Raw genomic sequence first — 72,089 nt, forward strand, 5'->3', positions numbered from 1 at the left:
GTGATGTTACTAGGTGTGAAAACGTTAATCTCCTTGTATATCTCCATCAAAGCTCTTGGGTAACTAGGCTCATGGTTATTGAACAGAAATATTTTGAAAGAAATATTTGTGTGTATGTGTGAGTAATGTGCCTCAACTATAGGCTTAAAGTGTTCAGTTAACTCTATTGTAAGGAAATGTGCTGTCACCTAGACGTTCTCGCTCCATTTCCACAGCACAGGCAGAGTAGTTTCAGCATAGGCCAGTGATTGACAGGGATGGGTTTTCTAACAATGATATGTACACAAACTGAGAAATCGGGTCATGAATATAATAGGACCCTTCTATTAATAGCTATGCAGGTAACATTTAGTGAGGACTTGCCTTGTAATGTGAGGTCAAACTTTTTACATAGACTGTTTAGCATAATGTTTTGAGGTCAGACAGCACCTAGATTTCAATCCTGGCTCTGTCAATTATTAGTTTCCCATTAACTAGTACATTTCTTAATTTCTCTTCATCTTTTCTTCCCCTGTTTTAGAATGAAGATAAAAATAGTGCCTATCTCCCATGATTGTTCTGAGAAATAAATAGCATAGTAATAGTTAGCATACATGGAGTATTTACTAGGAGCCAATGCGTTAACATGAATTTATTTAACCCTGCGAGGATTAAAGCTCATTAGTCCAACATCAGAGCACATGTTCTTTTTAATAAGTACGTTTTAAAGCATTTTCTGAATTTTTTTGGTGTTCATTAGTAAAGTGGTGTAGGGAAAAACCTCACAATGTGGTCCTTCCCTGAAGATCAGTGATGGTAAATATTGCATGGCGGTTCTTGCATTGGTGACAATCTTAAAATATTGAATTTTGAGAGTTAGAACCATGGTATATACATTTTCAATGGTCCGTACAATAATCTAATACATGGGAGGCTCATAGTCAATGTTTGCTGAGTGAATAAGCAAACTTTAGGATTTCTGCGGGTGGCATCTTTATTTTTAACTGGCTGCTTTCTCTTCCTCTTGGCGAAGCTGTCGATAGAAAGGCATTTCCTTTGCACTTTCATTCTTGCTGTTTCTGCTCCACTACACCTGTGATTATTTCTTCCAACTACATGTTCCAGTGAACACTTCTACAGCTGGGAGTCATCTACTTTTCTCTTCAAAGCTTTTGGGTTTACTCCTTCCCTCAGTGCTTTGTTTCTACCATTTAAAACATACCCCGCCACCAAGACATCTTGAAAAGAGAGCTAAGCAGCTTTTCTTTGGAACATGGCTTTTATTTTGATTTCATTTTGTGCGCTCTCCCCCTCTCTCTCTCTGTCTCTGTCTCTGTGTCTGTCTGTCTGTCTGTCTGTCTCTCTCTATATATATACATATATATAGTCTATGTGTATATATAAATTTCATAACTTTTGAGACATTAACTTTTGATACTCATATTGTAACATGACCCAGAAAGGGGTATTATAGCAAACTCTAACATTTCTTGCTCAGGAGTGTGTTAATTCTGTTGGACTACTTCCATGATTGTATGATTGTGCATGTGGCTGTGTGTGGTGTATTCCCCACTATTGGCATTTATTTCTCAATAAGCATCCTTCAGATCTTACAGACTGAATTTGGTCTCAGGGGTCATTTTCTGTTCACTGCAATCCTGTCTCTGTTTCTAAGACACAGTAGAAATTCTGCCCTAAAGGACACATCCTTCGGCATGCTGGAATGCTAAATGAAGATTAAATCGTTTGTCCCCTGCATGTTTCTTTAAGGAACAGTGTTACACATTGGCAAATCTGATCTTTTGTAATTTACTTACTTGGTCAAATATCTTCACACTTGGATCTTGAACATGTTCAAACATAGCCTTTGGTGTCTTAAAGTCCCCCTCCATATTGCTTTTCTTTTTACATATGAGCGAAAGAATCCCAGTGCCTCCCTTGATGTGAAATCAATTTCCTTCTTTATATGGAGGCTTGTTTCTCTTGTACTGAGATTACATCTAGCCTTCTTCCTTTAGCTGTCTATGTTCCTAATGCATTACACGCTCCTGCTTGAAGGTCTGCTTTCCCTATATCTGGGTGCTTTTAATTAGTCTTTTGAAGTTTCTTTTGAAATCCTTCTTCCCTTTCCTTTTTGATTATATGCAGTGTACAATTACCCTTATCTCAGATTCTATGTTAAATTATTTTCTCTATTATTATTTCTTGTGGAATTTGAATTCCAGCTGTCAGGGTGTTAGTCTGCTTATTTTCTGGGTGTGTGTTGCGTGTATGTGTGTAGGACTATATATCTATCACAAATAATCTTCCCCTGGAATATTCATTGGAACAGAAATAAGTTCCAATTTTTGCATTAGGACTCAAGACATCTAGATGAGTATACAGTGTACCCCCCAAATAATGAGATAAATTCTAAGACACAGAAGCCTGAAAGAAAAGTATACTTTAGAAAATTCTTTCAAATTTTTTTTTTTTTTTTTTTTTTTTTTTAGGGAGGGTTCCTTTAATTTTCTCTTAAAAGTTAAATAAGAGTTTGCCAAAAAACATGAATAGAAATGAAATGTTTTGGAAATGATGACTTCAAAAGCAGATGCATCTTCTGAAAGAAAACACTTCAGCTCCTCAGAAATATAAGCCAAAATAGCTGTCATACTCACCATTTAAAACTACACAGTAGAATTTCCAACAGAGGAAGAACTTTGGTCTACATTACAGAAAGCCATGGTAAGGCACTCTGTTACTCCATGATAAACTTGTGGTTGCCTCATACTTCTGGAAGTTACATTATATAGATATAGATATATACATATCAGAGCACTTTTCCTACTTATTTCACATTATTAATTTCATCTGATGAGAATACACATCATTACTTCTATCATCTCAGTATCACAGTTTGAACTTAAATTGTGAGCTACAAAATCTCATGTAGAAATGAATAGTTATTGACTTTATGAATTTTTATAGTGAATTCATAAGAAATTAGAATCAATATGATGACCCTCCATTTATCTACATCAAATTGGGGGAAAGACTTTTAGAATTCTAGTGACAATACATTTAGACTGATTTATTTTAATTATTGCAATTTTAAAATATTAGACTTGCATGTCATGGATGTGAAATAGTTGTATAGGCTGTTATTCAGAGGTATTGTTGAAGGATACATCTGAATTCTGTGTAAATGGTTACATATTATGGTTACATATTATTTTTTTTCAGTATATGAATGATGGAATCCTTTATAACAACCTAAACTTGCAGTTCATACTCGTTATTGAAAAGGCAGTTCAGGATCTTGTGGTAAATTACTTTTTAGTTTTAGTACTTGTAGGTCCTACTGTGTTCATGTCTGAAAATTAACCTGTATAAATATCCTTTTTTAAATGCCTGTCTTCCACTTTAGGAAAATTTTCAGCACTTTTCATTCATTGACAGGCTAGGGTGTGAAGGACCACCTAAAGACACACATGCTCACTGATAGAAAACACCTACCAGTGGCCTTTATTAGCCGCCTACTTCAAAACTTATTAACTAATTAAAAATTGACAATTCCCTCATTAGAGTGTAAGATTCAAATATTGTTTAACTTCTAGTACTAATTTATTAGAAAAGCAGAGTAAGTTCTCTGTGCATTTATATCTTATTAAATATCATTACAAGGCAAATTGCTAATAACAGATCATACACTGTCACCCCCTTCATAAAGAAGAACCCTTGATATTTTTAAAATCCATGACATGGCTGAAAATAATATGGTGAAAGACCACCAATTATATGTATTCTGAGGAGGGCTTTCCTGCATTAAAGGAATCTAATGTATGAAAATTGTCTAACTAATGGGCAAAGAAATTGTGCTGAGGTTCTGATCACCAAACAGTTTATTACAAAATTATTCACTCACAAAAACTCAGGAAAATTAATGTCTAAAAAATTTAATTATTATTTTGCAGGTCAAAAATTACTTGACAAAAATATGTAGGTGGCTAAACTACCAGATTCAAAATGTTAAAAGCTGTTTGTTGTCCATTGAAATTCAATACAATAGGAAGAGAAAATATATTTGAAAGTATAATCAGAGTCATTAAAAATAAACTTTTTTGAGGGAAATTTTGCAAAATATGCTGAATATATAATAGTACTTACATTTGCTATATAAAAGTACAATGTCCAACTATTTCCTTCTCTTAAGCTGAAAGGTCTATGTTCTGTGAGTAAAGCTGCATTGTCTTTAACTTGGAGATTCAAGACTCTATCTAATTAAAAATATGATGTGTACCACATAAATTAGACAATAACCTAGTTTATGAGATTTAATATGGTCTTTAATGTTTAATACTAAAGAAGTGATACTATTAATGAGCATTATGTTTGTTCAGCAAATAATTTTTTGAGTACCTTCTCTATACCAAGTAGTATTCTAGGTGTTAAGGACACACTAGTGAATTCAACAGGAATATCCTTATCTCTATGGTACATATAAGTAGAAGACAGATAATAAGAAAAGTCAATATAAAAAAGGTAAAATATATAGTTTACTAGGCCAGTTTTCACTTACTTTATGGTAGAAAAAGATTACTGTACCCAAAGTCAGAGCATTATCAGGAATGATATAATGTGGAGGATCATTCTAGTAAGAGTAATTCAGAATGTCTAAATGGCATAATGAAAGGTGGTGTGAATGTGGATATTAGAAGCATATAGAGAAAACATTAAATGAGTACGATGAAAGGCACTTCTATTGGAAAGGAGTGCGTGGATGAGCTAGTCAGTTGAAGCTAAAATAATCAAGATGTTCATTATATTTTAGTGGTTGGGAAATGAACAAGTTTGTGAAAGAGTGTAGTAGGAAGACTAGCATGGAGGTGTGTTGGAAAAAGAGCACAAATCCCAGAAGGGATCCTGGCTCTCCCAAGTATTATCTCCTGAGACTAGACATTCTCTCTACCTGTTCAAATACAATTCATTCATTGAAAATAAAATATTTTTTCAACAAATTGGCAAAAGAATGGAATCCTTTTTTAGTTTCCTAAAGTCCTTGGATTAAAAGAACTGCCACTTAGAATCTTACGTGTTACAGGTCAGTAATTCCAGCAAGGTTTAGTTGCCTAGTTTCACTAGCCTGCAATTTCATTCAAGGCTTTATGGGGCAAAAATCTGCTTCAAGTTTCCTTAGGTTGTTGGCAGAATTCATGTTATTGTGGTTGTAGGACTGACATCTCTATTCTTGTGGTGGCTATTGATGGGGCGTTGCTCTTAGTTCTTAGAGGTTGCCCACTTTCTCCTGCCAGGTGGTGGTCTCCATATCCCTCTCCATTGTGGCAGCAGGAACAAAAAGACTCTTCGGTCTACCTAAATAGGGTATTTTATAACCTAACTTCATCAAAGATATGATTATATGTATTCCCTTAATTAGATCAAGTTATTTGTTCTACCTGATTTGAAAAGAAAGAGAAAGTACCAAGTTGTAACTCCAGGAGCAAGGAAACATTGGAATTACCATAGAGTCAGAACAGCACTAACGGGCTTCTTAGAAAACTCAGTGTAATTCATTGGTCACTCTTAGCAAAACATGTGTGCCTTCTAACCTTTCCAATAATCTCATTCCTTCTGCTTTGTAAAGATTTCAGAGGAGGTATTCTTTTCAAATCATCTCATGTCATTTTTAGAATAAAGGAAGAGAGAGAGGGAAAAATTAATAAAAAGAAGGAAATAATTCAATTAAGAAGTGGTAAAGAAAGGAATAGGAGCATAGAAAATAGATACTGGAAACAGGAACTTTTTTATATTCTATCCCAGAGGAAGTAAGAAAAAAACCCAAAAATACCGAAGAAGCAATGGAAATAGGAAGGAGGGGGTGTACTTGTGAGGTATCATCATGCAAAAATCATAATAAGGTCTGAGTTGCTAGTGCATTCTGACTGGCAGGATTTAGACTTCAAAATAGAAGGACGTTTTTAAGATGACTCTAGGAGCCTAGGTGATTATAAAATGGGGATATAAATAATAGAACTTAGAAAGACATGTAGGGAAAGGTGACTACCTTAAATCAGTAATGACAGCACTTTAGTGAGCACAGAACTATACAAAATTATTTTCCAATATCTACGTTGTTGAAAAGGACATGGATATTCTTATGGTATTTAATTACCCTGACAAAGGTCATATGATCAGTCACACCCAAGGACCCCAACCCAACCTTTTTGATTATTTTTAGCTTAGCATGTCTTGTTATTGGACCATAGTTACTTACTACTATTATTGAATTTTTGGTAATAGAAAAATATGTTACATAAATAAATGAGAAAGATCTATGAGATTTCGGATGGTGCCTACACTATAGAAAAGATTTAGGTGTCATTTGGATAAAGATAAAACATTTATCACATTAGATTTCCAAGAAAAGAGTAGAAGGAGAAAGCTGTAAGATAAACTTTAGCAGCAGTCATCTTTGAGAAGTAGAAATAGGAAGAAGGAAAAGCTACCACAGACACAAGTTCAAAGGATTTAAGAGTATCGAATCGTATCATTTTGCCAAGTGTTGGCCATGCACTTTTTAGGTGTAATATTTTAAGCACCCTTACCCAAGAATAGTGAAAAGTTCACCTGAGGACACACATCTATATAATTTCTGAAATTACATTTGTAAACCTCATGAGAGACCATCATTCTGAAATTAAGAAAAGTACTAAGAAATAAAGCACTACCATTTGGGGAAGACAGAGAAATTTCTTTGAAGACTAAACTACTTCATGACAGTATGTGCGATGAAGATAATTTGGTTGTTTATTAATAAGATGCAAGTTACTTCCCTAATGAACCATTTTAATCAGTGATCTATCAGTTAATCAGTGTTAATCAGCGTTTCATTACTAAATAAGGACTTCGTGATGAGGTGGACAGACTAGAAGTGTTGCATGACTAATAAGCAGGCACGCATTTTTTTCCAAAAGAATTTTCATTTCTGAGGTCTATAATACTCAAATCTGGGGGAAACAGTGTCAGATGAGCAGAACCCAGTGGTTTAGTGAGAGGAGTGCAGTATTTGTGGCAGCCATGTTTCCTAGCACTGGGTAAGAGTTAAGCTTCTCCAAGTACAGGACCTGGAAAAATGCTGGTATTATTTATTTTAAGTAAAAAAGACAGTGTAGTCCTAGAGAAAGTTTTCTTTCATTTTTCAAGTATCTTTCATGGTCATGCTCCATTTTCTTAACAATCATATTACTTGTGTCAGATCTTAAAAAGGATGAGATTCTAGAATGCTAAAATGAAAATCAACCAGGTCTTGGAAAGTAATTGTTCAACCATCCTCTTTGCTTCACAGTCTAGAATATTAGGTTCACTTTGTGAACCTAATGTGAATGCTGGGTGTGTTTCATCTCCTGGAGATTCCTGGTGACCAACTTGCCTGTGTCTACTGGTTTGGGTAAATCATCACACTGCAGATATTTTCAGTTCTGGGCCTTGGGTCCTCAGACATAGAAAACTCAATCTCCGTCCTTGTCACATTAGGAAAGTATTAAGAGGTAGGTTACGCAGTAATCTCAGAACTTGATGGTTTCACCTCTTCCCCAGGCTGTCTGGATTTTTGCGTAATTACCTGGATTTTAATTTTTGGTCAGGGAGCCTAATGCAATTCCAGGTAGGGTTTAAAGCCTTTTTCCTAAGCCATCATATTTATTTTATGTTAACTAATTTACAGCATTATTTCTTATACTGAAACAAATAGGTGTATTACAGACTACATATGTTTAAAGTATATAAATTAAAAAAAAAATCTCTCAAAGAAATAACATGTTTACAATAGGCCATGTTATGCCCCAAATTCTAACCATTTCAGCATTTCAGCTCTTAGTTATTAGAAACACGGTTAGGTGTGAAAGGCATCTTGGGGGGATTCGGGAGAAGCAAAGGATTTGTCTTAAAATTCAAAATGGAAAACTTGGGCTTAAAAAAAGAATAGCAGAAAAGACCTGCACGTCCATGCTCTTTTTCTAACTTTTTGTAAGAGAAAATCAATTATTTATCTGAAATCTTTTTTTCACTCCCTCAGAAAATATTCAGCTGTACGTAGAAACAAAATACTAATTCTCAAATGAAGATGCTTAAAATAATGAAGTAGAGGTTCCTAAAATGTACTCATAAAATATTAATAGATACCCCATCAACACTTTTTAAGCATAACTGTGAAACATGTGGAACAAAATTAGTAAAGGAAGAAAATTTCTCTCAAATGTTATTAATGGCATGATCACAAATCCAATTAAATATCATCTATTCCCTACAATAAAAGTGTCCTAGCATAGAAGTATTTTTTTTTTTTTAGAAAAGCCCATATATCACAAAAATCAAAAAGACCCTTGCACAGAAGATTCCTCAAAGAGCCTAATAAATGAATAAATCTCATTGTTTGTACTGGCAGTCTTACGGGACAAACTTTATAACTTGGAAAAATATTAAAATAAATTCCTCTCGGGAAGTTTGAATTAGCATAGCACACAGACTCTTTTAAGCATAGTCATAGCTCATTAAGAAAATTGTGCCTGGAGCTCCTTTCTCCAAGTACATATACAGACACAAGACTAAAATAATTATATTTTAAGACATTTTCCATGTTTAAATAACATTACTTTTTTAAAAAATGTTACTTTCATTGATCCTTAGCCAAAGAACCCAAAATTGAAGTACCACAAATATTTACTAATCTGTATGTTTTATAAACTTGAGACTTACAACATTTTTATGTAAGTTTGGATTAGTTCTTCTAAATTTAATCATGAGATAATTTTGTCTGAGTTGTTCTATCACTTTTATCAAAACATTTATAGAACTTCATTTTAAAATAATTACAATTTAAAATATGTTGATTTTTTTGCTTTAAGAAAACTAAAAGTGAAGGAGAGTAACAAATTATGCTGTAGTTTGTAATAAGTTTGTACTTTTTGAATGATGTAAAGTGACCATTTCCAAACTGGTAAAATAAACATGATAAGCAAAAGCATGAAAATATTCTAAATAATCACTTACTCTGTGTTGTAATAAAATAACCTAATACCTACCTTGTGGATAAATCATTGTTTTCTGTATGGTATCTCTCCAGAGAAATTTACCATTATGTGTATGAATGTGTTTCTCTGACCATCAATTTTCGACATTCTCTATATTGAAGATAATTAAAAATTAAAAAGAAAGAATGCTACACATTTTTGATGAAAAATCCATTGTACAAAGCCATGAAATACAACATAAAAACATTTAAAAGAAAAGTGTGAAATTGAGAATATTAATATAAAATCTTTAGCATAATTAATCTATAAATATTTTCAATAAATCATTTTAAAATGCTTGTATAGCATTTGTTGTTAAGTAGGGAATAGCAACGTTGTTAAAGTAGGGAAGATCCATTCCAAAAGAAAACACAAATCCCTGGGAAACCAAAAATAATATCCAATCTCATTATAATTAGAAAAAATAAACATAAAATGACATATTTTTCAAAACCAGGTGGCCAAGTTAAAACTAAGTGTTCATGTGGTTAGTACATGAGATAATGCACATTCTCATGCAATGCTGATGAGATTATGAATATATTGAAATAAAAAAGATACTGATTTGTGCAAATCTAAATACTGCAAAGGCTACATGGCTGTGGTGATAAGAGTACTAATTCTAATTTTGTGAAAAGGGATCGCGCAGATGAAGTGTGATAAAACTAAGTGGAAGAGAAGACATGACTAAAACTAGGAGTTTGAACTATCCCTTTCCTACTCTCCACCTCTTTTTTGTCTCTGCCTCCCCCAAAGAACAAAAAACTCAGTATCTGTCACGGTGAAGAGTAAACAGAGACCATGTCAATCTATTCCATGCATGGAAATATCCATTTCTGGGAAGAGTTAAAACGAGCCCCTTTGGTTAATAGGAAACCTTTAAACTAGGTTTATGCAAAATGAACACATTCTTTCAGTTAAATTACTGGGAGCAATACAATACATAAAATAACAGTTTTCTCTCAGTTATCAATTAAATATTTATTGTGCAAAGCATACTCTCAGCATGCCTTTTTATAGATTGAGTCCCTACTGAGACATGCATCTGAAAACCATGTCATTCAAAAACTAAAGAAGAAACTTTAGACATCTTACCTGGCAACTGTCTTTACAGTAAACTTATTGTACATTGTGCCTCAAAGGATGAAGGATAGAAGTAACATGAAAGAAAATTTTCTGAAAAAAAATCTATACTTACTTTTCAATAAAAGAGTTCCCTGTTTTCTGAGCCAGGCCACCTTTTAAAAAAATCATTGGCCAAAATCTGCTAGAGCTGAGGATTCAGACAGGAAAAAGCAATACACGAAACTCAAGGACTTTATAATCATACTTTCTCTTCAGTGATAATTTTTAAACATGAATTTTTAGTCAGGTGGCTTTGAAATTCAAAATTATAAGCAGAAAAAAAAATGGGCTACTTCTCAAATTCTACCCATTTGATAGCTAACCAAGCTAGTGAGCCTATTGCCTGACAATAAATGGGAAGAATATTTGTGCTAAGGAAATTCAGTATCGAACTTTATAGAAAGAATCTAGCAGAAATGTTTAATGTCAAATATGTTAATAGTCAACAAAGAATAAGATGGAAAATGTCACCTTTCCCTGGTAGAAATGTAGGGAATTGAAAATCAACACGTCTCTGGGAAATTTATGTAAGTGACGGTACAGATTCTTTGAGCTCATTAAATTGAAATATTTTAAACTTAAATGTGCACAAATATTTAAATGTTTGATAGCCATCCCTCAGTTGATAGCAATCAGTACTGTCTAGTAAAATGGAAAAAGGTTAATAAATTGCAAGAAATTTACAACTGCTATTAAAAATACTGGATCTGATTTCTAAAAGCCCCAAATAAAATGTATTGTGTTTTCAACTATTTCCTGTAAGTTCCTACAATTAAAGTCACACAATACTTTGCTTGCCTGCCTGCCTGCCTGCCTGCCTTCCTTCCTTCCTTCCTTCCTTCCTTCCTTTCTTTCTATTTTACCTATTTGAAACAGAATTGTTCTTGAAGGGCTAGAGAAAATGGCCTATCTTCTTGGGTAGTTAAATTACATGTCAAACATTTCAGAGCTTAGGAAGCAGCTAATGAGAGTGTAATATTAAAATGTCAAACATGTACATACCATTTTCTTCCTCTTGCTGCCTCTGAAACCCTCTGGTAACAACTATAATGATCTGTTTAGGCTTCGGTCCATTGTTCCCTTCCCTCACACGTGTTTAGTAATTACTTTCTCCTCAAGGCTGCACTTTTCTGGAAGAAAGTAAATTTCCAAAGCGATGTTCAGTTTTCATTCTGCTTCTATGACAGCTAGCGCACATTAGAGGAGCGAATTCGACAGCTTGGCGCTTTTCTCATTTATTTCCATCCCTGACAAGTGCCTTTACAAAATAGTCAAGAATATTTTTCTCAGTCGAGGAGTGGTTTTCCTTAGAAAACTTTCTGACTGCTTATGGATTACACCAAGGATTTTAAACTGCCTGATACGCCTGTGTTATTTCTCTGGTACTTTAGCAGGGAATTAGAAGGGACAAGGAAAAGATTCGGATGAGCAAGTCCTCAGTAATTGAAAACAAAGTTCCTAATGTAGTGACAAGACATCGATGTTTGAAGTTCGCATGTCGGTTAGGAATTTTATCATCGGTAGCACTTGAACCGAGAGTGTAATATGATGTAACGTGTTTATGAACACACATTCTTTCCAGTTCCAGTTAACGTCCAAAGTGAATTGCATGACAATTTCTAATGTCCAATCATATTCAATAGGATGAGAACAAAATCATCCTCAGGAAATGCTCCATGAATGAGTGTAATCATTGAGGGAGCCAAATGGTGAAGTTCAGAATTTAACAATGGCCATCATTGCTTTGCTATTGTTTTTCAGTACAAGGTCAGTCGAATATATGAGATGGTCATGATATGAATGACACTTTGGATGTGATGTTTGTCATGCTCAAGTATGTGTGGCTTGCACTCATGTCAACCATTAGCCTATAAAAAGTAACTCAGAGTTACCATCCGCATTTGGAGTCTTTGTGCACATAGACAAAGAATGTGATGCCATATGGGAGTAAGCTGGTAAGCATTATTTGTGGTATTGTCGAGTTTTTGCTATGAAGTTAGGTATTTTGTGTTTCTCACGGCATCACTGGAGTCATTGTATTCCTCACGCTGAGACGAACTGAGAGCTCTGCAATAGACAAAGATGATCCAATATTGGCACTTCAGCCCCCAAATTGTCCATCTTAGATTTCCTCCCTCACGGCCCAGAATAAAGTGTAATGGCTTTCGATGATCTTAGTGACTAGTGCATTCTTTCAACAAATATTTTTAAATGCTTCTTATGAGCAATGCCCTGGAGATTTAGGGTGAAATTAGATAATTACAGCCTCATAGCTAGACAATAACAGCGAAGTACACAAAGAAGAATTGGGAGTGCGACGTACGCGTGTATAACAAGGCACTTAACCTAATCCAGAGTCAGGGAGGACACATCTCTGTCCACGTGATATTTAACTTAGGATCTTAAGAATGAGGAAGAGCCAAGGGAAATGGGGAGAAGGACTCAGGGAAATGAGGCCATGAACAAATCTGTTGTCTCCTTGGATATCTTCTTCCACACAAATATCTGTCTGGCCTCTCCTTAACCTGAACCATGCATTAGGCTACTGGGCTTCTGAACATTGCACCCCTTGATTCCATTGCTGTCATTTAAGGGGAAGCCTCTGGACATCCTCTTTCTCATGTCAAGTCCCAGAAATATTCCTACAGAAGTGTAACCCAAGGAAGGAAAATAGCTGCAAAGCATAGTGCTTGCTGATCTCTGAGCAGCATGGCTGCCTTCTGTCACTGTAGAGACCCTTTGGTGCTGGGGTTGTTGTGATTCTTCTAAATCACTGAGGGGTCAGGGTAACAATTTCTGTGGTAAGAAAATGTTAATGAATGCTAACTAAGTGACCATTACTTTTTATAAAAGCACTGAGTTTATAAAAACAGTTAACAAATAGTGCAATATGCTTTTGGTGTAGGGAAAGGGATATTTCCTCCCAGTCAGAACAATAGTAAACACTCTGCTTTTGTACTGCAGCTTTAATGGGACCTGAGTCCTGTGAGTTTTTGTTATGACAATCAGGATAAACACGGGTTTGGATTCAATTGGAGTTTTCAAACAAGTCAATCTCTCTTCTGTTTGGCTGATGACTCTATTTTTATGTGTTTGCTAATCAAAGGCATAATTCACTTTCACTCAAACCAAATGCTCCACCAGGTAAATCATGAGTGACAGCCTGACTCGAGTTCAATCCTGGTTCAATATTGCCCTGCTAACATGTCAGTTATTGGAAAAGACTGTTGATCGATTTGTTTCATGTTCACATTATTTTGATTCACAGTGATTTGAAGCATCAGAATTTCAAGTATAATTATATTCCATCTAAATCATCACCTCCAGCATTCTCAGTCACCGGGACCTTTCATTGTCACACACATGACATGCTCCTTGTCATACGAGAGGACATTACTTATAAAACTTTCCCTTAATTTGACTTTAGTTTCAATAGAAAATATTTGCCCCACCTGAATTAATATGCATAATAATTTTTTGATATATACAGAAAAGTCCATTACATACACAGTAGTCATAACTAGTCTTTTTTTCTTATGATTTGCATTGAAGTATAACACATAATCTTATTTTCTTAAGATTATATTTAATGTATTGCCATAATAGTGTTGCTATATTTCAGTTTTTCTTTAAACATCAATTAATGGAAAATTTCAGGAATAAATAAATGAATTACACAAAATAGTAGTGTTAGCTAGGCTATTAGTTTATATCAAGGAAATTCCATTGGGTAATAGATGAAATTCCCTTTACTAATGTACTTTGAAAGTAGAGCTTTGGAAGTGGATTAAAGGATGAAAGCCTGGAAATATGTAGTTTTAGTGTATAATACTATATTATATGGTATAGTATAAATGATTATATATCTGTTACATTATGAATTGTTACCACCAACTGGTATTACTGGAAATTATGCTATTAACTTTCATACAGTTTAATAATGTTTTTTATTTACACAGAAGAATATTTCCTGAATTTAAAAAATTGTAATGGAATACATTGATAGGAATAAATCAAGAGTTAAATGATGTTTGACATCTAAGAATAGACACTTGAAAACTGGTGAAAAGTTTAAGTTAAACTCATAAAAATCAAACTGAAATCATTCAATTTTTCACTTGAAAGTGTGATTATATTAACATATTATATCATAATTTTAAAATTCAGGAAATAATACTCTGTGTATAATCAAAGTGACCCAAATAATAAACACTACTATATAGTTAAATTCAATATGTTTTTATGTATTAATATTTTATTTTATTTTTACATATGGGGCAAAATATCTATACTTAGAATAAAAGTGACTGCTTCATTTTAGTGATTTAGTTAAGCACATGCCTTTTATCATTTCATCAAGCCTATGGATTTTATATTTCCTTTACATACCCCAAGAATGCAAATATTGGGTTTGCAGATAAGAATTCAATTAGCATTTCAAAGAGGTCAAATTAATTCCCTCTCTGACAGTGGCTGCTATTTCAGTCTACAAAGTGAAACTCAATTCTGTAGTGCAAAACAACTTTAAAAATCTTATCTTCAGAGAGAAAGAGCACTAGCTCCTTTTAACTGAATGTCTTTAAGCTGAAATTCGAAATTACAATTTTTAAAATATTTCTATATTCTTTGAAAGTTCGGTAAGACGGATTTTAGACTTAATATTCGTGAAGTGCTTGGAACCATGCTTGGCATATAATAAATGCTCTATAAACATAATAATAATAAAATGCCAGAAATAAAATAAAGCATTATTTCCTATAATATTATTGCTTACCTGAATATACAATCAATACCAAAAATCAGCAGTATAGCAAAGGAGAAGGACAGTAGATACGTTAAGTCTTGAGTGATTTCAATAATAGTAGTAAGTTGACTAACAGTTGGTCTGCTTTTCAACTGTCACTGTGCATTGGAAATTCAAACCAATGTCGGAGATAAAACATTTCCCTTCCCTTGAGCCAACCTCCCTGATAGCCCTATTCTGTCTGGTATGTCACTACAGAAAATAATAATAAAGACGCCAATATTTTTAAATTCTTAAATGATAAAACTCTAGCTACATGTTCCCAAATTAGATATCAAATTTCATTCATAAATTGATATATGGTGACATTTATTAGATAAATCCTTTCCTAGACATATTTCCAGACATATGACTAGCATCATAATGCTATTTATCAATAAAATTAAATTAATAATGGGTGTTCTTTTCAAAAATAGTCCTAATTACTTAATATCTGTCTTTCTCATTAGACTGAGATCCACCAAGTTAAGGAAATGTCTACCTTCTTCAGTGACAAATCCTGGTTCCTGGCTCATGGTGCACACTCAGTAATTTTTTTCTGGAATGTCACAGTTAATGACTATTAACTAGGATTAACCAAATTAACTATTACCATTAACTAAGATTAACCAAATTCCTCTGTTCATGTAGTCCTACAGGAGTCATAAGCTTTGGTTTTCTTAACATAACACTGAGAGATCTTCTGCTTTCCATTTTTTTTCACTTTACATGTCTGAATTTCTTTCACCTTCATACTTATTATATACAATTTACAGAACATAATTCTCTCAGTGAATGACCATTTTAATTGATGAGACGTTACAAATAATATAATGGGGGCACATCATCATGTGTTCTACAAGATGAGAAGTGTAGTAGAGTATGCATTAAAGAAGAAAGAGCTACGTAGGGGCTAAAAGCCCCGAAGGAGGATACAGGTTTCAGGTTGATTTTACTTCTGTTTTTCTTCACTGCTTTTATTTCTATATCTCATTGCCTTTTCGGCATTTCCTTCCAAGTTGCAGTGGTATTGTTTCTGAGAACAGATCAAAGCACAGGAGGACATTTCTTCTTATGACTCTACACGAATCCTATAAAATTATGGCGAGTGATGTTTAAAAGAGAAAGTACAAAGTACAAGACTTTGAGCAAGTGACGTATCTAGCCTATGCCTCTCTCAACTTTCCTTACTTATAAACATAGTGAAAAAAATAAATTTACTGCGTGTGTATCCATTACAAGTGACCATGCTTATTGACATTTACATTGTTCTCTACTTGGTTAGTGAGAGCCTCTGCAGTTTGGTTTCTTTTGACATGTTACCACTAATACTGGATGACTTCTTGGCTTTCTGGGTTGATAACAAAAACCACTGTCATCTTTTTCATTTATTTATACACACACAGTGCATCGGCCATTTCTCCACAAAAAGTAGTTTCTTTTCACGGATTAAAAAACATGTAAAGAAGCAAAGTTTTTAAAGCGTTTCTTTTGTTTAGAGCTCTGAGTTAGCCTTTTTGAAAGTTATACAGTTACCTTATTTTCAACAAAATCATGATCTGTTTGATGAGATGAAAATTAAGTACAAAAAAATAGAACTATAAAAAATGCATATTTAACGTTTAAGAAAATAGTGATTTCGTTTGGAAATTAACTTTTGGTCTTGTGACTTCTTCTGAACATAATTATCCTCATGGTTAGACAAGGTAGATGTTGGTTCAAATCAGGCTGGCTGAGGAGAGAGTTGTGAATGGGATAAACAAGCTCTCAAAAGATGGGAGTTATTAAAAATTGAAGCAATGGAAAGAGTAATATTATTCCAGGCATACAGAATAGTAGAGAAGACCAAAACTAGGTTTTGATAATGGACAGTGGCTCAGACCTTTAGTCCCAGCTACCGGGGAGGCTAAAGTAGGAAGATTACTTAAGCCCAGGAGTGCAAGCAAGGTTGCAATAAGATATGATTGGGCTCGGCACCTATGGCTCAAGTGGCTAAGGTGCCAGCCACATATACCTAAGGTGGCGGGTTCAAATTCAGCCCAGGCCCACCAAATGACAATGACGGCTGCAACCAAAAAATAGTCGGGCATTGTAGCAGGCGCCTGTGATCCCAGCTACTTGGGAGGTAGAGGCAGGAGACTTGCTTGAGCCCAGGAGTTGGAGGTTGCTGTGAGCTGTGATGCTGCAGCACTCTATCCAGGGGGACAGCTTGAGGCTCTGTCTCAAAAAAAAAAAAAAAAAAAATATATATATATATATATATATATGATCAGTCACTGCAGTCTAATCTGGATTATATGACAAGATCATATTTCCAATTCCTTTTAATTAAACACACATTTAGATAGGGAAATAGCAGAATAATAATTTAACATGTACAAACAACTATAACGAAGTAATAGCATCCCAGTTGGATTGTATAATAAAACAAAAGAGTGCCAGTGACTTTCCCTGATGAGCAGTTGTATTATTTAGGTTTTAGGGTAAAACTGAGCTGCTATAACAAAGAGATTCCAATATAGTGGCTTAAAAACTATCAGTTTTGCCTATAAGCAAGTCCGATGTAATCATTTTAGGTTTGTAAGGCAGCTCCTCTCCTCACAGTCATTCAGAGACCAGGTTCCTTCCAAGTTACTGTTCCATTATCATTTTTTTAGGACAATGTTGTCATCCACATGGTTAAAATGGGGGCACTCTGCATCTGAGTTCCAGACAGAAATGAGAAAACAAATATAGTAGAGACACACATGATCTCTCAGGTCCCAAAGAAGGTGTGTCAGGGGTCACTTCCACTCCTGCCCCACTGGCGAGAATTTGCTCCTATAGCCAGGAATAACTACGAGGGAGACAGGTGAATACCGTGCAGCTGGGCAGCCATGTCCCTGGCAAGTTTCTGTTTCTAATTCTGTTAGTATTCAAGAGAAGGGCAGATTTTAGTGATGAGTTAATTGTTGCTGTTACACCGGTTCACACCAGTCTTTTCTCTTTCACACCTTCCTGTTTTGTGTGTTTCCATATTTTTCCGAACTTTATTACTTTCAGCTGTCCCATCTGTTTCCTTAATTAAAATGTCTTCTTATGTCTCCCACCCTGAATATTTTCACTGAGCACATCAGTCCAGAGTCCAGTCAGGAGAAAGAAGCTATGCTGGCAGTTTGAACATGCAAAGTTTAATCTAATTATTAACTATTAACTGAATATTAAACACTAGAGGTAAAGAGAATTCTGAAGAATTCCAAAATAGCAGATACAGATTGCAGTTACTACTTCCAGGGTTGAGACGTGGTACTCAATGGAGCAGTGGCTTTGGAAGAGCTGCCCTCTACTCTGTCTCCCAGTGCTGAGATTCAGGCTTTGTTGAAGGCACAGCTGGATGGCAGACTGTGCTGAGGTGATGTAGCCCAGAGCTACCTAGCATGAAGCCATCTGCTACAGAGTCTATTGGGAAGTTGCCTGCTATGGGGGTGGGGGTGGGGAGGTGGACAGTGAAAACTCACTAGGAAACAGGGCACAGACATCTGGGGAGACTTGCTGGAGAGTACTGCCAGGTGTCCACCACTGCAGCGGTACTCAAGTCCTCCAAGCAGGAATTATAAATCACACCAGAACCAGGAAGAGAACCTCTTCCTCTACCAACAAAGCTTAAGATTCTGCCAGTTGCCAAAGGAGATTGTTCACTAGTCCAGTCCAGTGCCTTGAAATAGGGCAAACTCGGCGGATTTGAGGCTGAAAGGCAGCAGATTAATGACAGACACCCCGGACATGCTGTGAAATCTTTGTTTAATGAGTTGTTAAATCACAATAAGATTTCTCATTTTACAATTGAATGAGTTGAAATGGTCATAGTTTTTACTCTCAATGTAAACAAACAAAAACTCCAACACGTACGGTCTGAATTCATAGCTAATATTCAATCTGCAAATTTCCCCTCCTATTTCCCTGTGTCAGAATGGCCTTCAACAGGTTCCTCAGCCCTACACATAGTTATCATGAAGAGAAATTTGGTTAAATAATTACAGAAGCCTACCCTTCCATAGTCTTTGCTAAATCTATCTATCTATCTATCCTAGGGTTTGCTTCTTTCCTGTGTTCACCCAGGCAGTATCTGTTTGGTAGGGTTTCTGGCGGCCAGCTCCTCCCTGACCCTGTCACTATCAGTGTGAGGAGTGAGAAAGGGGCACCCAAGCTGCAGATGTTCTCCTAGAGCCATCTGGCTCCTCTGGAAGGCAATTTACTCACCTAAAAATACTCCCAGGCATGTAGAGTTCCCCCTCCTCTAGCACAACACATTCCTAAAACTGTTAACCTTCATTTTGTTGAATTTACAAAGAAGAAAGAAAGAAAGATTTCTAAAAGCATTTCTCCCCTGCACACTGTTCTTTTAATATTCATATGCTGTATCTGAGGAAAAGATGCAACTTTCACACATCCTGGGAAGCAGAAAAAATATGTTTATGAGTTTTGTTTTTTTTTTTAATCCAACGCGTTCTTTTAGGCATATTCAATCAGCGAGTTTGTGTTTTTTCTTTTAAGTGGCTATAATAGTGTCACATTTTGAAGTAGCAATTTAGAGTTTGATTCTAAACTAATTTTTCACATGCAGAGTTCTGAAAGGTAGATTTCCAATAGGCTGTGATCATCTTTGAGCAGTTTTAGCTTGGCATATGCCTGCCAGCATTGGAAATTTGAATTCTTCCAGTGGGGGCATTCCAAGTGCTGTTATGCAGCATCATCTAAGGAACACACTAGGGCTTCATCTATCATTCTTTTTTTTATTTAGTTAAATAGCAATAAACACAGTTGAAGTTTGGAGGTGCATGTCATTGCTGCTGAGACAGGGTTGGAGTAGACATATCATCCTAGAATTACGCTGAGTCATCAGTGGATGAGTTAAATTACTATTGCATCATAACATTTTTATACTATGACATGCTAATGGCCAGTGCTCTGGTAATGCACATATGTACCAGCTGAAAGGTCTCAGCTAATGGTGGGCTTGGCTAGCACGGCCCCATTCTAACATGAGCATGCTCCCTAAGGCCACGGGTCTTTAGGACCACACGTGCTGTCTGTTCTAGGATAAGCTGATTCCTGAATCTTAAAACTAAAGATATATGACACATTACATACCTAACACATGCCCATGTTCCAAATTATACTTTAGTTCTACGATAGCAAAAATGGTTTAAAAAAGAAAACCATTAATTTTATGCTAATCTCCATAATTTTACCTGACTTACGTATACCCCAAATTATAAGGATGCTTCTCTTTTACATTTTTGGGTTCTCAAAGTGTTTTGAAATACCTTAGAAGAGCAAAGTAGAGAAACGGCTGTCCCTTGTTCCTTTTTTTTTTTTTCCTGAATACAAATATACTTAAATTGCTGTAAATGGAAAGGCTGGAATGAATTCAAACATTGTTTAAATACACTCAGCCTGATGTTTGCGTGTTGGAATCTTTGGAGAGGGCAGCACTAGAAAGTACCACACATTAACTTGTCGCCCATGACGATATACGGTTATAAGTCTTTTTTACTTGTTAGGTAGAGTTGCGTTGGTATCATTTAGAGCATTTTGTGACAATAAATCAGAAAATATTTGAAGTAAGATCTCTAAATAGCTGCCTTCAATCCCGGGGCCCATAGTGTAATTATTTATTCTGATTCCTCTTAGGAAAACAAAAGCTCTTTTAGACTTACATAGTTAACTGAGTTCAGGCAGGTATTTTAGACTTTTATAGTATGTCAGTAAAGAAATGAATGAATACATCTAGTCTTCTCTCTTTCCTTTGGACTTCTGATTACTTACTGTTTGAGAAGTTAGTCTACATGTAAAGGCCAAAAGTAGGCGATTCCTTTGTTTTCCCTCCACAACCCATTAAGTTCAAGGTAATCCCTACTCTAAAGATGCTCTCAGACAGTGCTGTATCCAACAGCTTTATTAGATATGTGGGATTTTTGAAAATTACCTAACAAATCACTTTTATATTGAGGAAACAGTACAGAGAGTTTAAGAAACATGACTAAGATCACAGGGCTCAAGGTGGGTAACACAGTCATAAATAAGTCCCCAGAGTTCAGCCTCACAGTCTAGCTGGTGTGTTTTACCGTAAAACTAGTTTCACAGTTTCCTTGAACTATTTTCAGTTCAAGGATTTTTCTCTAGCTAGTGTAGTACTCCCAGACAGAGTAAATCATTCAGCAACTTCCTCCAAATTTCATTATTACGCTATTGCATAATATAGCAGATTATTCCCCCGTTTGATTCAGCCTTGAAGTGAAAAATGCATAATTTTACTATCTTAACAGATTATTTCAAGTTAATAAATTGACATTACCAACCAAGCAGGAAGGATGTAAAAGACTTGGGCCTATAACAAATCAGACTTATTTATTATAGAAAATAATAGTAAACTATGAGATAGGTCTTAAAGAGTTATAAACAAGAGATGCAAATCAATTATTCTTCACCCCCTCCACAGACCTAGATCAGGGAATAAAGTGAAATTATGTCATCAGACTTGGTCATGGGCTACCTTTAGAGCAATCCACTGCAGAGAGACCTGAGTCCCTGTCTTGGCCTTTCTTTGTGCCTTTGGACAAACTGATGAACCTCTGTGAGGCTCAGATTCCACTCCACTGAATGGATATGAGTATTAAATAATATATGAAGTCCCTATCTAGTCAGAGAGTGCCATATGGTTGGTAGTCAGTGAGAAATTCCTATTTTATTTTATTTATCTGCATTATAATTATGGATTATTTTAATTGGTTAATTAATTTCATAATATCTAGTTCACCTTACTCTCCCAAATATATAAATATATAACATGTATAATTATTTTTATTCACTCTCAGCACAAAATTAATGCTCATGTATAAGCATAGAAAGAAAATGAGTGCTCACTAAAAGATTTCCGTGAGTGAAAATTTTTAATCCATTAAAATGATTAGAGCATGGTCATTTATATTGGAAAATCATTCCCAAATTAAGTTATTTAAGGCATTATCCCATTATTATGTAATAATTTTCTGAGCTCCTCTAAACATCGTAAAATAATCATTTTTACAATAAAAATCCATGCTATGGGGACATGTTTTTCTATATAACAGACATAAAATGTATCTGAGAATATCGGATCACTTTGCTATTTTGATCATTGCTTATGCCTGTGTTAGATCTGATCCTTGCGTGGTGGATAGCTTTCTAATCAACCTCACCTTGTGATTTGTGTCAAAAAGGCATTTTCTGTACTTCTTTTCACGGAGGAAAAATGATCTTTCCCTTTTGAACGCTCACTGTTCTCAAACCCATCCCTCTGGCCTTCTTTCTGTCCACATCCATCGTCTAGTTCTATCCTTAAACTGCCTTTCACAGACCAGACTCCTCTTTTTCTCTTTCTTCTCAGCCCACAAAGTGTCTCGGTCCTTTCCATACCAATTACACACCCTTCCTTAATCCTGTCTCCCTTACGTCACCTGCTTTTTTTTCTTCCCCTAACACACAAAATCACATTTTTCTGTGTTTGTAGTTTCTGTCTCCTCACCTTTAACGGGAAACCTCATCAAATCTGCTCTCCCTCCATAAAGTACTGAAAATGTCCTGTCAAAAACGCTGCTAACGGCTAAACCCAGTCTATCTTTTCAGGCTTTATCTCTGTAGATCCCCCTGCAGCATCTGATAATATCTTCATTTTTTCTTCTAGAAAACCTCCTCCCACATGACATTCTCAATATGTTTTCCGCTTCTCCATTTACCATTTTTTACTTTCTTCTCAGACTCTTTTCCCTCCATCATCTCTAAATTGCTACGTTTTCAAAGACATCATCTTCCGCTCTCTTCTTCCTGTTCTCTTTTGGAACCATCCCAGGCATTCTCCTTCTCACGGATGTGGAGGAACTCTACCAGGTATTGTTTCTCCTGCCCCGGACTGTGGTCCTGCAGTCCTAGCCCAGATTTTGCAGTGGTTTCCAGACCATCTAAAACTCAGCCTGTCCCCTCACACATCCTCTTTCCTTGCGAGTTCTTTCTTGACTACTCCGTGTAGTCATGAACCTCAGTTACTGTGGATTCTTTTCCCCTTCATCCCACCCTGGCTGATGTCCAAGTCCCATGCTACTACCTCAGAAATATCTGCTGCACGTGTTTCCTGGATTCCATTTTTGCTGATGTTGTTCTAATTCTTTTGCAGAAAGTTCTAATTCTCCATTCCCTTTTCTAATCTAGCTTTTGTAATTCTAGTAGAATACCTTCTCCAAAGGAAAAACCTGATGGCATCCCTTATGAAAAAAAAATGTTAATATTTCCTACTGCTGACATAATAAAATATAATATTTTCAGCAGTTTCTACCATCTGGACTTTGTCCCACCTTATATTCTGGAGGCAGCCCAAATACTTTGAAGAATCCTCTGTCCTCCATCATTTTGCTCCTATCGTTTCATTCCTCTACATGTGTATTCCATTCACACTTCAGAATTACATATCAAAAGTCACACCTTGGCACTCTGTGATTACAATTACTTCCATTATTTTATGTTTATTTTTTTAGCACTCGTAACAATATGCCTGATACTTATGCAACAGATTTTGAATCCAGTTACTAGATACTATATATAAAATAACATTCAGGGATAAGGTATAGATGTAGAATCATCCTTGGTCAAAAATGTCCTGTCAGGGTGGGATTTTGGATTTGTATTTTATATTTTAACCATAAGCTTTCTCTCATGCTTTTAGATATATAACAAAATGAATATTTTCAAATAAAAATACTCAATTTCATAATATGGTTAAGTCCAATTATCTATGTAAAGCACTTTGTAAACATATTTGCTGATTTTAACAATTCTTCAAGGCAGGCTTAGCACGTAAACAATATGAATTATTGTGAAAATGCTGCTAGAATATCTAAAGGTGTGAATTGATATAGGATTATATTTTTAGGCATAACATTACATAAAGTTTTTTTAAGAGTTAAAAAATGAGGCCTAGTTTTTAAGTTCCATTAAAACTGCCTATAATATTAAATGTATCAACTTTTAATCAAAACTCAACCTGTTATAGAAACCCATTGCAGCCATTTATGCTGATCTCACATTAATAAATTGGTGTTATCTATTTTCAAACTTTTTTTGGTTTACTTTAGTGAATATATTTCTATGCAAGGAAAAATTAATATCTCAAATTATTTTCTTAAAATATCAAAAATGAAAAACTATCATTAGGATGCTTTCAGTTACAGTTAATAGAAATTTCAACATAAATTATTTTAAGGTTATAGAATAGTTATTGGATTATGAATCTAAAATGGAAGAGATTTCTCTTGGCAAAGTAGCTGAAATTTGTGCTGAATGGGTCAATTCAGAAACAACTTTATGACCAAGGGATTACCATGTTCTGAATGGCTTATACTAGGATTACCAGAATTTACCAGAATAGAAAAGAATACTTACTGGTTTAAACCAGTCAAAGAAATACTGTTGAGTGCAAAGGGAAAACTCATTCCTCCAAATTCCATGACTACTCTACATGGGAGCAGGGTAAATGGATAAAATAAATGTTGGGAAGACAAGGACAATGACTACCAATAGGAATAATTAATAACTCCAACTTCATTTAATGATTTCCCTCTGTAATGTTCTATTATACATAAGACTGTGAAAAAAATTAACATTAATCAATGAATTAATTAAACTACATTCATTTTATATCCAACGAATAAAGACTTATTGAACTAATTTTCAATTTAATGTGTCTAAATAAGCATACAGTTTGAAGACTTTTATGTCAGACTATTTCCTGCTCTCTGTTAAAATCAATATGAAGTTATAACACACTTATTAATGGCAAGAAGTAGAGAATGTATATAAGTTTTGGTCTTTGTCTTCAAGAAATTAACAACTTTGGTCATGCAGACAACACCTAAACACATAAAGCAATTAAGGAATGACAGCGTTCAATGCATCATAAACTGCAGTAGAGGAGAGAATCATGATACAAGGAAAATGCTCCCTCAAGAAAGGGCACTTTGTTGACCAAGGTTAATGGAATGAGACTTCTAGACAAAGGCAGGAATTGAGATGACCTTTGAAAGGAGGTAAAATGTAGCTCAGAAAAAAAGGCAGAAAATCCATTCAAGGTTAAGAAAACAAGACAAGCAGGTACAAATCATTTTTAGAGGTAGACATTGGGTGTATGTGTACGAGTGTGGAAACTGGACAAGTAGGTTACGAAGAACAGGAAATGCGGCCTCTCTGGAGGTGCTTGTTCAAGAGTAACATGGAGAGCTTTATAGGTCAGGTCCGGAGAGGTTATACCCTAAAATTCTAGCATGGGCACAGGTTTCAGAAGTAGAAAAATACAGCATTCTTCATGTGAGTGAAAATAAGATTAAAGCAGTAATCTTTTAAAAATTTATCTGTCTTATACTCATGTCATTGTTCTCCTTTGTGAGACTAAATGGATAAGTTAAGATTCAGAAATAGGTTTCACATCCCTGTTAGGCCTGTGGACAGTGAGATTGTCAAAATAGTTTCCTTTATCATTTTTGCTCAATGTGGACAAGTGGCAAAGTTTGGTGTGATCATACATATAACAAAAGAAGTGATTAATTTGTAGTAAATATATGACTACCACCACGTGTAGGATATTTCAGATATTTCAACAAAAGTATAGGATTATGAAAGACATTAAAGTTTGTGGCATAGAATGCTTTGAGGATTCTTAAGAAAGAAATTATTTAAAAAACAGTGATGTGAGGGAACACAAGAAGTCAGGAGTTGTCATTTAGATCTTGATTGGTGTTGCATGGATACTTATAATAGAGATACTCAATTATACTTTGACATGTAGTGGGAGTATGCCAAGAGGGAACTAACCTAGAAAATTATTTGTATGTCACACTATACATAAATACTTTTCCTAAAACCCTCCTTTACTGTCTCCCCCTGCCATCCTGTTCCCATCTTCCCTAGTTTTCCCCTTCCTCTCTCCTTACTCTTTTCTCCTTCTTGAACTGACAAAGGTACAGTGGACATTTACAAGCACACATGAAAGTTTTAAATCGAGTTTTTTTCATTCAGTGAAATTTAATAGAAGTGTCTACTCTGTCCTCACACTATTAGATTTGGTTGGCCAAAGATAATGACATTGTGCAGACTGTCTCTTGATATCCAAATATTCAAAGGTTATTTTGCTGAGGAATTTATCTAGACTCTGAATTTAGTCTACGCTTCTTCTTATATGTCCCTCCTAAATGAGAAAGTGTTTATGTTTAGGCATGTATTCTCACTAGCCGAATATTCCATTCTTCAAATTCTTGAGCAATCTCAATTGTTAAATATATACATGTATAACATTTTGTTTAGAAGATTTACAGTACTGTTTGCAGAGCTTTTGTGAACCAAGAAGTATAAAATAACTATGCACTTCTGTTAGAAAAATTCAACTCAGTCTATGCTTTCACAGAGATGGCATTTTAAAAGACAAGAATTGTTTTAAAGGCGAGAAGGAATCATTTATAAACTAATTGCCAATGCAGTGTGCAAACTTCTTGGGATAAATGAATATGCAGAAAAGAATATTATTCAGTTGGACCACAAAAATTTGCACTTTCATTTTAATGAAGAAAAATCTAAAACTTGGGAAGGGTTTTTTTATGTATTATTAAAGTTGAAAGGATTTTTAACTTTTATATTGTTGTATTTAAAATGACAAAAAAAGGTAAATTTTAAAATAATGAGAAATTTCTATGAATATATATACATTCATATATATATAAACACATGATATAAATCACAGAAAAACAATAATAGATGTATGTATACAAGTTCACATATGGTTTTTATTAGTTAAAAGGGGTCACTGATATGTATGTTCAGTTGGATAAACACATTGAGTCTGAATTTTAATGGTTCCCAGGACCACATAATTTGCATTTAACACATTAGTTTCATTTATCTTGACCTATGTTCAATTCAGAGTTTTTCGTATTATTCGTACATTGTCAAGAATGTTAATATATTTTTGGAGCATAGCTTTTCTGTCTTTGTAGCAAATCTTCTCCTACCCCCTATCATTAGTCCTCAGCATTCTTAATTTTAGCCCTTTCCATAAATAAACTCTTATGCTCTTAACTGATTTTTTTCATTACTTTTAAATTATGTGTTGATTTTTCTGTCTGTTTAGGGTCTTGAATCTAAAAAAAACTCAAAGAAGATATTGAATTTGTTTTTAATAGCTTCATTTTGTTAGGCCAATTGCTTCTATGTGCTATTTTCATTTTCATGCAATTCATATGCTTTCCACTCTTTCCACTCTCTTTCCTTGAGAGAGTACAAATAGTTTCTAATTTCCCCTCTGGTTTTTATTTGATCCATGGCTTATTGAGAAGTATATTAGTTAATTGCCAAATATTTGGAAATGTTCCAGATATGTTTCTTATTTTGATTTCTAACTTAATTCCTTTGTGATAAGGGAAAAATGTTTTGTAAGTCTTGAATCATTTTAAATTTATTTAGATTTGCTTTGTAAGTCAAAATATGGTCCATCTCAAAGAATATTTATTGTTTACTTAAATTGTGTGTATTTTTATGTTATGGGAGTGTTTTATAAATATCAGATAGGTTATTTTGGTTGATAATGTCATTTAAATCTTATATTTTTTATTATTTTCTCTTTATGCTCTATCAATTATTTTTAAAAGGGGTGTTGAAATCTCTTATCAGAGGATTGTATATTACATTAGATGGCTAATTGCCTTATTTCCATGTCATGACATTTACCAAGTTAACAGTATCATCTACATATATTTTATTTTGATAATGCATTTTATAACAATGTTTTCATACAGATTATCACACTGTAGTTTATTTGTAATTAAAGCAACTTTACAGAACCAGAGAACAGTGAGTAGAATTAGATAGATCATATTTTACACTAAATATTTCTAGCACACTTTAGCTTTATGCAATTTTTATTAATGTATATGTATATGCTATAAAACATTATTATGCAATTATTATGCATTATTATGCAATTATTATGCAATTTTTATTAATGTATATGTATATGCTATAAAACATTCAGTAATGTGGCAAATTAATCGTTAAGAAGGTTATAAGAAAATACCTCAGTAAGAATCAATTACCTGTGTAGATATTTAATTCATATAAATCGAAGTATTTTTATGGAAAAAGTTGAGAGTCTTAAAATACTTTCTATGCCCCAAAGAATTAAGCTATTTTATATAGTGCTGTTACCACTTTGTAGTTATTTATTAAATATTATATTTCCAAAAAATTCCAAATTCACAGAAAATTTGCAATAGTGTAATTAGCTCACACATAATTTTTATTTAGAATCACAATTTACTATTTTACTATGCTTTTTTAGCATCTTATATATGCTATTAAGATCGTTGTTGCTCATTTGCAAATTGTAGACAGCACATTCCCATAGTCTAGAGAATTCTATGTTCATCTCCAAAGAACAAGGATAATCTTATTCATATTCATAGGGAAAGTATCCAATTCAGGGTATTTAATATTTATGGCATATTCTATCTAATATATAGCCCATATCTAAATTTTGCCAATTGTCATAACAATGTCTGTTATGGAATTTTTTTCGATTTAGGATCCACTCAGGGATCAGATTAAATTCAGTTGTCATGTCTCCCTAATGTTCCCTAATATGGAGCCTTCTCTCATCCTTTACACACTCTCCTTATAGCCAACGAGGCAATACTTTATCATCATATACAATGACCCATTATGCTGCACAGTATTTAGGAAATATTTTAGCTGAAATCTACTTTCTGAGGGTTGGCATAAAAATGCCACATATTTCTCCAATCAAAACAAGTCTAGCATTTAAGTCGTTAGGACATGTTCTGAAAAAGGAATTATTCTAGCAGGGGTCTTTTAGAGCGTTTGACCTTGGACCTGCCCTGGTGTTGTTTTATGATCATTCAGCCTTTTTAGCTCCTCTGGACATTACATTGTAGAGGGGACCACATAAAGTAAGTTATTCCGCAGTCAGTGAGGTAGTAGCAGCATTAAATCACTGTATTTTTAAATATTTTCTTCGCTGATCTTTATCAATAAATTGCAACAATGCCATTATGGCACCATCGTTCAGAGTTAGAGCTCTGAAGGTAAAATTCTTGTTTTCTGCTCCTCATTTACCCCTTGTCATCTGGCTTATATTGAGTAGACTTGTCAAACTCATTAATTTCAGTTTCTTCGGGGAAATGTTGTGAGAATTTAATGAGTACATCACATCTAACACGTGGGGAGCTTTTCTGACCGGCACTTTACATGCACTCAATAACTATTAGCTATTACCAGTTTATAAAACCACTAAACTGAAGTCCTTTCTTAAATATTCAAGCTCTCTGCTTTACTAGGATTGAAAACCACCATTTACATAACCTATGCTTTCTTTAAAGTTAAACCCTCTACATCAGTGAAAGCAAATAACAACATGAGACCAAATAAATGGCAAGAAATGGCAGACCCACAGAAAGGAATCACTCAACTTCTTACTTTCCAAAAAAGAAAAACGAAAACATCACAGCAAAACAAACCCAAAGCAGGGAGAACATTTAATCAAACGTGACATGAAACACGAATTAATGGATAAGATGATTTCATAAGACAATATGCCAAGCACCCTAGGAATCCAGTGAGATGTAAGTTTGGAAATAGTTATTTAAAGTCTATTGTTAGACTTTAAAATCTAGTTTGTGGAATAAGGCACATAGGAAAAGATAAATAACAATTTAGCGAGTGAATAATCCTCAGGAACTTTATTAAATATTAGCACTACACAGCAATGATTATTACAGCAGCGGAGTAAAGTGTGTGCTATCATGGAATTAGTAGTGAAGAAAGGCTCTACAAAATAGTTGGAGAAGTTACCTAGGATTTGAAAAAAGATAAAACTCGAATTAAAAAAGACAGGAGTAGTTAAAGAGGTATGGGAACTGGGTGTGCCACTCGGGAGGATAGATACATAAGCATACATGTAAACACAAGCACACATAAATAAATCAGTCCACTTCAAATAAAGCATTTGTTTGGCTAAAAGTAACTGGCAATATTAGAAAATGGAATTTTCTGGATCCTAAGGAGCCGGTATGCTATTCTGGTAGACAGGCAGGCTAATCAAAAATTTTGAAATAAGAAAGTTATTGTGTAGAGTTCTTCAGTTGCAAGTATTCCAGTTCTTTGAGCTCAAATATTCAAAGGGATGTCAGGAGACAAAAGGGGCAGGATTTGGGGAGGGATTTAGCCCCAGGTAAAAGAGTAGAGTTTGCAGGAGAGTACTCTTAGCAAAAAGGCTCTAGTTGGGCCCCTCTTTTCGTTTGAAGCCTCTCTAATTAAGAAAAATAATGCCAACGATTTCTCTTACATTTATGACATTTCAAGATGCTAAGACTTTGAAGGGATCATCTGACAGGCCATGCAAAAGACATATATCCCTTCTCTGACTCTGAGTGGGGAGCAGAAGGCTCTGGTCTTTTCTGCTGCTGTTGTAAAAGGCAGACAGATCTCCAGGATACTAAGACTACACGAAATGATGCAGATATAATTATCCACACAAATGTAGGTGTGTGCTAGGAACAAAGGCCTACAACTGTGGTCCCCAGGCTGCATAGCAGGAAGTGAATAGCAGACATGTAGGCAAAACTTATTCTGTATTACAGCCACTTCCCACTGGTGGCATCACCACCTGCACGCCACCTCCTTGCCACCTCACTGACGACATTAGATTCTCCATGGAGTGCAAACCTTACTATAACCTGCTCACGCAGGAGTCTGTGCCCCTTATGAAAATCTAATCCCCCACCCTGGTTGGGGTGGAAAATTGTCTTCCATGAATCCAGTTCCTGGTGCCAAAAAGGTGGCAGATAGCTGTTTTAAAATACACTAAAAGCAATTCTTTAGAGTACTAAAATCTTACAGCACTGCACAAGACCCATTGGATTATAACACTTACAGCCTTATAGGACCGCAGGTATGTGGTGACCACATTCTAACTCAAGGATATATGTGGCCCCTAGACCTTAGACAGAGCTCTGGCTTCCATATACAGACTTCTGGCCCTCTGCTGTATAATAGAACATAATTTCTCTATATTGTTTAGTGTCTCTACTATTTAGATTTTTAATTTCTATAAGGCAAAACCACAAACATGAAAGGTGAAGCAGAATGGAAGATCTGGAATGCTCAATTGCGGGAAATGAATGGGTTCTAAACTGGCCAATGTTCATAGCATTTGTTTGGGTGAGGGTTGGTAAATTGCCTTTATTTATTTATTTCCTGAGAGAAATCATTAGCAACCCTGACATCTCTATCTTCTCTTTTTACTATATGTGTAATAAATCCGATTTCCTCAGTCTTAACATTGCTAGTGAAATATTCATGGTGGCTTTGCGAAGGCACGGATATTAGCATCACATATCAGAAAGAGCCATTGGTGCCCTGTTCAGGTTGCCTAGTCCAGTGCAGATGAGAAAACAACAGGAAGGCTCCTTAGACATCTCTAAATACTCAAGAAGGAGGGACATCTTTTATCAATAAATCTAAAATTATTCTCTTCAGGAGAATTCAAAGTGCAGTGCAGAACAAATTGTCGTCTGGCAGCAGCAGAAGTTGTCTACGCGCTGCAGCTGATGCCACTCAGGCTCCAAGGCGCAGGCTGTACCAGCTGAAGTCTGTCAACAGGGAGCCCAGCACCAGGGCAAGATGATAGTCAAAACAGGATGAAACCACAGTCTAAACAAGATGACAGGAGCATTTGTGCAATTAGCAGCATCAGCAAAAGGGAAGTGGTGTTTGGAATATTTCACCAGAAATCCAAAAAAGGCAGAACGCTTATTCTGCCACAATCATGCTATGTTATATTTAGACTAATAGAATCCGTGACACGATGGGAAGCCCTGCACAGACAGCAGTAAAGGATAAAGCAGAAGCTGACGACAGAGTCATAAGATGGAAACCCCCGCCCTGGCTGTTCCTGCTGTAAGCAGAACCTACTTCCAACCCAATATTCACTTCCATACTCATCCCAGCAGTCTGTTGGCTGCTAACCTTGTGCCAGGTCCTGTGCTGACTTTTCAGTATTTATTGTTTAATTTTTAAAATAAGTGTTTGTGGTCCACATTATTAATCCCATTTCACAGATGACTGCAGGGAAATACCAAGGACTATGAGGTCAGACAAAACTAAACTAGAATACAATTGCTGCTATTTACAGACCCCAAGGACATTAGGCAAACCACGCAAATTCTTCGGGGTGCAATTATTCTTATATAAATTATAAACTTCAAACAAGTATGAGAATTAAGTGAGATTATTTACTGTTTTTCACACAATGCTTAACAGGAAGTAGGTATTTAATAAATGGTGGATATTAATATTGTTATGGCTGTTATTATGAGTTAAATGATAAAAGAGGTTTTATAAATATTTTCTCATGTATGTAATTTCCACAGCAAATCAGATAATTAAGGGTATCAATAATTTAATATAGAAATTTTTAGTTGCCAACCAGGGCTAGACACAGTGCTAGGGATTTTCCATACGTTAGTTCATTTCATCACCCCACCCCTAGTCGAGTGAGTTATCATCCATCTTTTACCCAGAAGCAATGGCTCATTGCAGTTTGAACCCGCAAGTCATAACTTCACTTCAGGGCTTCTCATTTCTAACTATCATGTTTCTTTCACCATTTAACTCTTTCTACAAATTTAAAAATAACAAAAACAAATAACATCCTCTATGGATAATCTGAGAAGCAGAAGATGAGTCAATCTCATTGCATTTCCACCTGAGCTTTAGGGAAATATCTACAGTTCGTTACATTTGCTGTTTCTTTGTAATTTCAGGTTAATATAAGGGTACAACTATTTAGGTTACATTGTTTTCATTTCTAAGGTTCAAGTTGTAGTGCAAACCTTCACCCAGGCGGGTATAAAATCCATTAATACCTTTTGTTCACGATTATGTCTTCAATGTTTTCTTCGGTATATGACAAATGTTTATAACAAACAATAATATTGTTATAAATTGCATTAAAAAATTTGCTCCCAGACAAAGGTTTGAGAGGGACCATATGACTCAAAATGAATGCTGATGCATATCATGCATTGCATTGTGGTTTAGTAAATATTTTATGAGTATTAATGAGAAATTCAAAGGACTGATACTTCTTGACAGTAATCCAGGCCATGGGCCTCTGTGATTGGTGCCATTTTCTCTTTAGCTCTGTTTCCTTAGCTACCTCTTGAGGACACAATCATAATCCCCGTGGCATGATATTTGTCTTCTTATTATACTATTCCAATTTTCATGAAGTTTACATCAAAACTTTGGTGGTAGTTTAAAGATTTGGTAAAAATCCCTTATTGGGATCTTCCGGGACTTTACTCACAGACATTATCTGGTAACTCAGTAGAATTTCAGACTCCGGGGCCCTCACCAGGACAGCTGAATTAGAATGTGCGCTTTGTACAAGATCCTCAGATGATATGTCTGTACATTAGTGTTTTATAAGCATTGTTTTAAACTATAAGCTACAGAGCTAGCTTGCACAAAGAGCTACAATTTAGCAAAACTTAGCTTTTCATTTCTTGTGAGAATAAGAGAAGATTCAGGCTACCCTAACCGTGTATCAAGAAGAGCTGGGTTACAGAGGGGGAAAGCTGATATCCTTCAGGTGAAGAAAACACAGTGCAATTTTTGACTTTTATCATCATTAAATATTTGAATTCTAAATTTAATATGTTTTGTTAGTGACTCAAGTGATATAAATCTCCTTAGAAGTATTCTGATTTCTTGCTGCTAAGGGACTTGGCATTTTTTTGTTTGTTTGTTCTCCTAGTCGTTACATTATTTGAATAACAAACATGTTTATTGGAGGTTAAAGTGTTTCATACAACATTGTTCGCAATTGAGCAAATATAAGTTGGTTTTGATTGAACTGCTACAAATGATAGAATAGTCTATTGGGAATGAACTATGGTTTTCTAATCTGCCCGAACAGATTTCACAATACTAGGCAATTCTAATATAAATTTGTATACAACAGTGAGAATTTCATGCCCGTAAATTAGAATATATAGAACCATCTATGTATGGAGTAACTACATATGCAAATCAAAGTACTCCATCATGAGAAATGGTTTCTCCTGTCAAGGCTGTGGGTTTCAGATCACAGAGTCTAGTAAGTGAAAAGCATTAATAGTTGTTATAAAAGAAAACTGCTTACATGATCTATTATAACTTTCTGAGCTTCATTCTTTGCATTTACTTCAGTGGTTCCTTCCCACTTCTCCCAATCTCATTTATACCTGCCCCCATCAAAGCTTAATTTCGTGTTACATTCAAATTACAATTGGAGCTCTGTCTGCATATACCTCATAATTCCAAAGCTGTCTGTGTCCCGGGAAGCAGAGGTGGCCGTGTAGTTGTATAAGATTCCACTGCTTCACAGCCCTTGATGTGGAGGTTTGCCTTTTCTAGTCCTTCTTCTGCCTAAGACTAAATAAAGAATAAAAACTAAGTCTTTATAAAGTAGCAAAACAAAATGTATTTGTATGGTAGACAAATGAACAAAGTAGACGTGACTTCAGACAAGTAAAAATGAAGAATTGAGGACTTTTAATAGCAAATGTAAAAAGGAAAATAAAAAGACTAAGTCGGGACGGCCCTCCCAAAGATCTTTTCCATAACATCCAAACTGCTTCAGCATGGATCTTATCTGAATACCTTCAGTCTGATCATACAGATATAGTTCTCTTTTAGAAACTCAAAGAAAAAAAAATCAAAAATTTCACAGCCTACTAGAACCTAATAACTGGGTAGAACAAAAGTTAAATCTCCAGTTTAAAAAAATATATAACTTTTAGAGTAATAAGCAATTTTAAACATTTACTTCCCATTATTATTCTAGAAATGCTATTCTTAACTACGTTTTAGTTAAGAAAAGCAAAAAAATCCAAACGTGGTTTAACATCTTCTAAAAGAGAGTATTACTGAAATCTTTAAAGTTCGTTAAACCCTTCATAAATTTTGAAATGAGAAGAAATATCTGGGACTTGAGAGAGTTTTCTATCTTAAAACGTTTTCACCAACCATCATTAATATAGTGATTTAAAATTCACTATGTATTTTTGTATGAACAATCTCAATTTTTCAATTGAGTCAGCGAACTCTATCATTCAAATGAGATGCAGAAGGAGCCTGGCTTAGCCCAAGACTTCAAAGTTGGGAAGTATGAAACTTGGATTCAATTCCAGGTCTTCTGCCCCAGGTCCTTTGTCCACACCACCATAGTGTCCACCCTTCATTCAAGTAACAATAGCTTTTGCTCTCTTTCAGCCCAGGAGAACATTGAACACCATATTTGACATTTCAGCTCCTTTCTTTGACGTGTTTCACCCTCTCCTGAAGTGATTGCAGGCATAGATAGCAGTTCCTCACTTTTATACTCCCCTTTTATTTCAATCAACATGGTGACCTTCATTCATCCTCCTGAATTTCATCATAATTAATTATGACAAGTTGCAGGATTTCCTAAGGTTATTTCAGACTCTCATTCTTTTACTCTAAAGTTCTGGAGATGTCACTGCCTACAACTTATCTGCAAAATTAATGATCATGTTCACAATTCAATCATCAAATGACTGATTAAAATGTTCAACAATAGTTCTGGAACCAACCACTGTGGAACATGACTTATGTCACCTGAACTTGGCAGTGGTCCATCAAATACAACTCGTTCAATAATCCTATATCTCTGTGCCATAACCTAATGGTGGTTGAAACAAGACAATATATCCCAATTTATTGATGACTGTTGGCATGCAGTACAGAACCCAAACCTTTATGAAATAAAACTGCTTATCCCTCAATTTGTCATGTGTGTCATTCTATCACAGATGCAATTGATCATAAAGGAGATATATATATACTTTGCTGGTAATTAACAAAATGACTATTCCTTGCACACACATTAGTCTCTGATCAAAAGCTTTACATACATTACGTGTAGATTATTGCAACAAATATGATAGTAAGCCCAAATTTCACTATGCACATCCTCTTCCCATTTTACTAATTGAATTATACAGGTGGCCATAATGTCAGTGTGCAATTTTAAATTGCATTCTTTTTTAAGTTGTTCATGAACTTTATGGCTACCCTGTATTTGTAATGTGCATATGGCAAATATTATTTTAATGGACTTAAAAAATAACAATTTGAAAAATGAATGAATTTCCGGTTTTTTTACTTTTGCATCTCTACATGATAGTTTGAAAAGTCAATACTTTGATTTACTATTATTGCTTATTGTATTTTATTATTCTAAATAGTAATGTCTGGGTTAGAAGTGATTTGGGAAAAACTTTCCTTTATTTTTACCTATTTACTGATTCTTCAGAATTTAGATGAACTAAAACAGCCTACAGGATTAAACTCACCAATTATTCATGGATCTTTATCATTTTTTAATCATTTCAATTTAGAAGTTTGAAGTTATGTGTATTTTCACTTACCAGTGAAGGAACTGACAAGGAGAATCAGTCAGCCCACGTCATACACTCCGTGATCATCACAGGCTGCTTTTTGACCAATACAGTTCTGTTTCTACAATTCAGTTCAGATGCTGGCCAACCTTGCAATTCACATCTTTCCTGGAACTTAATTAGATAATTGAACAACAATCAACTTATCCACTCTGAGTGGCCCTCAAGCTGGAAATGTCAATAATAATTCTACTTTACACAAGCAAATTCAGGGTTGATTTAGAGCTCTTGGTCTGCTTAGTGGAATATGCCAAATGCATACTGCCTCCTTGGTTAATTTGCTACTGTACAAGAGTTTTATTCAGTTTTTTCTTTTCTCATGTATCAACATTTTGAGTAGAAAGTGAGGTGACATAACACATACATAGCTCCTATTACATTTTTTGAAGTAGCAAAAAGAGTGAATATTTTAAAAAATCGATTGAAATACTATTTATCACACTTTGAGGGGACAGTGTTGAGACCAGCCCAGCTCCCAAGGTCAGTTGAGCAGGCCAGGCTGACGTTACTTTGCCTTTTTTCTACATCATTTTGTCCCTTCTATAAATTCATGTTGTCTATACCCAGGAATTAACAAGCTCAGTGAAATGTGCAAACAAATAATGGATAAATCAGAGTGGCAGACTTTTTATTTTAATGAGAGATAATCGGTAAAGGGACTATATATTTGTGTTTGGAGCAAGCGTCCTCAAATTACTGCCCGCGGGCCACGTGCAGCCCGCCTAGGACATTTATCCGGCCCGCAGAGTGTTTTTGCTGCCTCTGCCTGTCCTGCTTAGCAGCTGGCTCATCCCAGGGACAACAGTCGGGCCCTTCAATGGTCTGAGGGACAGTGAACTGGCCCCCTGTTTTAAAAGTTTGAGGACCCCTGGTTTGGAGATTGGCCCATTTGCTCTGTAGAAAACTAATGCTTAAAAACCAATTCTTGTGAGACCTGCTAGTGAGGATTGAGAAAGCCAGGAATTCAGCTAATCTGAAAAGTTATTGTTAGCTAAGGGAACTACAGATACTCTGTGGCCTTTTCCAGTGTAACTAAATATCATATCCAGCAGCTTCACGTCTCCGCATTACTCAAAGCTAGATATTACCTTTCTCATTATAGTCTTACTATCATTTTTGATGACTTCCTTGTTAAGGAAAATTAATATAATTATCTATACAGGGGTTCCAAAGTGCCTGTCCAGCACATGGCAGAGCTTTAACTGATACATAGTAAAATGGTGAAATAATGTACATTTTCATTGCTTAGCAAGAATCATAATTTATTCTAAGATTCTATCTTTTAAAGTTTTACATATTTTAGTATTTTTTAGTATTAAACATTCTTCAGTAGTGAAGTTAAGATGAGAATAAATGGTAAGACAAGTTTTTTAATTGTTTTATTGAAAAAATAATGATTAGAAAAATTTGATGGTCCCGGAATTAAAAAAAAACTTTTAATTGCAATAAAAATCTCCACCTGGAAACTCCTAGTCTACATCATGACATTCTCATGCCAGTCATTGTGTAAAAGAACACTTCATTTCTTGATTTTTTTTGGTTTGTTTCAGAAACTGTGTAATCACCTAAGTAAGACATATGGCAGGGGTGTAGAGCTTCACTTAGATGTGAGTTCTAGGGTGCCTCATAGTTTTTGCTATGTGGTGGTAAACTGGAAAATTATACTGCTAAATATTTTACAATAAGATGGGGATGTGGCAAATTGATTAGTAACACTTATGATTTCTGTAGTGTAAATTCTACCACCTTGATGGATGTCGATCTGCCAACATGAAGTCTCTCCCCATCGTTGGAAAACAGATAAGCACATTTGGCTAAGACAAGCCAGTATGAGCTTCAGCAGTCCATTGCCCCCTCTGCATCTGTCTAATGTGTCTTAGTCTGTTCAGGCGGCTATAACAAAATATGGTACATTGGCTGTCTTATAAGTAACAGAAATTTAGTGTTCATGGTTCTGGTGGCTGGAAAGTTTAAGAACAAGGTGCCGGCAGACACTAAATCTGTTGAGAACTCTTGTCCAGGATTGTACACAACACCTTCCCACCACGTGTCCAAACGGTAGAAGAGAGAGAGAAAGCAGTTCTTTGAGGCCCTTTTATAAGGGCACTAATCCCATTTATGAGGGCCCTGCTCCCAGTATTTAATCACTTCCCAAATGCCCTCCCTCCTGGTATCCTTCCATTGGTGATTAGGTTTCAACATACAACTTTCAGATCAAGCACTAGCATAGTTTTGTTAGAAGCATGTCATGCTTTTAAACAAATTTTTACATATGGTAATAAGTGATTGCTAATGGACTTTAAAGAATGAAAATAATTTAGTGTAAATAAATAGAAGGCAAGTTATAGAGAGTTATAAATTGCTATGCTAAGTAACATTCTTGCCCAAATTTCACCCCATTTGTTTCCCAACTGACTTTACCTAAGGCAGTAGAATTTTGACAAGGATATTTAATACAAGATGGACATAAAATTTGTGTGTAGTTTACTATTTAAATTGCACACGAACTTTATGTCCACCTCATATTTTATTACTTTATGATTAGTAAAATTATACTATGATGTACATATTAGATATATTTTTCAGGCATTAATATTATTTTTCAGCAGAAATATAACTTGGAAACCTGTTCTAAAACCAAAGAAACAGATTCTGTTTGGCATCATGTCAGCAGTACATATTGTGGGTATTCAGTAGATATTGTAGATAGTTATAGCAAATATCTTAGAGTCCCATATTTGGAAAAGTATTCAAGGGAGAAATGGTATATTTTTGTTTCCAGAATTATGTGTTCTCCTAAACTCTAATTTCCTCTATGGTAGCATCTGAATTGCATGCCTGAGTGCCACTGATTTTGTAGCTTCCTCTAAGCATGTCGATGTAAAAGAAGAACAATAGTGCTTAGATTTCAAAACCCAAAATGATTTCGATATGATTGATCTCCCACATTGGAAATAATAATGACAATACATTATAAATGCTAATTTGAAAATATAATTTCTGTCATTTTTTCCAAAACATGTAAATTTTCCTACAAAAATCTACTCCTGCTTTGATTTATTATGATTTTATGGTAACACATAGCTCATCCAGCATAGTATTATGTTGAGGAATAATGGGATAATCTATAACAAATGCTAGAAGCAGGTACTTTAGTTGATAGTCCATTTGTATTTATTGCTAAGAGTTGTGGAAGAAGTGTAGTACCAAAACATTATCATTATTAAAATATATTATTTCAATCTACCATCCTGACAAGAGTAAGTTATGGTAATGATTTGGAAATCACTTATTCTGTATTAGGCATTGTGCTAGCTCCTGGGATACAAGATTAATAAGGTTTTATCTATCTCAACAGCTCTTATTCCATTTTTATTTTATGATTTAAATGAGAAGAGCCACATCTAATCTTATCTCTTTAGAGTACACAACATCTTTCCATTATATACATTGAATAAAGTAAATATTAATTGATCAACGACTCTACCTTAAATGTGTAGTTAAGTGTTAAGTTGAACAAAAGATGGAGATGCTCCACTAATATCTCTCTGAACTTGCTTCATCCTGGGCCTTCCTAACTCTCCACCTGCCTAGAAGATTTAACTGATGGGAGGTGACAAATAAATACTCCAACTCCCTCACTTGTAATGTTCTTCCAAGTAACCTAACTGAGATAACTCTGAGAATAAATTGCAGACTGTATCCCAGAATTGTTCTCATGGAAATTAATTCTAGAGCCACGAATATTTAGCTTGATCATGCTCTTCATGGCTACTCAGCCTTCCCTGCCTTACTCTCCTACCCCACACTTCCTAAACTAACTACCTGTATTTTAATCCCAGCCTAAATCTCTGCTTCCAGGCAGACACTAGAGTTGGTTTTCAATTGAAAAAGGAGATAGTAGACAGAGAGTAGGGAAAAATATTTTTAATTACCCATAAAATTTGGGGATACTATAGCAAAAATACTTCCCTAGGAATAAAAGTACCTAAGCTCTAATCCTTGCTTCTTCACAAAGTAGCTCTGAAACAAGGACACTTATTGTCTTCCCTTGATGCAGTTTTCTGTTATTTGTCGAATAATAGTTGGAATATTTAGGGTCCCTTCTAAGGCTACCTTTATGATTCTAAGATTATAAATTCCTAGCATGTTTGCTTTCATAAATGATGTATAATACTTTCTATAATGAATGTTTGGGTATAGATAGATATTTCTTAAGAACCCTAGAACTTTTATGAATGTAATTCATTTATTCATTTGAAAATTTATTTCATGTCAACTTTGCACATTGCACCATGGATCTGTTTTGTCCAATAGGTAGGCAATTAGCCACACATAACTAACTTTAAACTTTAATCAATAAAGTTCAATAAAATTAAAAATCCAGTTGTTAGTCTCACTAACCACATTCCAAGTGCTCAATAGCCCCATGTGCCTAGTAGATATTATATATGATAGAAATATTATAGAATAATCCAGCATTACAGAAAAGTCTATAAAATAGTATTGTTAAGATCATAAAATGTTAAATCAGGCAACTTGCCTTTAAACGATAGTAACTAACACATTCAGTAAAATATCAATGTGTGGTTAAATATAATTGACATCAAGTGAGTATTTTCAATAGTTGGTTTAGTCATGGGATGGAAATTTTCAGGGAAGACTTTATATCATAGTATACAGGGAATCTGAAGGTTAGTCAGAAGACTAAGCTGTTACAAGTATTACAGACATGGGAATAAGGCAGGTTAGGGATGTTGTTTGGGGACATCAATTAGACTTAAATTACAAAGGGAGGCAACGAAGAAAACTACAGAGTCAAATTAAAAATAACATGTGGGTTAAAGTCTCCAGCTGTATAATCAAATGAGTTATATTGATAATGAGCAAGAACCTCCCTTTTCCCCCCAAATGGGATGTTTCTGGTTACCCTCTTTGCTTTACTGGTAGCTCCCTTCCTCCCTTTAAAACACTGAAGAAAAGCATTTGGTGAATGTTTTGACATTCCAGACAATTGTAACAGATTATTTTCCCCATGGTTGTGGACTTCATAGCATCTCGTATTTGCTTTTATGAATTAAAGGGAGAGTTTATTTGTTCTCTACTTTTTAAATAAAGGGCTGAATCTAAGATCTTGAGCCACTTAAACCTAAATTCTGACCCCATAATAGCAGGGGCTCTACCACCACTTTTGCCTACCGAGGATCTTAGTGTGTTCTCGCTGTGTGGTAATTATGTTGATTTGCCTAAAGGAGTGTGCTTGAGATCATGATGTCATTTGAAGGGTAATGGATGCTTGAGGGTTGTTGAATATTTAATTTGTCAGAAGAGGTCAAAGGAGAGAAATGTTACACTACTTTTCAAAGTATTTTAAGAGGGAGAAAATTAGCTCCAATAAGCCCTTAAAAATAACTGAAGGAAACTTCTCAAAATAATGCCCCAATCGAACAACAATACCATGTTAAGAATAACATACCTATGGGTTAATTAAATATCTTTCATTATTTTGTAGTAATTACAAAATTCACATTAGCAGATTCCTCTTTCATTCATTCTGCCTACTGGTTAGCTGTTGGATGTACATTCTCTACTATTTTTATATAATGTCATGATAGTTGTAAATATAATAATAAAGACGATCTATGTAGGCATATGTAAAAGCATTATCAGATATCCCTGGGGAGATACACATAATTTTTTAAACAACTTATAGTAGTGATTAAAGAATTTATGCATTCAAAAATTTATTATTTTAGTAACTACATTTTAGTTGGTATGTTTATTTTGGAATGGGTGATTTACATTTTAAAATACCATCAGGCCCCATGACATAACTAAAACTGGTGTCAAGTAATTTTTTTAAAAACCATAAAATCTCTACATTGTTACTATTTAACTCTTAGAGTATAACCGTATTTTTTTAGTATTTCATTTATTTTGCCCTTAAGTTAATTAATAGCCACGTGAGACTCTAAACATATTGCTTTTCAAGAGTTACTCAGTCTTAGAAAATAGTTACAGATTTCAATCTAACACATGGATTTATTCTCTCTCTCTTTTTTTTTTTTTTTTTGGCCAGGGCTGGGTTTGAACCTGCCACCTCTGGCATACAAGGCTGATGCCCTACCCTTTTTGAGCCACAGGTACCACCCTAGATTTATTCTTAAAGGTGTGTTCAATGTGGTTGTTAGAGTCTTTATTTGTACATGGTCTGAATAAAAAATACTTGGTTTCTACAATTGTGTCTTATACAAATTAGATGGGTTTTTTTTTGTTTTTTTGGGGTTTTTTTTGCCGAAGCTGGGTTAGAACCTGCCACCTTCGGCATATGGGTCTGGTGCCCTACTCCTTTGAGCCACAGGTGCCGCCCAAATTAGATGTTTTTATCCTAAGAGTCAAGGAACACTGCATGGATCTGATCCACAGATAGACTTGGGTTAGATGCAATAAATAAATCTAGATATATTGCAAATTTGTGTGTGTATGCATGTGTGTACTATTTAGGGGGGATATATCTATAATGCTTATAAAATTTTAAAAGTGTGGCATTAACTTTACAGTTTTAACAGAAATATAAATGGGGTATAAACTGTTGGATAAAAGTCCAAATGAGCAAAGACTGGATGAACACTCCCTAACTGTGCCTAGTGCCTGGACACTTTATAATTCTGAAGATATGGTAATTTATTCTATGCACATACTTTTTATAATGTGGAATACTTTAGGAACTGAATTATTTGCAATTAAAATTTTGTTTTTTACACTTATTTATCTGGTACCTTCACATAGTACAATATCAAAAAATGCAAAACAATTTAGAATAAAATGTGTCTTCTCTCTCCAGTCATTTAGCAGAGTAAATTGCTTCCTTGCGATTCTTTGTATTCCTCTGGACAGATACATGGATATTCAGAAAAATAAACAATCTCTCTCTCTTTCTTTTTTGTTTCTCCCTCTTTTATTTCTAAATTATAAAGTGCTATTCACACAATTTTTTACTTTGCTTTTGTAATTTAGAAATACTCGTTTAAAATGAGATCATATAAGTACACATGGAAATATCTTATTCTTTTAATATCTTTGAGTAAGTCATAATACCGTGATTTATATAACCCACCCCTGACTAATAGACCTGTGGATTGCCTTCAGTAATATGATGTTAAAAAAAAACTATGATGTAATGGATACTTTCCAATATGGAGAACTTTTGTGTAGGTTCAATTCCTGGAAGTGTAATAGCCGGTTTAAATGGTAGATGCATATTTCATTTTCATTGATGTTAGCAAATTATCTTGCATAGATAACACCAATTTATATTTCCTCCAAAAAGCAATGGGTGTAATCATATAAACTTTTGAGAACTCATCATCATTTTCTTTGGTTCATCAATAAAATCCAATGGTTTGAGAAGAGTATATTCACATATTTTAGTTTGACTTGTAGGCATAGTTGAAAAACAATAATATATGGCTTTTTGTTTCAGATTTCTGCAAATTTCCTCCAATGATCCATCTTTTATAAAAATGCACTAATACCAACATTTCTTGGAAGTCTTATGATTCTTGCATATAACTGTAGCCCAAACACTTGGACAAATAGTTTCACTACTATATTGTTCAATTATTTAGCATAGAAATATTCACTAGTATTAAATATGTATTTATTTAAAATTATAAGCTAAAAGAGAAAAAATTTTCACCTACACAGTATTTAAATAATTAAGTAAAAGATAATAGCTATTATTGTGGTTTAAATGGTAAACCAAAAATATCTGAACCAATAAAGAAGCCAATTGGGTACCGGAGCATGATGAAATATTCGAAGTGTAGTTTTCATGGCTCTCTGCATCCTTTCTTTGCCTATAAATGAAAATATTAAACTGCTCCAGGAAATGTTATGTTTTTGTAGCATTCCAACCCTGGTAGTAGTCAGGAAGCAGTAAAAATGCTCATGGAAACCATATTCTACAAATTAAGTGAAATTCACACATGGTTAAATAAGTAACCTAACAAATGTTAGCCTAAGCAAACATTTTATATGGTTTCTCATTACTAAACCTGCAAAACAAATCCACTGAAGTGGTTTGCTCTCATCCATTTTAATCATACCCTCAAATTTAATCAAAATCTTCTCTTCAGGGCAAACTAGTCCAACGTGTGTGGATGTTAATGTAAATGATGCTTGAGGAAGGGGGCAGCATTATCACTTAGCCTAATGAACACCTTTACATGTGGTTTTACCAAAACAAGGTGGTCCATGTTTGGCTGGCTGTTCCCCAGAAGCCACAAGAGAGGGTGATACCAGTGGATACTGAGTTCAAATTTCAGACCTTTACAATCTGCATATATTAAACAAATGTTTTCATAAAAGAAATAGTTCTCTTTTGATAAGATTGCATAATTCCAAGATAAGCATCCATCTGTGTATATATTTTTTTTCTTTTAGCTTATGTTAATGGCTTTATTTGGCAACTTAATGTTTTCCTTTTTCCTCCTAACAGCAGGTGAAAGAATTCATAAATCTGCCATGAACAGTTGCCAATGAATATTCATATCTGGGCTGTCTGATTGCAGCAGTTTGACATTTTTATTTGATTTCCATCAAGAAAAAGAAAGGCTTTGTTTCTTAATTTATAATGCATTCTAATCGTTTCTGCACATTATATCATGGGTTAAGTTGTTATAATTGTCAGTATCAAACAACAAATTTCTGACATGTGAATATTTGGTATGAACCAGAAAAAAATGACTAAGAATCTTACCACTCATGGAAAGCTGTATATTTTTGTGAGGTTTTTTTTTTTTTTTTTTGCATAATTTGTGACAATATTACACTGAGCACCCTCATTTGCTCTCCTGAGTATATGATGCTAGTTCTCTAGTATGTCTTGGTATCCTCTACTGGATGGGCTCATCAGGTCTCTGGTCATGGAGAAGCCCCATAAGCAGATCATAAGCTTACTGGGATACATTTTCTTTAGATAATTGTTATAGGAAACAGAAGACATAACTGGTTTAACCAGAGTCAACATGGCCTTACTACATTTTTAGTGGATATTTGAGATGATTTGTCAAGTCAATGTAATCACAGCAGCAAAAATATTTTTAAATTTATTAAAACCTGCCTTTACATTGATTGTTTACCACAACTCTCTGTTTTAAAAAACTAAATTTAATCGTGCACATTTGTGTGTGTGTTTGAGTACAATACAATGGTACAAGGTTCATATACACATATACGGTAAAAATCATTATTATGGAGGAACAAATAAATATATTCATCGTCTCATGTCGTTATCCAATTTTCCCCTTTTAGCAAAAGCAGCTGTAATCCACTCATTTAGCAAAACTACTGAATATAATGCACTAGTATTAACTATCCTGCATTGTACATTACATCTTTCCACTTGGTCATCCAGCCTATATATTTGCTACTTTGTATCTTTTCACCTACATTTTTCCATCTTCCCCACCCACCTCCTGCACTTTCTTAAATAGGTAAGAATCATCTGGAAAGTTTGCTAAAATATAGATTCCCAGACTATATTCCTAGAGATTGTCAATCAGTATGACTGGGGTGGGGCCTAAGAATTTTCATTTCTAACAGTCTCCTGGGCAGTGTAGATGAGGCTGGTCCATACTATATTTAAATATCTTTAGCATGGGATATTTGTCTTCTATAACATATATTTAAATATAGATGAAAATTTAGGTCAGCAAATCACTAAGAAGCCTGTATTGGCCAACAGATTGCAAGAATTATTTAAGGAGTAGGGGGTTCAGAAGAGTGTATGCATTTAATAACCCCACAGAGCAAATGCCCACACTAACCCTAATGATAAATGTTGTTTTTGTGCATGATATGTGGTATATGCAGGGAGTTAAAAACTGAATGAGAATTTTTAAAATCCTCTTCTGAAGCAGATAATCAGTATTCTCCATCTCTACTTTTATCTCAAAAAGCTAAATGCAATGGAACAGTACATTAATACATTTCTATTCTTAATAACATGTAAACAAAGTACTGAACAAAAATATCTACCACATGAAAAGAGAAAACTGTGGGAATTAGAAGCCATTTCAATAGTCCCTTATTAAACCAAGAGCATTTATTTTTAGTTAGAATTCTTGAAATGCTGATTTCTGTGTTTTGCAAAGTGGAAGTGGGCACAGGCTTTCTTAAAATACTTTTTGTTTTAACACATCTTCACTACCAAAAACAGTTTTGATGACCTGCTGGGTTTCGGCAGTGACCAGGAGCACGTAGTTGTGCTGGTGGGGACAGTGGTGGTTGTTTTAAGGCAGTAACTGTTTTCCTAGACTGTGTGAGAGATCGAAGTTCCTAACTTGTTTTCTTCCTTACTGCACGCTCTTCCCTTCCTAGTACTTTTTTTTTTTTTTTTTTGCAGTTTTTGGTGGGGGCTGGATTTGAACCCACCACCTCTGGCATATGGGGCCGGTGCCCTACTCCTTTGAGCCACAGGCACCACCCACTTCCGAGCATTTTTAACTTCCCTGCCAGGCATCTTTCTAACACACTAATATGATCATGCAACTCATTATCTTAATTAAAATAATTCAACAGCTTCTCTTTGCTATCTGCATAGAATGAGTATTTGCTACCCTTGCTTCTGAGGTCATCATCTGACTCCAGATTACCTTTTTTGGTTTATAACTAAACCTTTTACCATAAAACCCTGCTTAGGATACATTAAAAATACCATGTGTTCTTGAGAAATGGATTCTCGGTTCCTAAAATATCTTCATTTCTATCTTTCCTGGTTAATTTCAATTTATTCTTTAAGACTCAGTTCATTCTTTTACTCCTTTGGAAACTTTCCCCCGGCCCCTTTCTCTATTAAGTCCCCATTCTCTGGACTCTCATTAGACCCTACAGGCTTCTAACATAGCATGAGCTAGTGTCGCTCATCTGCCTTCTCAGTAGTTCTGAAGACCACGGAGGATGAGACCGGGTCATTTATATTTCTGTTTGCCACACTGCCAACATGTAACACCAACTCAGTAAATGGCTTTTAAAAGTTAATTTACTAACCATGTCATGAGTAATGCCAAGTAAGACTTGATGTTCAAAGTCAAATAGGAAAGGGCTTCCTCAGCCAGACAGAAGTTTGACTTTTTACATGTTAATGAGTAGAGAATTACTGTAGTGTTTTGAATGTGAAAATGACACAATGCAAATGATGATTTAGGAAAATTAACAGAATGTATTGAAGCTGTCACAATAGTTCAGATGTGGGGTAAAAAAGATCCACGTGTGCGTGGTGTGAGTGTGGGTGGAGCAGTGAGAAATATGCTGAGTGCACAGTTTCTGCTCCGAAAATAAAAAGATGGTGACAGTGCTGTCGGAAATAGAGTGATGAGAAGCAGAGCCATTTCTCATATGGAGGGTGATGATATTTTTTAAAATCATGTTTAACAGAGGTCATTGGAAAATACATCATCAATTCAAAAAGTGCATTCCGCAAATTCTGAATATGGGCATCAGTTGCTTAACAAGTCCACAAGACGGTTTAACATCCACTTCGTCAGAGGGACAGCAGAAAGAGAAATGGGAGCAAGGTGAAGGCCTGAACGGGAAGAAGAACGGAAAGAAGAGAGACGCTGACCAAGGAGGCATGACTTTGGAGAGAGGAGGAGTCTATATTACCGATGAAAGGACTGTGCAAAAGTTTTATATATATTTGCAATAGGATTTTGTCACAAATTTTCAGTATTCTGAAATTTTAGATGCATGGAAAAGTATGTTATGCACAGCCCTCATGGATGATCTTGCAGGTGGGAGTGCCAAGTGATGTTTCTGTACTTTGCTCTGGGCCCACCCCCAGGTATCCCACTGCAGGTGCCCGGTGCAGCCGGGCCCTGGGAGGACGTGAACTCAGCTCCCACCCATCCCCGTCTCTTCCCATCCTTGACACCTTGCTACTCCTTCTCCTCTTGGTTGGCCTGGGGGCTTCCTGCCTTTTCTTTACTTTAGTTCTCTTGGGAGAGCCCCACCATGGGGGACTGTGAGGATGTGGTGAGACCACAGAGGGAAAGCAGAAAGATTTCCCATAGCTGAACTGAAACTTCCTCAGCCACAACCTCCGGCAACATCTTTTTCTCACCCGGCGGTGTTGGCCTTCTCGCTATTCTGCTGGATGGCATATGGCAGTTAACAAATCCCTGTCCAGCAGAATCGTGTTCCCCTAGGCCACTTCCTTTGTTCATAATCCTGCCTTGCTGTTTAAAATTAAGTGTGACTCATCAGAACGCTAAGGGAACCAGATGTGCCATCTGTGGCGAGTCTACCTCTCACCATGGTGGAGACATGTGGATGCGGCCGCTGCTCAGCCCTCCCTGTCCCTCCTAATATGACATTTCATGATTTCCAGAAACGACGACTTGCTTTTGTGTCATCATTGGTCTTATAAAGTGGTTTATAAATCCTTGAGTTTAATCCTTAAACAATTATTTGAACTGAAGGTGATGATCCTTATTTCACAAAGGAAGCTATCAAGATTCAGAGTGCCTGGGTGATTTATTCAACGTGACACTGCACAGATGTGGCAGAACTGACCCATGTCTGATATGACTCCAACTATGCCACATGATGGATTTCAGTTTATTCATATTCTTGTCTCAAAGGCCTGTTTGTTTAAACCTTTTACGATAAAATATTACAGATCTAGGGCATTTTGCAAATAAGGAAATTGAGAAATCAGAACTCAGAAGATGACTCATCTCATAGAAATTAGAAGGCAAACTTGTGACAGTCAGGCCCACACCACTGTACAGGGCTTCCTTTGGGTGCTTTTTGGCTTTGTTTCTTTCTTTGTTCTCAAAGGATACTTAAGAGCATGCTGTTTTCAGGGTTTTGTGGTGTTGTTGTTGTTGTCATCACACTAAGTTCTACTAAAATGGGAGAAAACTTACATGTGTCTATCCCAGGCTGATTCTGTGTCAAGACCTATTGTTTCCATTGTCTGTTGAACTTTCTTGCAACTCAACCCACCAGTTTTCCATTTTCCTCCCTCATTTTCAAACAGTCCATGTCTGAGCTCTTGACTATACTATATGATCAATCATACTAAAGTCTCTAGGCTCCAGTGACAAACGATCAGGAAACTCCTTTATCCCTCCGTGCTCCTCACCATCTCTCACCCTCCCTCCACACACAAATGGAATGTCCTTTCCACTCCCTCACCCACCTTCACTATTTTAAACTTCATTCATGTGTATGATGAAAAGAAGGCATGGATTTTCTCTGTAGCCCATCTTTATCCAACTTTAACCTGCTATCCCACCAAGAGGGCTCTTCCCAAGGCCACTGGTGACTGCCAAAATTTCAAACCCAGTCAACTCTACCTGACCTCTTCTCTTGACTGCTCTGAAACACTGGTAGGATAGGAACCAACCTTTTCATTTTGAAATGCTCTCTCTTTCTCTGCCACAACACCATAATGAGTTTGTTCATTACCCACTGAACTTCTCCATCTATCATGAGGAATTAAGAGTGTGACAGGGAAGAGCACAATTAAGAGTTGAGTGGGGCCAGGCGACTGGGCACCACAATGTATATTGGGCAAAGGATTCAGCTTCTGTGCTTGCTTCCTGTAAAATAGAGAATAATAGCACCTACCTTCTAAGTTAGGTATTACAAGGTTGTTTTTAGCACTAGGGGTGTTAATATACATAAAGCACGTATGACAATGTCTTAGTAACTGGTTGGAAATTATTCTATTTCTATTACTGCAGCTGCCACCATGACACCCCCCAGCACTGCCACTATTACTCCTCTACCTCCTCATCCTCCTGGTTTCTTTTCCCCCTGACCTAGATAGACATGGATGCTTCCTATAGCTCTGCTCTTAGGGAACCCTTCTAAAGCTGCTACACGAGTTATTTCTTATCTCCCCTGAGCACTGTCTAAAGGCCATTATGTTCATCACTACGTTGTCAAATCAGCCAATATATTTTGCTGGCTCCCAAATCTTTATATCCAATCTCTCACCTAAAGTCCAGAGCAGTAGATTTAAACACCTACTGAACAAACTTGTTGATGTCATGCTTGTATTTTAAAGTGAAAATTTATAAATCTAACATTGGTCTATTTCTTCAAAACATATTTTTGAATTCCTTCATATTGAGGCTAGTGACTGTCCCTTCAGTAATCCTCTAAGCCAGCGATCTTGACCTGCTGTTTTCCTTTGCCCTCCCTTCTTTTCACTGCTGTATCATTAGGAAGAAGATTTGCTGCAAGTAACGGAGACCTCGAGTAGAAATGGCTCAATATGATCATCTATTTTATTTTATTTATAGCCTCAGAAACCCAGGCTCTTGCACTGCTCTGCTCTTCCTTCCTAAAATAGAGAACTCAAGGGAGCAGAGAAACCTCCAGTCATGTCTTCTATCTTCTGTAAGTTCTGGCAGCAGTTAAAAGGAAGAGATTTTTTCAAAAAGAAAGAGAAAGAGGGAGAGAGATGGAGGGACAGTGCTTTCTCCCTTACAGGTAAGAAGGGTTCCCTGAAGCTCCACATGAGTTACTTACATCTAATTTCTCAGAAAGGGGTTGCTGCAGAGACGCCTGGAAAGTGAATTCTGACTGGCCTTATCCTCATTTAGACACCGAAGGGAAAGAAAAGAGTTTTCTCCACCTTTTTAAAGTTCCTGGCTAGGGCTGAAGAAAAACTGACAAAGACGAAATTAGCAGGTGAAACGCATAAAACTTTTAAAGTCAGTTTTATGTGAAATAGAGGTTTTCCTAAGAAAATTAGGATCCAGAGAAATGGTTCAATGTGTGTACTTTTATGCTATGTTTAAAGGAAAAGTGGATATTCAAAAAGATTGGGCTCAGGAGGTAGGATTTAATGGTAAACTGAGGGAAGTTTAGAGAGGGCTGTATGTTCAGATTCCTCTCTGTGACCTTCTGTGTTCAGTGACAGGATGTTTCTCTCCGGCAGGTTTAGGGAAAGCACCAGGTCTGAAGGCCTGCTTCAGGGAAGAAGGGGCAGAGAAGGTCACAGTGTCTTTCCAGCTTCTGGTATTTTTTTCAAATGCCAACATGCTGTATTTTGAGGTACTGTGTCCTGTACTCCTTCAAAGTTAATATACATGAGAATAATATTTTGAGGGATTTAGTAAGTAGTATCTAACATCCATTATTGTAAAATTATGCCTCTAACACTTTCACATCTTCCCTCTTTGCCGTCGCCATTACCACTGCTTTAGTTCAATGGGTCATCAGCATTGCACAAAACAAATGCAAAGAAATTTTCCTCCGTATTGCTGGTAAAGGTCAATTGTCTAGAACACACACCTGATTATATGTAACTTCTTAGCTAAAAATTCTTCCTTCACTCTCTTATAACAGCTTTATGTCTTCTTACAAAGGGTGACCACTGCCCTCTACAATTCAGGTCTGTCCTAATTACATGGCCTGTGTCCCAACAAAGACTTCGGATCATCTTCCTGGCACATCACATTATTTTCAATTTCTTGATGGTGTTTTTTTTTTTTTTTTTGAGACGGAGCCTCAAGCTGTCCCCCGGGGTAGAGTGCCGTGGCATTACAGCTCACAGCAACCTCCAACTCCTGGGCTCAAGCGAGTCTCCTGCCTCAGCCTCCCAAGTAGCTGGGACTACAAGCGCCCGCCATAACACCCAGCCATTTTTTGGTTGCAGCCATCATTGTTGTTTGGCGGGCCCAGGCTGGGGATTCGAACCCGCCACCTTAGGTGTATGTGGCTGGCGCCTTAGCCGCTTGAGCCACAGGCACCGAGCCTTGATGGTGTTGTTTATCTGTCACTGCGGGTTTGTGCATGCTATTCCTTGTACATGAACTATTTTCCTGCTCCTGTCAACCTGGTGAATTTCTATGTATGTAGCTCAGACCGTGTTGTCCGGTGATGTTTGCTGTTTTTTCTGTTAGTTGATCTGGTCACTTGCATCTTTATAATTCCACAAAGCACTGTCTATTACACACTCAGTAACGTAGTAGATTCTAGTGTAGTATTTATTCTGTTGTCTTGTAAACAAAATTTTTATTTCTATATTTTCCCTTTTAGACCATGAATTCCATGGGAACTTATTTGGAATATCTGTTTGTCTTTAGCACTGACACGCATGGTAGATATGCTAAATAATAGATACTCAGTGAATGTTTCCTGAGTTGCTAACTATAAGACATTAAATATATAGTGTTCACCTGTACGTGTATTATTATGAGAAAGCATGTGAGTACTGTAATGACAACTACCCCCACCAATGTCGCAAACAAGAAAAATGCTAAACTTTATAAACTGCTTATCTCAATGAAAACTTAATGCATATACGTTAAATTACCTTCTCCTGAATGTCTTTTGCTGATAGGTAATGAGATTTGTGTTCCTTAAATAAAGAAAATCCTGTTTAGAATTAAGGAATTACACTTCCATGAAATATAAATTTTTGTGATAAAAACGTGTAACATTTCCCGGTGAGTGAGCATGCCCCAGGGAGCCCATATCATTCTCCGGTACAGTCATCTGCTACCTGTCACGCCAGTAAGGCCCCCAGTCCTTCTCCAGAATAAGCTGTCTCCTTTCAAATGATCTGGCCTATCGATTAATAAAATGATAATGCTGAAGTTATATTTGAGAACGCTATTATTCACAATATTTTGTAATTTGATTGTTAGCCCTCTGTAGGTCCCTTGGTTCACAAATCTGACAACTGTTTTTACAAGGTTTCGAGTCTTGCCCTTCGTTACACTGTCAGTGAAGTCTTCTTGACGACCTGCAAGAAAGTCGATGAAATAATTCCTCATTTTGATGAGTCTTGTTCCAGAATATCAGTTAAGCTACCAAACTTCCTTTACTTTAGCTTGATGAATGGGAAAATTATTCCACAGATATCACAGAAGTAGTCATGAAAATCCTGTAGTTTCTGTATTCCATCCCCCAGGTTCAGTTTTTTCTCATCCATTTTGTCTGTTAGGTAGAATTGCCAGAAACTCGAGTTGATATCACAGCATTTAATCCTCCCAGCCTGTGCCTTTATTTTGACATTCATCAAAAAATTCTGTCACCATATGTCTGTAGGTACATGGAGGTCCAGAGGCATGAGCATCAATTTGCCATAAATAAAGAAAAAGTGGTTTCTCTATCCCTTGATAGTAATTTGTGTTTAAATTTGACGTCTCCAGCCACAGAAGTAATGTTCTGTTGTCTAACAATTAGTTGAATAGATTATCAAAAGGTGTGTATGGGTGGGCAGATAAACAACTAAAATCAATCTTTATAGTGATCTAAACCTCCAAAAAACTATTTTCTACCTGAGTTGTAAAAATGAGCTAAGAATAGATTTGTGCTAAGATATTTAAAGATGGCAAATGACACATGGGGACTCGTTTTGCTGTTTTTGACGGTCAAGACACATTTTAATAATGTATAATAAAGTATTCGTCTAACTAACAGATTTAGCATAGCTAAATTGAAAGCACTGTTAGAGTGGCAGAAAATCAGAATGTAAATTATTGAGCAATGGAGCTGTCATTAAAAATGTCAAGCATGAAGTTAATTTTCCCTGGGGACAACTAACGGAATATTCTAATTTTATGCTGTGTGCTTTTTTTTTTTTTTTTTTTTTTTTGAGACAGAGCCTCAAGCTGTCCCCCTGGGTAGAGTGCCGTGGCATTACAGCTCACAGCAACCTCCAACTCCTGGGCTCAAGCGAGTCTCCTGCCTCCGCCTCCCAAGTAGCTGGGACCACAGGCGCCCGCCACAACGCCCGGCTATTTTTTGGTTGCAGCCTCATTGTTGTTTGGCGGGTCCGGGCTGGGGATTCGAACCCGCCACCTTAGGTGTACGTGGCTGGCGCCTTAGCCGGTTGAGCTATAGGCGCCGAGCCACTTTTTTTTTTTTTTTTTAATAATAAATATATCCAAAAATATCTGCAAGCATTATCACCTATGCCATTGCTTCCCAGACCATCAGGGGTGAAGCACTGGGTTTTCGTTTTTAATTCCATGTTTCATTTGCACTCTGTTTTGTTCTAGAACTTTCATAAAATGCAAGACAAAAGGAATTAATATAATGAAATAAAATAAAATGAAAGTCATACAAATGAAAATGACCAATTTTTAAAACTATTATCAGATTCAAATAGCTGTCAAATTGAAGTCAAAGCTTAGTCTCCAGTTCTGTACTTGACACTGTGCACTGCTCACAAGCAGTTGATGGACTAACAGTGGTCCAGGGACCAAATTCTGAGTATAGAACTGCTTTAAATTATGACGCATGCTGAAGACATAGTGGCCCATACACACTCTAAGTCACGCTCCTGTGTTGTGCCACAGTCAAGGTTGATTTAAGAGTACAGATCACCAAAGCCATAACCAGATTGTTACCCTGATCTAACCACTCATTTTAGATCACCAAATAATGGTCATGGACACACACGTCCCTCCCACTAATCCTCCTGGCCCACGGTGGGTAAACAAAATCTTGTTTAATTACAGGTATTGAATGAAATGTTAAAAGTTGTAAGGAATAGTCTGCCTTACCCACCGAGATGCTCTGAAAAGGAACGAATCATACCCATTCCTTATAAAAATGTTATGTGACATCTTGAATTAAGAGGCATTTCATTCCTGAAAGTAGAGTTTTAGGATCAATTATAGCTCCCTGGTATTTTAGTAGGTACTTCAGCGTGATTATGTTACTTTAGACATAAAAATTGGGCTACTTATGCAGGACTTGAAGTATGAGAGAGCTTCTCAATAGGCTCCTTATTTTAAGTCTCACCAACCAAATTACAGTGTGATTGTTTTTGTTTGATCTTTTCCTATCTTTAAACTGCCTTGAGGGTGCCTGTTTCCTTCCATTTAATTTGATCAAAGAAAGAAAGGTTCATGAGTTTTTCAAAGAACTTCCAGATTAGAAGTGGCAAAGAATATTCTATGTATTTTTACTACCCCATATGAACCATCCATTTGAACTGCTTTAAAAAAAAAAAAAAGGTACATGTACTATTTAGCTTGCAATAACTATATTAAACTTCCTATTTTAAAAATAAACATGATATTTGGAAGAACATTATTTTTCCTTGCCACTTCTCTGTTATTATCAATCACAATCTTTACCTTTAAGCAGAGTCTATCTGTCCAAATGTTATTTTGTACTGATTTTTAGTCTAGGTTTCTTATTTTTGTTATTTTTAAAATATGCTTATTACCAAACTCTAATTATATGCCAAATAGTTGGTTTTATTAATTTACATTAAAACAAAATTAATTCATTTGAGAAATAATTAGGGTGACTTTACCATTGTCCAAGTCTGTAAGCTGAGAAGAATACCTTTACCTGTCTTTGTGTGTTCATCCTCCTATCTCATCTATATTTCTTCTTTACATTTAGTTCTCTAGAAGTATTTCAGAATTTATAACCCCAAACTAGCATTCCATCCTTTTTGTGCTATAAAATTCATGGTTTATTTTATTTTGGCAAATAAGAAATAAAAGTGAAAAAACGAGGATGACTGTTTATACATAATCATGTTGAACCAGAGAAGCGGAGGATAATTTTCATAATCCACACTAGCTCTAAGTAGACACACCTGCACATCTCAACTGCTACCTCCCAGGGCCCAGGGATTTGCTCAAGGGCCTCATCTTACTCATTTAATGAACTATATGTTAATTGTTCAGCCATTTCTAGTGACAGGGTAAAGTCACTAAGTGACTCGCATATAGAGAGTGAAATGTCTGACAACCTCACAGTTGCATTTTAACTCAAAAACGCAACCAGCACTTATTTTTAAGCAAAGAAAAGGGGAGGGCATTGGTTCAATTCAACAGACATTTATTACATGTTTATCTGTTGGAGGATATTAACACCAGGCGAGATTACTGTTATTTTGTAAGACAGGAGGAAATGCCACATAATGGACTGTCTGTTGAACTTTGTTCTCCATAGAAGCCTTATTCCATGAAAAACGTGTCATTGGGGCTGTCACAAGGCATCCCTTTCTTATTTTAGTAAGGAATATTGGTTAATGTGCATTTATACCTTGTGTAGATACCAGTGTTGATTTAGCGCTACTGAGGGATTCACATTCAGATGAGACCATTTCATAAGAATTGGTTCTATCGTTTTTTTCAGGATGTTGTGCATTCATTTCACTTGTTTTTCTTTGTTTTAATTTCCGAAGCTTGGGTTGAAAAAAAAAATAAGGCCCTAGAAATTTAAATCTTAAAAGATCACTACTGCTGGAGCTCATTTTTTGGGGGGGGGGGCAATTTTATTCAGTGCCGCTCAGCAAGACAAAGAGGAATCTTAAATGAACTCTTGTATCCAGATTATGTTAATAAAAATGTTAGCATCACTTTCCAGTGGAATGGATTCCCAGTTTCAGGCTCATGTTTTAACAGCTTCTCATTAAAAAGAATTTCTAAAGATAAATGAAATGTGTCCTTGGGAAAGAAAGCACTTGTTGACTATGCCTTTGAAAATCTTTATATGTTGTTGGAAAATTTAACCCAGTCCAGGAGCTTGGGGAAAGGGAAAAGGAAAGGGAAGAGTGCTTGCAACAAGGAAGAACACTGTTTTCTTCACAGAGTTTTGGACGTGGCAGCAGGACTACCGTGATTACGTGAGGCATGTCATCCAAATATCAGGTGTGCATTCATGCCCAGGATTCCTCTCGTCCTGCCCTCACAAGGCTTATGAATTTTATGGCGCCAGAAGCCTGGCATCTGTGTGCTGCCCCCCTCCGAACCACTTATCTTCACTACCAGTCATCAGATGCTAACCATTTCGTCCCATTTGAGGAGTATCCCAGGCTTATGATAGTACACGTTTTTATAGGCAGTGGGCATGAATGAGGAAACAGCCTATGTTTAGGCATGATAAACACATACACATATTTTCATTTTCTAAATTACAATTAATTTGCCCCCGTTGGATTTTTCTCAGAAATCTCCCAAATTTCTGAATCCTTGTTTTCTTCCCCTGAACACCTCCAGGTCTTCTCACATTTCAGATTACAAATGTGTCATCTATCTACTCAAAGACTCTGCTGTCCTAAATAATTTTTTCCCTTCTCACTTTTCACTTCCATTTTGCATGTATAGCCTGTTTGCCTTGATTCATTGCTCTCTCATGAACAGAAACTGGCCACAAACTCTCAGCACCAATATCTGTGTGTTATATTTCTTAATACATGAAAACTTAGACAAAAGCCTCTCTTTCCATAATGTCCTAGCTTTTCCTATTTGAAATGTACAAATTGCATGAATATGCTTCTGATAGCATCTTCCAGCTGTTCTAGACTTTGATCAGATGAGACTCCATGATGTGTATGAGCTTAACTTTGGAGGTGCTTTCTGGTTGTAAATGTAGAAGACTTCTCTCTAGACTACAGTTTTTCACTTGACTGTGAATTCCTAAATAGCATGTTCCTTCATCATTTTCATCCAGTGATGAGGACAGTGTCTGGTATTTAGTAATATCAATTTAACAAATATTCTAGGAAATGAACATAATTTCTTATATTAAGTGAAATGTTATCTCTCTTCACACCACTGAATTAAGAAAAACACACACACAAACACATTATGCAGCAGAAAATGTACCTGGCCTAGTTTGTGAACTGCCAGTTATCTCAAGAACAAGGCCAATGACCAAGACCCCAAAGATCTTAAGTGTCTACATGCTGTGTCCAAATGTTCAACTCAATTATAACCCGGTTTCCTTTCCTTCATTTTGTTCTATCTTCCAATCACCTGTCTGTTTGATTGGGCTTTATTTATATGCGTTTTTCATGACAATGTAAGAGATAAAATTCTTTCAGCGTGTCAATGATGAATCAGTAAAGAACTTCTGCCAATTGCTCCCTCACAACACACACATCAAGAAATAAAATTGAGTGGCAAAATATATTTTATTTAGTTTTCATTTTATTAAGTATGGGAACTATGAAATTAAGAGAATGAAATTAACAGAACCAAATAGACATTTCAAAATAACAAGCTGTTTAGCCTTTTGCTGCCAGAGATAACCAAAGATAACGGAGGCATTCGAGTTATTCAAGTTTGGGCTTTGAAATGGTACGTGACTTAGTGATTCTGTTTTCGTTTTGTGGCATGTGGTGCTCTGTTCTTCTCAGAGAAATAGGAATGTTTTCTCTTAGATGATGTCATTGTCACTCATAATTTTGCGTTCCCTAAGTAGGTATCTATAGAGATTGTTTGAGTTTTTAAGTTTATTATTTAATGCCTTTGTATTTTGTGAAGTTTTGTCCTAATCCAGGATGTTGTCTGTGGAAAAAAAAAAATCTATTTAGCTAAAAATTCAATCAACTAACTTTTGAGTCACTTCAGAAAATTATTAGTAGAATTTATGAAGACAAAACACATTTTTCAAGAAAATAAAGTAAATTGATAGGAGCTGAGAAACATGTCTGTGATTGTTACCTATTACCTGGAGGTTCGTGACAGTGAATGGCAGGCAACTTGCCTCACGGAAAGTCAGTGTCTGGCTAACTGAGACAACAGTAGATCTGAGGGTCTTGTGGAGACCAGCTCGTGCTTACATCAGAACTGGGCTGACCACGGATGTAATTAGCCTTGAAAGGCTGTGGCTGCAGATGGCTGTAGGGATGTAACCTGGCGGAAATAATGACAGGGCTGCAACTCAGCAGTAAATCTTCATAATTTTTTTTTAATTTTCTTTCATTCTTATTTTCTTTTAATGAAAGCTCTAAACTTGGAAAATTGTAACACCTGGAGATTTGTCATAAATGTCACACACAGAAATATTAATCAGGGCACTCACAGAGAATAACAACTTTTGATTTCGTTTGCTCTAAAGAGGGTGTCTCATATTTTAGGCACATAATCAAAAAAATGGTATTTATCAATGGAGCAATAAACTCTGCTCTACCAAAGTATTCCTGTGAATTCTTTTTTTTTTTTTTTTTTCTGATTTATCTTACAGTCTAAAAGCCAGTATATTCCTAGTGGAGACACTTAAAATAGGACTAAAATAGAATGTTTCTATTGTGATCTGATATATTTAATTACAAAAACATATCATGCTTATTTTAGAAATATGTAAAAAGACATAAAACAAAATAAAATCACAAATTACTAATGACCCTAACACTTAGAAAAAAATGGTTTTTTTGTACTTAATATTTTTAATGCATTAAAACATTTTCATTTCTATTTTAGGCTTTCAAAATTAAGGGAGTTCATATATGAGTCAGACATACGTAAATTGCTCACAATCAATCATTCTTGAATTGTTATGCTTTCAAACACATTTTAGGAAGAGAGGTGAATAGTCAACCTCTTTGTTAGGTTATGAAACTTGAATAGTCAACCCCTTTGATAGGTTATGAAACTTCAGATTAATAAATTTCAACAGTCTGTGGACACTTTGGTGAGAAAGAACCTCTTGTCATTAGGAATTTTTTCTCTGCATTTGTTGCAAGTATTGAACTAAAACGAGGTGCATTTTTCACAAGTTTGTTTGCATCAAAATGTTTCATATTTATAGATTTAAGGTTTTGAATTACCTATATTTCTGCTCCTCTAAAATAAATACATTTACTAGTAAAGTCTTCCTGTAGACTATGCCATTGTCATCAATGCTATTACGTATGCCATTGTCATCAATGTAGCTGGGTAGCTAAAAAGTCACGTTCATTATATTAAAGTGAACAAATAGCAGCATGAAGATCCTAATATACTCAGACACTGACAATTTCAAACATGTTATATGAAAGTGTTCTCTGTCCAATCAAAGACTTCACATGATATTTTGACCTTATAAGTGTATTTTACATAAAAAACAATTCTTATATTTTTAACTCTTACATGACTGAAAATGTGCAGGAACTTCTTACTCTTCAGATGAATAATGTTAAGCCAAGATTACTTTTAGTGCACATTAAACATCACAAAGGTTAATAAATGTCACATTAGAATAGATCAGTCAATATTTAAGCCTCTTCTAAGGCAAAGTTCATGTGCTCCAGGGCGAGGAAAAAAGCTTCATAAATATTTTAATTATTTTGATATCCTGGCTAAGGGTGTATTGAATGACTTGTAAACCATAGAAATTATTTTATTTTTTATGTAGCATCTGGAATCAATATACTCCCTTAAGAACATTCAGCATTTTAGTAACAGCAAATCTTCTTCTATAATTAGCAAAAAATATTTTATTTAAATTTATTATTTATTATATAAAATATTATACAACGCATGAAATAAACTGATCTGTTCACTTTCTGGAAAATTGTGGCATGTCTCACTTCCACAGACGTGTCTAGGATTGCCAATTGCCAAAGCAAAAAAGAAAAAAAGAAATGAACGCAGCAGCAGCAGCACAAACTTTGAACATACACTTTGCTGTGAAAGCTTTCTTACAAAATTTGGTAATCTAACAGAAGGGCTGTGATGCTCAGTGCTCAGAAAAGGGTTTCTCTTTCCATTCTTTCTTCTTTTCTGTGGCCAGAGGCAGACTCGGTATGTTGAAGTTTACCACCCAGAAAGAGAAGGCTTTGGTCATCTTCTAATTTGATTATTGACCTTGGTGGCCTTGAAATAGAGAATGGCACTAGCTAAGATAAATAGAATGAAGAAAGAACCAACAGAAGCCTAACAGAAGGAGCCTAAAGAATGTAAATTTCCCTAAGATCCCCGAGTTAGAGAGGGGAGCTGTTAGTGGGCCAGCCACAGTTGATTGACTAAGCAGATAAGTCATCCTGGGAATTTGAGAAAAGGAATTTAAGTGCCATTAGGTTAAACAAAGGCTTTAGGTTAAACACTTTATGTAAAGGTTGGTTGTTTGTTTTCAGACCAATAAAAAAATAAAAAGTGCCTTTGACGTCTAAGAACCATTAACTCTGTTTTTTGTGAGCCCATACTTTATCTCCCCATTCCAAAGTCAAGCAGCAAACAAGTCTTTCAACTTCAAGTTGCCATCAAGTTTCTTGACTCTTTTTCCCTTTTAATTATTTACTCTTTATTGCCTCAAAATCGCCCTGACAAATTCTAAGGGTGCTTCTTAAACGACATAAAAATCAATACAGGGGTTAAATTGCCATGATTTTATTTTAAATTATAAATTTTCAATTCTCTAGCCAATGGAGAGGCCATGCTACTCCCACTTTAACCAAAGCCCATCAGATCATATAAGAGACTCAGGGCTGAGGATGAAATGACAGTTATTTGTGACAGCATTCTTAATGTACCTAATTCTACTCATTTCAAGCAACCAAAATTAAATTTTATTAAAATGTAGGCAGTGGATGAGTGGGAAAAACCTTAAGGGGGCATGGCATTAGTAAAGAGAATTTTAAGATGATAATCTTACTCATTTCGTTCACAGTTAATGTGAGAAGGTGCCATGTGATTTCCTAAGGTAACATCCTCAGTCAGTGACAGGGTGGGACAAGAGCACAGATCACCTGACCCAGTAGGACCACTAGCTTGGAACACTCATATGGAACAGATTTCTCTCTGCCTGAGATTGAATTGCTTCGTGATTTAACAGGAGAACCCTTTCCTTGTTGCTATGGTTTTCACATGTCTCCAAAATTCATGGGTTAAACATGGCTAATATGAGAGTATTAGGAAGAGAACTTTAAGAACTTATTAGGTCATGAGGGATCCTCCCTTGTAAATGGAAATAAGGCCCTTCTAAAACAGGCTTCACGCAATGTTCTGCCCTTTTAAACCCTTGCTTCCTTTTTCTTCCCTTCTGCCATGCAAGAATCATCATTCCTCCCTTCACGAGGATGCAGGTCCAGGGTTCCAATCTCAGAAGCAGAGGACCAAACCTGCCAGTAGCTGGACAAAGGGCTCTCCAGTCACCAGAACTCTGTTCTTTAAAAATGACCAACTCTCTGTTCTTTTGTTATAGCAGCACATATAGACTAAGACATGAGCTCAACATTGTGTGTTAGATTCCTATCACTGCTCTAACAAATTACCACAAATGTATGGTTTAAGACAATAGAAATGTGTTGCATTATAGTTCTGGAGGTCAGAAGTCTAAAATTGGCTTTCTCTTGCTAAAATCAAGGTGTAAGCAAAGCAGTATTCCTTCTGGAGATTAGTTCGGGGGGTGGGGCGTGTTTGTGTCTTGCCTTTTCCAGCTCCAGGAGGTTACCCGTTCTCCTTGGCTGATACCTACTTCACTCTGAACTCTGCATCCCATCACTACATATTTTTGGACTCTGATCCTTTTGCTTCTTTTCATAAATATATTTATGATTATATGGACTCACCAGGATTATTCAGCATGATCCTCCCCATATCAAGACCTTTACATTAATTCTACCTGCAGTGTCAGGCCAGCTTAAGGTACTCACAAATTGGGGGAGGAAGTCGTGCACACATTTTAGCACATTTCGTCTATTATTCCCAGTATTCAACCAAATACTGACATGGATATCAAAAGCATGATTTTGACAAGAAAGGTTTTCTCCGTGGTTTTGATGTTCAAGTATCACCTCATTATAGGCTAACATTTTGACCATGTTATTACATATACTAGGAGTACTGGAAGTTTTATCAGAAATGGCCTGTTGCCAAGACAACCTGTTGCAATTCACAGACTTCTTTGAGGTCGTAAATAACTCTTCTCTGCAGTTGTTTTGCCACCTAAAGTGTATTTTAAAAGTTTACTCTGAGATTTCATAGACTCTGTACAAAAGAAATGTAAGGTTTAGCATAATAAAATTTTTATCTCAACAAATTTAGGGAGACAAGCGTTTTTTGTTACATGGATAAATTGTGTACGACTGAATTCAGGGCTTGTAGTGTACCTGTCACCAGAATAGTGTACAATGTACTTGATAGGTAGAGGTTATCCCTACCCACTTCCCATCCCCCCTTAAGGTTTATATAATATTACAGAAACTAATGCTCTAACCAAAATAATTGCATGCAAGAAGTAAAATTAACAAAAGCTTTCTCTTTATCTCAAATAGAAATTGTGAGCTCTTTTATTCAGAACAATGAGTTTCACATAATCACAGCAGTGAGGCTTCAGTTCTGCTATTGTAGAATGAGCATAAATGAATTTTTAGAGGATGCTATCATTTTAAAGACATATTTAGAAAAATTCTATATATATTAGAGGTCCTTAGTAAGAAGATATTTTATATTTTCTAGTAGGAGAAAAAAAACTGAACTTTTTTATGTTTTCCAAGAATAAAATTACACAGATATTTTTTTCACATATATGAACATGTAATACAAATGAGATTATTGTTAGCATTTGAAAGTTAGAGCTTTTTTCAGTGGTAGCATTGTATAGGAAATATGATCACAAAATTTCTCCGTACAGACCAGCTTTTTTTGGTTGGTTTAAAGATTTCTTTTAGAAGTATTCAAGGTTTGATCAAAAGATGATAGTCTTAATCATATACTAATAGTATATACCTAAAATTCATTTTCTTTCAGTATATGATGCTGTTAGGCCAAGATCCAAGCCTAATTAATTTTGTTATCTGTGTTCCAAGATAGATTGTGTAGAATTTTTAGAAAGTTAAGCAGCCAAGAGGGGAAGAAAAAAAAAAATGCTTTAGAATTGTGAGGCCGTAGGAGGAAGAAAGTTGATAAGCAAGGGTGCTAAGTAGAAACCTAGCAGTTGATACACAACTCATAGAGTATTTTTATTGTAAAATGAAGCGACTCAAGACATGTTTGTTTGGTTTGGACCATCTTTTTGTTTCTTCCAAAGTTGTGTGACACGTGGCAGATATCTTATTATTAATAACTTGCTATCTTAGCTGGCTCCATCTGCCATCACAAATTACCATACACCGGGGGCCTTAAACAACAAAAATTTATTTCTTTAATGTACTGGAGCCTGAAATCTTGAGATCAGTGTGTGGTGAGGGTTCTCCTCCTGGCTTGTAAATAGCCCCCTTCTTGTTGAATGCTTACATGGCCTTTCCCAAGTGAACGTAGAGAGAGAGAGAGAGAGAGAAAGGATGTCTTTCTGATGGGGAGACGGAGGGATACTGTGGGGCAGGAGAGAGAGGGAGGAAGGGGGAATCTTGTTTCTCTTCCTTCTTCTTATAAGGCCCCCAATCCTATTGAATGAGGACCCTATTCTTACCATTTAACCTTAATTACCTTTGAAAAGCTCTATGTCCAAACAGTTCTATTGGAGGTTACAGCTACAACATATGAACCTGAGGGGGGACATTTAATCCATAACATTCTACCCTCATGGCTCATTAAACACTTTTAAATTAACAACAACAACAAAAAATGTTTCCTAATTTAGAAAGCCCTCAAGAAAACTCATGAAAGATGGATACAGAAGTGCCAGAAAGAAACTTGTCTTTTTGTTTTGTTTTGCTTTTTAGACATGAGATCTGGTTCTGTCACGCAGGCTGGAATAGAATACCAAGATTACCAAATAACGTTTTTGCCAATTAATCCTATTTTCTTCTATTATTTATTCAGTAGGAAGGCGACACTGCTTATAGGTGAGGGGAGAATTAGTCTAGGATTTAATGCAGGGCATCAATGCTGCTTATTCAGACACTTATAGATCCTTTCTTTTTTGAGACAGAGCCTCAAGCTGTCCCCCTGGGTAGAGTGCTGTGGCATCACAGCTCACAGCAACCTCCAACTCCTGGGCTCAAGCAAGTCTCCTGCCTCTGCCTCCCAAGTAACTGGGACCACAGGCGCCCGCCACAACACCAGGTTATTTTTTGTTGCAGCCATCATTGTTGTTTGGTGGGTCCGGGCTGGATTCGAACCCGCCACCTTAGGTGTATGTGGCTGGCGCCCCAGCCACTTGAGCCACAGGTGCCGAGCCTATAGATCCTTTCAATATAGAAATGGGGCTGAAAAGAAAATAAGGCTTTGATGGAACCTAGCATGTCCAGCAAAAATCTTAAACTCCATCTAAGTATATATTCATTTTAACCCTTTGATGATTTATTTCTTGGCACTTATAAAGAGAAATAATATTGTCAAAGTTTCTAAAATTGAAAAAGAGGAAAAGAAAATGAAGGAAGAGGAGAGGAATAGGAAGAGAAGGAGACTGAGGAAGCAGGAGAGAAGGAGGAGAGGGAGAACGATTATTAGTGTATTCAGCTTGAGTACTAGAATTGTATGTGGGGAGGATAATGGAATTTAAATTTAAAATTTAAAATTAATTCATTTTGAACATAAATTTCAATTGAAAAAAGCCAGGAGATGTATTGAGCAAAAGAATCAACCAAGTTATTCCTTTACTTGTATTTTCATGTAAACATGCATTGCTTTCCTGGGTTTCTAAGCCATTCTTTCTTGACCCTTTTATATCGGAAATGCAAGTCCAAGGACATGTGTAGGGTAGAGGTAAAAAGCATGTACTCATTTTTGAATCAGTACCTATGGGGTATCTTCCACAATTCTTCACAAACTTTAATGTACATTGGGATGCCCTGGGAATCGTGTTAATGTGGATTTCTGGATTCAGTCAGTCTGGATGGATGTCAACATTTCTAACAAGCTTCCAGGAGAGGTCCATAGGATGTCACTTTGAACATCAAGGTGCCACATGACAGTCGGAAGAAAACAATTTCAGGAAGCAAACCATCATTTGGGGGGAAAAATAGAGAAAAAAATAAATTTAGAATTTAATAAAATGGCAGAGCAATGAAGTAAAGCTAGCAAACAAAATATGTCTACAAAGGCCTCAGAGGATAGTTCAAGGCTAGGAGATCAAGTCTAACACAATGAAGAAGTCTGAGCTGCAGTAATAGAACAAATCTGCCATGGGCTGTATCCAGGGTGAGGTGCCGAAGCAGTCACTTAACAATCCTGATTATACGATAATAATAATGAAACATATTTATAGCACCTTTCTTATAATGTTTATTCATCATCAACCTGGATTATAGTTATCAGAAATTGGAACCATTGTACTCTAAACTTTTCAACATCTGTCCTTATAAACGGAAGATGATAGTGCTTAAAAGGTAACAGTAAAAAATAAATTGGCAATGTGGTATGGTATCTTTCATATTCGACTGAGCAAATTCTGCTGTAGGATATAAAAGCTTTGAGATCCAGATGCAAATTATTCATTATAGGACAAAGAAAAATAATAGAAGTAGATCTCAAAGTCATGATTCAGGGCTTGGATTTCACATGTTTTCCAGGGGCCTTTACAACCATACATAATTCATGAATCTTTATTTCTGTAATGTTTGAATTTTTTTCCCCTTGAAGTGTTTTTTTAATGATTAGGTCACATGGCCAGGGCAGTCCTTTAATGTCTTTCTTTTTCCTGGTTTATCATTTTTCCATTTTGCTTAGGAATACATTAGCCTTTGCTATATACCCTCAAAACATCTACACTCACAATCAACTTTGAACAGAAAATGAACAGCAGGACCTAGTTGAATATTATGTATTTAAGACGGCTAAAATGGATACGATTTTGAAATAAAAAATGCACATAGATGTACACAGTATAGATTAAATATGGATTCACCACAGATAAGAAATGTGTGGACGTATTTTAGTGTATTGGGAAAAGTACTTATTGAATCTAAAAAAGCATCCTGTCCAGGAATGATGGAAATGTTTTGATAGGAAAATCTAAGTAGTTTCACACTTTAAGAATTAAAATATTTTTACTTAAAAATAGTCTATTAAACATGTTGTATGATTTTAACTTACAAAGTTAGATGCAAATGAAGCTTTCATTTTTCAAATTTTAGGAATTTAGACATGATTTCAATGTTGGTGGTCTTTGCTTTGCCTGGCAAAACATTACTTATGGTTCTCCTATCAGATCTTTGACAGCACCAAATTGTTTGATGCTCACCTGGTAAATGGAGTAAGACAATCATTTTGAAAATATTTATGGAGTAAAGAGAATTTAAAATAATGTGCTATGGAACAAACAGGAATTTTGAAGCACTCTTAAGCGTTGGACTTTGTGGTACTTTAACACCGCAGACTATTTTTAAATCGAATTTGGAATGGATCTTATTTTGTTTATTACTCAGCCTTTTCTCTCCTGGGATAGTTTCCCTGTATTAATTGCTTCTGTGCTCAGATGCTTCTAATTATTAACCTGCAGGTGTCTCTAATCACTGTTTCTTCCAGCAGAGTTTTGTTCGAGGGCCATTAGCTGTGCTGCTTAATTACAACACACTGTACCTAGTTTTGTGTACTGTTTGATCTTTCAGATGGCTTCCCAGACCTCAGAAAATAGTCATTGGCAATCATTTTCTACAATTAACCACAGTGCCCTGTATCCCTTTCTCTATTATTAAATTGGATCAGAGTGTGCAGAATTATACAAGAGCTAATTCTTAAAACTGAGGACACCAAGCTCGAAGACACACCTAAGGATTGTCTTTCGGGGATATTAAAACCAAAGAATGTAAGTTTATTTCTATATTTTAGAAATGGAAATCTGAAGCATGTATAAATACGTATAGGGTGACTGAATCTAGAACTGAGCAGGTCCTTAGAAGTACTCTATTCCTTGCATTAAAAAAATAAATAAATAAAATATAGCATGGTTGCAATGGACGTTAGCTTAAAAAAGACTTTTCTGTTTCTGGGCCTCATCTGCTGGCTTGCAACATTGCCTCACTCACTTCCCAGACCTTTTTCAAACATTTTAGGAAGGTGAAAAATTAGAATAATGTCAACTTCAGGAAATATTCCCATTACAAAATTAGTCTTCAACTACAATATATTCTGTTTCACGTCAGAATAAATTACACATTGAATAAAAATCAACATGCAAATAAAGACTTCATGGGTCAATAATTCTCTCCTACTCAGAGTGCTTATTTAGGTCTCTGAATATGTCTTTGACCCAGACGTGGCATCTAAATGGGGCCCTGTGATTATGGCCCTGACTATGGCAGAGAGCGTGGAGGCAAAGTCTGCCTCTGTGATCAAACATAGTTCTGTCTGGTGGTTTCCATGCCTGCCCTTGTAATTACTGTTTGGCTGAACTCAGGGGGATCACCAGTGCATTTGTTGGGTGGTAAGTTGGCTTTTTGTGGGTGATATTTGCTTTGTTTTTGATGTGTCTGTTGTAGGTTTGCATTTTGTTGCTGTTGTTATTAGAATTGAACCAAAATTCAATTCTTGGTTATAATAAATCAAATTGTTCTAGATATGAAGCAAGTATCTGGCACTCTATTAGGAGTATTAGTATCATATGCAAGATGAGAATTATTTAATACATCACATAGCCTCATTTAATGCCTTGGTTTTACCTATTAGTATAACGTTAACCTTAGGCACATTTAGAAATAACAATGCCATCGCTCCTCTTGTAAGAATAACTTACCCACCCCTTGCCCTATATTACAAATACTTTCAGGGTATCAAAATAGCTTTGAAAAACACTTTGGATTTCTTTTTCACAAAAATAGCATTAGTGTTTTTAGCACTTTCAGCATCTGTTACCTGTATTGCTTAGCATGCTAAGCAAAAAATACCTCAAAGTAACAAAAAATAAAATTAGCAAAAAACACAGATTTAAAATAAATGCAAGATTCAGGATATGGTTTTATGATTTTAAAAATCTATTAAGGCCTTACTGGTGAAAAAGAGGGTGCTTGTATTTATTTGATCACCATTATTTACTGCATGTGTTCTTCATTTTTACACATCGATGATGTCAGAAGAAGTGTATTCTGTGCTTCACTAAGAAATCAAAATTAGGACACTGAAAACTCAACTCCTGATTGGAAGGTTTAAGCTACTCTATATTAGAATTTTGAAGATGAATAGCTCCCTCACATAATACTTCAAACACTGTTGGGTTGATAATCTTCCCAATTAGTTTCTCTTATCAGTTTGTTACATGTGTGTGCTAAGGTCACGTGTATCTCTAAAAGGCTATTATCTTGGAGTCCAGCCTATGGGACGAATGGCTTCTCTTGGTTACATGATCCCAAACCAAAATACTATTATCACCCATTAAATAACTTACTTGGGGGTTACTCTGAGTGCTCATATTATAACTACTTGAAAGGAAATTTTATTGCTCTCTACAAATAATTGCCTGGCATCATGGATAATCACCATATGTATAATGTCTGATACACATAAAAAAGATCAAAATGACTGAATTAAAATCCTATAGGAAAATTCTTATACATTGTTTCTTTTAAGTTATTATAAAAGCACACAGCATCAAATACTTCACGAGCCTTCAGCAGAAACTACATAACTACAGTATGTAAAAAATCCTATAACGTAAATGAAACATATTTCTAATTATGTAATTCTCCTTTCACAGTCACATTTTGTGATTCATATAAAGAATCCTAAACCTTGTAATCATTAGCATAGCCCGACAATATGGTAGGGAAACAGTCTACAGACATGCTATCTGGGCTCCTTATCCTAATCTTTCTGAATAATGAGGAGACTTCAGGATATTAATGGTGTCATTTTCTGGTTTTTATCATCAACGGAGGCATATGATGGAAACCGTTTATCTCAAACAAATTTAGTCTCACATTGTAGAAGACAGTAAATGGGAGAAGTCTTATACTATGATTTATTCCGTGCCATATGACCTTAGGTTGCTGACTATCCAGTTACTTTATCTGCTGTCCAGTACAAGATTGTCTAACTAAATTCTGATGTCTAAGGAATAGCCACGATCAAAGCAATACTTTCCTAAAATTGTTAAAGAAAAAATTCAATGTAAAGTTGTGCTAGAACGTTTTGTTCAATAATGTTCTCTTCAAAGATCTCACTGGACAGTTTTATTTAAGAGGGTCCTCACTTTAATGACTCAGGTTGAAGCTAGCTCATGCTATGGAGCAATGCAAGAACAAAACTCAATTCTAGAACCAGACACCAGCTGGTTTTCAATGACCGTTTATATTTCGTCCTTTGTTATCTATAGCACATCGTAATAATTAATAAACATACATCAGCCCTCTGTGTGAGCTCACTAGGGGGTTTAATTATCTGTCCTTGCTTAGTGTGGGCATAAACATTATTATGAATCATCTAAGTGGCACAATATTTTTGGCTTTTGGGGGTAGATAAAAAGCTTCTTATTAGGATTTGAGTTTAAATTCAGCATTTTATTATATAATAATATATGGTATAGTATATAACCATATAATACATAATATGTTTTATTATATAACAATGACAAATACACCATAAGTAGAAATTATCCCTATTGTCACTGAATGAAATTTTGTTTAATATCATGTATTTTCAGAAGATTATATAAATTGATAAGATTGGCTTTTGTGGAAATGTATAAGTTAGGAATTATAATTCTCTCTCCAAGCATTAATTGAAGATCTTTTATTCTCTAAACCACCCAGCAGAAGGACAAAGATAAACAAGAAATAGTCCCTGTTCTCATAGATTTCACTGTCCTATTTGGGAAATGGTAGTGCAGAATACCAAAACACAGTATTGTTACATCTCTAAAGAAATACAACAAAGATGGCTTTGGCAGAGGCTGCCCGGGATGTCAAATCAGGATTCACCAACCAGAACCCGCCCAGGACCATGACCACCATTAGCTTTACTATTCAGCCTTGCAATCTAGGAACATAGTTGTCAGCAACCAGAAGATCAAAATAAAACAACAACAACAACAAAAATAGATTTTTACTTAGCAATTTACTAGATACTGTTTCAATGTTTTTCATGTTATTATTCCTAAAACTGTTCTATTAGATTACATGGGTACAGGATGTACCTAAAGTCACCAGACATAAGGAAAGGGGGAAATTATAGCTAAATGTACCTGTCTTTGCAAGATAGTCATTACAAAATTTAACAAAATATTTACAAAATATTCTACAAGTGTTGGCCACCTTTTTGTATAATTTTATAGTGAATATTTTATAAATAAAGGTACATGTAGTTACAACTTACCATTTTCCCCATGTATGGTGATGTTAGGGGGCCCCTTTGGGACACCACCCTGTCTTTTAACGTTTCTCATATTTAATTCTATTGCTAGTGTCTCTCTAAATGGAGAAAAAACATTACACCCAAATAGGAGATGGCTAAAGGGATTACCTTATTCTCAAATCTCCCCAGACCCAAATGGCAAATAGAAGCTTCCTGCTGATAGCATAAAGAGGATAAAATCAAGACACAGGAAGGAGATGGTTAATCTTTCTGAGGTCTAGGTCAGTGCAGGTGAGTCACACACCTGATTCAATTCCATTAAATCATCATGAATGGAACTAAGCCTGAAAAGATCAAGAGAAAAACGATAGAAGGAAGGGAGTGTGAAGGGTTTAAAGCTTTCTTGAGTCTTGGAGTCTTAGAAAATACTAGCCTAGACCTCGAGGCTTGTGTATAGGTTTGTATAAATTAACCATATATATTTGATAGTACTTCTAAGGAGTGGTTGAAATTATTTTCATGGGCAATTTTACTGTTCTCAATTTCTGCCTTACAAAGTGACTAAGAATTTAAACATAAGATTCAGGTATGCAATACAGTATAATCTTTAGAGAAAAGGTGACTTTTGAATTGAGCCTTGAGCATATGTGGAATCTTGTTGGATGGAAAATAAAAAAGGTCACTT

Source organism: Otolemur garnettii, unplaced genomic scaffold (genome assembly GCF_000181295.1).
Source record: "Otolemur garnettii isolate 467f Iridium unplaced genomic scaffold, OtoGar3 scaffold00009, whole genome shotgun sequence".
Classification (NCBI taxonomy): Eukaryota; Metazoa; Chordata; class Mammalia; order Primates; family Galagidae; genus Otolemur; species Otolemur garnettii.